Source organism: Marmota flaviventris, chromosome X, assembly GCF_047511675.1.
Source record: "Marmota flaviventris isolate mMarFla1 chromosome X, mMarFla1.hap1, whole genome shotgun sequence".
In the NCBI taxonomy this organism is placed as follows: Eukaryota; Metazoa; Chordata; class Mammalia; order Rodentia; family Sciuridae; genus Marmota; species Marmota flaviventris.
In genome coordinates, this window is record NC_092518.1 from 135,252,833 (window position 1) to 135,324,921 (window position 72,089).

Sequence of the window (72,089 nt, forward strand, 5' to 3'; positions counted from 1 at the left end):
GTACACAGAAAAATGTAGATCCTAAGGGGAGAAAAGACAAAAACAAACAGAGCTTCTAGACAGAAAACAGATAAGAGGTGCTCAGATCATAACAGCTACAAAAAGTATTAGTAAAACCACTTGTAGTTACCATTGAACAATGGCATCATACAATATCTGTTTCAATAATTTTGAGCCCTTCAGCAAGGATTTAGATTCCTCATGATTGCTTAACATATTTCTGGATTTTATTCTATGTTCAAAGTCCAAAACACCTCATTTATGAGAAAGGTGAAGCAAACATAAGAGATATGGTACCTGATCTCAGGGATTTTTTAGTTTGGTTTCAGAGTATCACACAGCACTGTGGTTAAGAGTGCAGACTCTGAGGTCAAACTACATAGGCGATGTGACTTCACTATTTGTGTGACCTTGGGTAATTTTTTTTTTTAATTTTCAGTTTTTTAGCTCTCAGAGTTTCCCTATTTAAAAAATAAAAATTGAATTTATTCCCGATAGATCTGATGTTAAGGGAAAACAAAAATATGCCTACCTTTTCTCTGTGGAAAATGCAAATCAAAACCACAATAAGATATCACCTCATGCTCATTAGGATGGCCATAATAATTTTTAATTTTGTTAATGTATATTGTACATATCAATGAGGCTCCACATGATAATTCCATACATGCATACAGTGGAGTAATAAAATTAGGAAAAGAGGCATTTTCCTCTCCTTGTAAGTTCTTTTTTCAAATTATTTACTTATTTATTTTGGTGCAGAAAATCAAACCCAGGGCCTTACACATGCTAGGCAAGCATTCTACTGCTGAACTATGTCCCAACCCCTCCTTATCATTTCTTTATGTTTGGAGTTTTTGAGCTCATCTTTTCTTCTTCATAAAATGCATAATAGGTTATCATGAACTATAGTTATTCCTCTGTGTTGTGGAACACCAAAACTTATTTTTTTTATCTAACTGTGTTTTAGTATCTGTTGCCCAACCTTCCTTTATCTCTTCTTCTTCCACCCTTCCTAGTCTCTGGTAATCAGAATTCTACATTCAGATTGACAGATTTCTTTTAGAAGTAGAAAATAACAAGCATTGGTGAAGTCTGAAAATTGGAACCCACAAAAATTGTTGGTGGGAATACAAAATGGTTTAGCTTCTACAGAAAACAATTTGACAATTCCTCAAAAACTTAAACACAGAATTACTATATGACCCAGGAATTGCATTCCTAAGTACATACACAACATAAGTGAAAACAACTTTTCAAACAAAAGTTTGTAGAAAGATACTGTCTATCCATATAATGAAATATTCAGCTGTAAAAGAAATGAAATCGAGGTACATATACAACATAGATGAACTTTGAAAACATGCTGAGTGAAATAAGCCAGATACAAAAGAGCAAGTTTCTTATGATTCCATTTACATTATATATTTTATATCTTTATATTAAGAAAAAGTGTATTTGTACAGCCCAGTTTTGTCCTCTTCTATTCTTGGAAGCCAGGATGCCCAAAGGAAGCATACAACAGGGCAAAGTGTGCAATTTAGTGTACCTGGGAAACTTGGGCAGGAGAGGTTGCAGAGGAAGAGGGAAGTGAATCCAGACTCAAGACACCTTGCCACACTGGGACTTTGGAGGTAAGCCCACCTATGAGCCAGCAGATGTTTGGGAAAATGAAAGTGTGAATATTGAAAAGTATAATTCATAGCAACTCTGAAATGCTGTGGGGTGGTTTTGGTGTGTGGGGGTTCCATAGTAATCTTAGGGTAGAGACCCCAGGCAAATGCAGAGAATAAGCAAGAGTCTTGGAAAACAAGAACCCCGTATAAACAGGTGACTTCTCATCCCAGTACGTGCTCTTGTGAGGACAACCAGATTAGATGTTATCCAGAAGATCTGCAGAGATAGTCTCTGTGCAAACAAGGGACTTTGTGGGCCAAGGTAAGGGGAAAGAAGTGGTGAAATAGCAACCAAAGGGCTCCAGCTCCCTGGGGCTGCTAGAAGGACATTTCTCTGTAATCATCCTGCCTGCTCTATCTCTGCAAACTGTGTTGTGTTTCACTTCACATTCCAAGCAGGAAGGGACTTTTCCTGGCAAATATGGTTTAAAATGTTTTTCTCAGTGTCCTGCAGTACAGATAAAAACACTAATCCCACAGAGGAAATCAGAACAAAATGGTAGGAAAAAAGTACAACGTGAGGGCAGACCTGGGGCACTAAAGTCAGAGAGGGGGAGAGAGAGGGGGAGAGAGGGGGGAGAGAGAGGGGGAGAGAGGGGTAGAGAGAGGGGGAGAGAGAGGGGGAGAGAGGGGGAGAGAGGGGGGGGGAGAGAGAGGGGGAGAGAGAGGGGGAGAGAGAGGGAGAGAGCAAGTCACAGCCTCATGCAGTCACTGCTCACATCATGCAGGCAGGCAGGGCATTGCTGGAAGGACACAGAAACCTGCTACACCACTCTTAGCAATGGAGTGCTTTCACTTGGCTAGCAGCTGCTCTACTTGTGGACTGTTTTGTAGTAGTCTTTCCAGGTGATACCTAGATTTTCATGTTCCCTCATTTCATTTGATTGGGCTTCAGGGGTTCTTTCTGATGTGTGTCAGATTTAAGTTGTATTTTAGAAATGCAAGGAATCAAGGAAGAATAGGGTGTTAAACTACTCAGTACAAAGCTACTTTCCTAACTTCAAATAATGTCTGAACTTATGTCTAAGGAACATAGAATCACCTTTCAGTACCTAGTCTCATTTTTTCCACCATTCAAGTGTCCCTTATGCAAAAGAGAGATTCTATGTGACTGTGGTCTGAGGAATAGCACTAAAGAAATCCATCTTCCTGTAAGCTTAAGAAACTCATCTCATCCAAGACCAACTCCCATTTGCTAAATTTTGACATAAAGCTGAGGCTGGTATAAGAACCATCATGAAGAGCAACTACTGAGAGGTACTGACTGACAACATTTTAGAGGTATGGCTGAAAGCAAACAGCAGGAATAACAAACAAAAACTTCTATGGATGGGAATTACCTCTGAGGACAGAAGTTATATGTCCAGGCTTGGGAGACCTAATTGTTCCAAGATACCTAGCTTTCTATTTCAAACAAAAATAATATTAACATCAGGAAATACTACTCTTTTCCAAGACTTTTAATTGAGCAGATAAAATAATTTGACCTTCAATAATTTCTTTAACCCTATTGAGCATCAATTTCCCCACTTGAACATAAAAGTAATAAATATACCTCATAGATTTAGTATGAAACTTAAGATAAAATATGTAATTTATCTTGCATATTACTTGGCACATAGTAAACACCAAATATACTTTTGTTATTAATATTATTATTTGCATTAGTGAACTTAATAGGGATGAAAGCTCCAAAGCACTGGGTAGGAATTTGAGCCAGCCATGGAGACCTTGAATTGTAACCTGGCCTTCAGATTCCTCATCAGGAGGGTGGGACCAGGAATAAGAGCGTTACACTTGGCAAAAGTCCAAACTGCATGACTGCACAAACACTGTAACTGTTCTGTATTCAGACACATTTGAAAGGATTTTTCCAGCATAAATTTCTAAATGTGCTGCTTGTTTTGTAATTCAATCTAGGGCAGCAGCAGCAGTACTATCATTATTTACATTTCTGCCTTTCAGTCTTGGATCCAAGATATTTGCAGCAATATGAATTGGCTCATAACAAAATTCTTCTCTTTTCTTAAAAATGTATTTCATGTTATTTTCTTTTATACCTGTAAGCAAGTAAATATTAATAATATTTCACATTGATTTGTTTCTGGGACATTTAGTCAGAAATAACTTACAGAAATAAATTGCCTAATTCAGTTTACTGTAGGCAATTTGACATTAAATTCTTCCCAACATAATTAGGTTTCTAATTTTGTTTATGTATGTATATATATATATATATATATATATATATATATATATATATATTCATTTTAATGAACAAAAGACAATACAAAGTCCTTATAAGCAATTGGCACCACTGCAAAGTAAAAGAAAAGAGAATAGCAGTTTTATTTTAAAACTCTTTTTTATCCCAAATTTTTCAATTAAGATTGTCAGTTAAAAGAAGAATGATAATAATTGCTTATTTCATTTGTGTATATGTTAAGTCTTAAGAGAGTTATAATAATGACCATTATTTTTCACCACTTTCTTTATCTTGGTTGTATTTAGAGTTTTACATTCTCTAACATTAATCATATGTAAATTTGCATTAGTCTTTCTTTACTAGGATACACTCAAATTCTTGAAGGACCAACCTGGTTGATCTGTAATAGACTGTTGCACCATGACCCCAATAAATGAACTCCAACACAATCAACTGGTTTAGACTAGAATCATGTGAAAAGATAACTATTGAAGGGTAAAAGATTGGAAAATCAGGACTGTTCACTTTACACACAAGGTTTCCAGGTATATATTTCCATATTTTTGTCTGTATTTCCATTTACTTCATTGAATCTTTTATTGTTTCTTCTTGATTGTGAACTGTGGATCTGAGACCAAATCATCTCTAAGAAAACTTTCAGCCCTCAAATGACCTCATTATTACATCCTTTCTGAAGCTTAACAGAATTTGTCTCCAAGTTAAAGAGGAATCACAGGGCTTCACGCTTAATGGCTGCTGATTCAAAATTAATTTTCTTTCCTTAGATCCCTAAATCTATCCCAGCACATAATTACAGAATCTTGCTTTGGAAGGGGCCCTGGAACTTAATCTAATTTTCAACCTATTGCAGGCTTCATTATTAAAGAATGAATGATAGTTTGTAAATCCATCTTTGTTTGAATCCTTACCAGATAAAGACTAATTAATGCATTAGTAGTTAGAAAAAAATTCTTAAAATGAGCTAAAAATCCACCTTCCTAAAACTTTCCTTGAGCAAAGTTTCATGGGCCCTTTTAAGAAGAGATTTTCCTATTTTCATTTAAAATATTGTCCTATCAAATTATCTCTAAGTGGATCAAATATAGCATAGTATAACAGGAAGTACTCGTTGTGGTTCTATCTCCATTAATCCATATTCCAAAATATTGCCCACTCTTTTAAGCTACCAGCCCTGATGCAGTATCCCAAACATCAGTGCCAAAACCAGAAGTGCATTCTCCTATTACATTAATAATAATTTTACAGTATGGTGGCAGGAAATGCACTTTCTGTTCACTGGCTATAGCTATTAAACTATACGGAAATGACTGCCTGGAAGGCAGCCAGGTCCCTTGGCTTAAAGGCCAACCCTGAGGAAGACAAAGGTAATACAAGAAGGGAAATTATACCACTTTGCCCCTCATTATTGAGACAATCTAGAGCACTGCTTCTCAAATCTCTGTGGTGAAGGACCCCCCCATACTTTTTTCTAAGTTCAAATTTGCCATGGATTTTTATAAAATAGGAAAGAAATGATGCACATGGATGTAGCAACAATGTCAAATGCATTAAAAATTTCTAAATTCTTACCATTTATATAGTTGATCAGTATATTTTTATAATTATATACTTATCATATTTATGTCATAATGTACTGGTAATAGTTTTGTGACTGACCTGTAAAATACATGATGCATAGCACTGCTCCAGAAAGTGAGAAGGGATGAGAATTATTCTTGGCATCCTAACCTTTTGTATAATGTTCAAGTGATATGATAAAAGTTATTCTTGTTACTGGTAAGCACTAGATGTTTGTGTATCTTAAATATAAATTGGTGGTCATGTATAATGAGAGAGTAAACACCTGGTATGAGGATAGTATCAATGAAATCAATTGCCATTTATAAATTTTATTTAAAGTGATTTAATGGTGAAATTTTGCCTAATAAAATGAACATGGGGAAATCTGTTTGCCCATAGATAGATTGTATCAAATATCATTTTATAGTTCTGTTATTGCCATGAATAGAATTTATGAAGTGGTACTTCTACATAGGCAAATAGAACTTCCAAAATATTAATTTTGCCAGTAAAACTGGAATAATGCTAAGGTCAGGAGTAGTAAGGTGGGAAAAGAATGGGGAATAGAATGACAACTGGTATATTGAATTAAAGTAATGAGGAATAGTTATATGAATCTCCCGTCTGTCACTGATATTCACCCCCAGATGAAGATTTTTAAAGGAAGAATTCTCATACTGGAGACAAACATGCAGAGGTGATTTGGGCTTGAAGTAGGGAATTAGCAGTGGGGATAGGGATAATATGATCAGGATCTGGGTATATTTTAAAGAAAATATGAATAGGATTTGCTGATTACTGCATTGGGGGCATAAAAGAGAAAAGACAAGAATGAGTCCAAGATTTTTGCCTGAGGAACTGGAATAACTAAGGTACTATTTATTATCATGAAAACATTGTAAGAAAGTTGGTTGATTTGTGTTTAAGAATGGAAAGTTGATATTTTGGACATGTTAACTAGATGTCTTTTAAACATCCAAGTGGAGATATTGAGTAGGCTATGAAGTATATTACTCTGAAGTTCAAAGGAGGAATCTAGTCCATAGATATTGAAAGTCCTCTATTAAATAGAAGAAATTTAAAGTCATGAAACTGGATGATATCAGCAAGAAATGAGTATAGATACAGAAGTCCAAGTATTGAGCTTCAGTATTTCAAAGTTGGAAGCTAAAATATCACCATAGGACAATGAGAACAAATAATAAGGGAGATAAAGGAGAAAAGTCAGCCTGGAAGCCAAGTAGTGTTTTAGAGAGTGATCAACTTTGTAAATGATACTGACAGGTCAATTAAGATGAGGATGGATAATTAAACTTTGAATTTAACAATATACAAGTCATTGGTAATGTTAACAGGGGTAGCTTGTAAAACTAGGTCATCAGAGTGAGAATGGAGTAGTGTATATTGGAGGCTTAAGGAGAGTAGCTGGCATAAAATAGTCATCAAGAGAGTGGATTGTGAAAATGACATAGCATTGCCAAGCAGCATTAAAAGCTCACTTGAGGTTAATAGTCATGAATTTGAAGAGACTTAAATTAAATGGAGATCAAACTAGTTAACATGGAAACAAAATAGAATGACAGTTGAATTTAGACAGGTTTAGGGTTTCTTTCATATGAATATGATGAATTGAAAGGGAGAAAACAAATTAATGGTACATGTCTGGGGGTGACTGTAATTATGAAATATGAAATCTAAATTCTGGTAAGAAGGGTAATGAGAATATGAGGTAAGTGAATGCCAATAAAAAGTTGTAGAGGGTCACGAATGAATTGGAGGTCCCAGAAAGGTAAAGAAAATATAGTAACTGGGACATTAGAATGAGTGATCACAAAAGATAGGAAGAGATTATTTGAGAAGGTGATACCAAATTGAGATTATGCTCTTAGTGCATTATTTATTGAAGGGAGGCTGAAAACAAATCTCAAGGCTCATATTCCAGAAATAATGCCCAGGACCAGTGCTATTGCCCTGATAAGAAAAACTGTTGCTCTTGCATTAGATGCCAAGAAATTTACTTTACTGCAACAGTTCCTGCTGCCAGCACTGGTGTCACTACTTTATTAAGAAACTGACCTTGAAATCTCTGCCATCCCCCAGAGTCAAAATCCTTGGCTACTACCCATTCCAAAAAAAAAAAAAAAAAGAAAGAAAAAGAAAAAAAGAAAGGAAAAAAGAGAAAGAAACCATACAGTTTTTATTTATATCTTCAATTCTGAATCAAAGTCTCATGTTAGGACATTTGATTGGTAGACTCTAAGTCATATTCTGACAATGTAGAATCAATACAATCTAGAAGTTTGAGTTTTGACATCTACATTTAAAAGGCAAAAATTGTTATATGAGCTTCCCATATAGTCAGTCTGTCACAAAGATAAAAAAATATCTGTTTTAGAACTTAAAACATAAATGCCAAAATTTTACACTTTACAAAGGGGTAGTAACTAGCAGCATGCACACAACTAAAAACAGTTACTTAGTTGACTGAACAAAGATTCTCTCAGGATGCAACATAAAAGCCAAAGGAAAATTATGAAAAAAGTAAGAGTGATATGAATCTCTACAAGAATCCAAATGCTTATTTTTAATGATCATTGGAAAAGAGGGGAAGGGATAAGAAAGTAAGAAAAAGGAAGAGAAATGAAAGGAAGGGAAGGAAAGAGTGGGGAAGATGGAATCAATGACATAATGGACTAAAATTGCTTTAAACTCAAGAATGACTTAAGTCTTCTGATTGAAACAGCTACCAAGTCTCAAGAAGGAACAATGAAAATGATACATGTCTAGATAGATCCTGGTAAGAATAAACTCTGAAGTACACCAAAATAAGCTTAAACGGATAAAAGATTTATTGAAAAATAGAAAATCATCAAAATGTGCAAAGTATTAGAAGAAAATATGGGGAGATATATGCACAAAATGTAGAGTCCATGATCCTATAATGGGAAAGATTGTATACATGTATCAAAATATGTACATAAACATGCCATTATTATAAGTCAATTAAAAATTTAAAAATTGATGTTTTACTATATAACAATTTAAAATATTTCATAGCACATGTATTATAAATTAAAAGGCCAATAAAAAACTGAAAAATATTAATGTCAGAGATCTAATTGTCTTAATATTTATATGTTAATGTTTATGTTTAAGTGCATCTATTATGTTCTTTTAGGCATAAAATGTAAAGTAGCTCAATATAAAATTGGATAGAAAACATAAAAATATAGTTCTCAAAATGAGACATAGCCAATATTTATAAAAGTAGTACAATGCATTGGACATCACAAAAAAGTATTAAGTTTCACTCATTTTTAAGACCCAAGATATCATTTTTTTACTTCTAAAATGGAACAAGGTCAAGAAATTTGATAATATATTTTTTTTAATTTTTTTTTAATATTTATTTATTTATTTTTTTAGTTTTTGGCGGACACAACATCTTTGTTTTGTATGTGGTGCTGAGGATCGAACCCGGGCCGCACGCATGCCAGGCGAGCGCGCTACCGCTTGAGCCACATCCCCAGCCCCGAGAAATTTGATAATATATTTAGGTGACAAGAATGTAAAGAAAATGAGGATTCTCATAAATTCCTGGTGGTAGTGTAAATTGGTACAGGAGAGCAATTTGATGACACCAATCAAAACAAAATACATGTTGTAGCATTTTTACTTTATAAATTTATCCTATAGATATATTACCAAAAATATGTCAAATGTATTTATTGTTGCACTGTTTGGAATACTAAAAGTCTAAAAATAATCTAGATGTTCATCAGTCAGAGACTGGCACTTCTGACAAAGAGTCATACATGTCAGGAGTCTATTTGGATGAGGACTGAAGACCCTCAGAAATGTATTCTTTTAAAAAACAGCTTTATTGAAATGTAATTCAATCCAATAATACTTATCCATTAAATGTGTACAATCGAGTAGTTTCTGGTACATTTACATAGTTGTAGAATCATCATATTCAACACCATAACATTTTCATCAACTTAATAACAAACCTTTTATATCTTAGCAGTCACTCCCAACTTTCCTCCCCATTAGCCCCCTGAAACCACTAACGTACTTTCTGTCTTTTTGGATTTGCCTATTCTGGAAATTTCATATGAATGGAATTGTAAAATACATGGCCGTTTGTGTCTAGGCTTCTTTCACTTATTGTGATGTTCTCAAGGTTCAGTCATGTCATAGCATGTATCACTGCTCCATTCTTTTTTTTTTAATTATCTGTTCTTTTTAGTTACATATAACAGTAGAATGTATTTTGACATATCATACATACATAGAGTATAACTTCCCATTCTTGTGGTTGTACATGATATGGAGTTTCACTGGTCGTGTATTCATATATGAGCATAGGAAAGTGATGTCCAATGTATTCTATTGTCTTTCCCATTCCCATACTCCCTTCCTTCCCCCGACTCCACCCTGTTATGGCCAAAAAATATTCCATTGTATGGATAGACAACATTTTGTTAATTCATGTATCAGGTGGTTATTCCTATCTTTTGACTTTTCTTAATAATCCTGATAATTGAACATTCATGCACATATTTTTTTGTAGACCCTTTGTTTTCAATTCCTTTGAATATATATTTAGGAATGGAATTGCTAGACCATATGATAACTTCATGTTTAATATTTTGAGGAACTTCCAAACTGTTTCCAGAGTGGATGCACCGTTTTACAATCTTACCAGCAATGTTTGAGTCTTCTAAGTTTTCTATACCCTCACTAATACTTGTTACTGTCTGTTGTTTTGACATTTTGGGGGGTGTGAAGTTGTATCTAAGTATGTTTTTTCTTGGAATTTTCCTAATGACTGATGATAGTGAACATCTTTTCATTTACATATTGGTTATTTGTATGTCTTAGAGACATTTCTATTTCTATTCAAAGCTTTGCCCATTTTTCAATTCAGTTCATTTTTGTTGTTGAAGTGAAATAGTTCTTTATTGTATATGCAAACTGCATTCAGATATATGATTTGCAAACATTTTATCCCATTCTGTGTGTTATATTTTCACTTTCTTGATGATGTTTTTGGCAGCAAAAAAGGTCTGAATTTTGGAGAGGTGAAATGTTTCTACTTGTTCTTTTTTCATTTGTGCTCTTGTTGTATCTTAAGAAGGTTTTACATACTCCAGGGTCACAAAGACTTACTACTATGCCTTCTTCTAACAATTTTGAAGTGTTAGTTCTTAACTTTAGGTGTATGATCTGATTTGAATTAAACATTATATATTTTTGAAGTAAAGGTCAAACTTCATTCTTTTTCATGTGTCTATTCAGTTGTTGTAGCATCATTTGTTTTAAAGACTACTATTTTCCCATTAACTTGGGCTGACACCTTGTAGAAAATCAATTGACTATAAATGCAAGGTTGTGTTTCTAGACTCTCAATTCTATTTCATTGTTTTATATGTATATCCTTATGTCAGTCCCATGCTATTTTGATTACTATAGCTTGTAGTAAGTTTTGAAATCAGAAAGATTGAATACTCCTGTTTTGATCTTCCTTTTCAAGATTGGTTTGGCTGTTCTGTGACTATTGCCTTTCCATTTGAATTTTAGGATGTGCTCATTAACTTTTATGAAAAAATAATTCATCTAGAATTTTGATAGAAATTGTGTTGAATTATAGATCACTTTTGGGAGAATTGCCATCTTAACAAAATTCTTTCTATACATAGTCTTTGGACATCTATTTTCTCTTGGCCTGATGGAAAGGATGTTCCTAAGGGATATTTTTTAAGTTAGGGGCATCAAAAGGAAAGTTATAGAGGGTGATAGAGAAAGACTAAGAAAGCAGAGAAATAGGAAATAAAATGAAAATTAGAGGGCTGGGGTTATACCTCAGTGTTAGAGTGCTTGCCTCGCACATGTGAGGTACTAGGTTCGATCCTCAGCACCACATAAAACTAAATAAAGATATTGTGTCTATCTTTAAAAAATCTTTAAAAAATGAAAATTAGAAAGTGAGGAAACAAAGGAGACAAGGAAAAGAAGAGTAGGTGGCTGGGGAGAGAGAGTATAACAAGAATAAAGTTCATGAAGGTAGGAGGGGTGGGAGAGACCTTGTAATACACAGTTAACATCTTAATTGAAATTTAACAGAAAAAAAAAACCCTTGTTTGAAAGGAAAAAACTGTCTATATTTAGTAATGGGTAGGATGTCAGTTCTGAAAATAAACTGCTCCCAGAACCAAATGCAGTCCTCAGTGCTGTTGTCACCTGCAGCAGCCTGTCCTTCGTTGTATAGGAGAGTACAACACAGACATATCAGCTACTTTAGATCTCCCAATATTTGCAGAAATTTGCCCCACTTTGTCTCCTTGTTCCATTCCCAAGTTTTAAGTGACTTAGAGAATTATGATACATTAAGATGAACACACATTCACTATGTTGGGAAAATATAGATGATGCCTTTCACTGAAAAGGAAAAAAATAGTTATTTGATATAATGAAATATAACCAGAATTCCAGAATTATAACTTCCAATTCTATCTTCTCTTCATTTCCACATTAACTACTTGCTGTTGTGGATTGTTGAAATGGCTTCCTAATTTTTGTTTTACTACTTCCAACCTAAGCTCCCCTACTAAATATATATACCACAGAGCAGCCAGAGAAATACTTTTAATTCCATCTCATTTATTTAAAAAAATAGATGTAGATGGACACAATACCTTTATTTAATTTATTTATTTATATGTGGTGCTGAGAATGTAAATCAGTGCCTCACACATGCTAGGCAAGTACCCTGCCACTGAGCCTCAACCTCAGACTGTTCTCATTTTGTTTTATGACTTTACTCTTGCCAACCCCTTCAGTATTGGTGCTCTCTAATATTTTTTTTTATCTTTGCCCTTCTATCATTCTAATATTCTACACATTATCTCTGGCTATGGTCATCTATTCACACAACTTAAATCTGTACATTTTTGATGTTACCATTCTGATTACTAATTCAGATCTTTTTCTAAACTCAAAATTCATATATAGTATATTGTATGTTATCATTCACATATTACATGAGTACCTCCAACCCAACATCACCAAAGCTTACTTAATTTTTTTCTTCCATATCTTTGTAAATGGCACAATAAACACCCACATAAGTCACTGTCTTATTTTTCTACCTTCTATCATCTACTTTTCTTCATCTATACTGTCTCTACCATAATTCAGACCATCATCATCCCTCATCTCATTTACTGACAGACTCTCCTGAAGATTATGTTTACATTTCCACTTATTCTACTATACTGTGAGTAATAAGAATAAGACCGTTCATTTATTTATTCAAACAGTATGTATTGATGGCCGACAACATAGCATATTCATCTCTATATCTCTCACATCAAACCTATTGTCTCACATTATTTTTCTGTTTGCTATATATTTCATTTATTGAATTACATTGAAACTTACTATGTCACAGGTGAGGAAAATAGGGCCTAGGAATAAAATTTGACCTGCCAAAGCCATGCAGCAGATTAGGAGACTACAATTTACATTTTCTTACTCTTAATCCAGCTTTCTTTCCACAGGAACATATTTCCCCTCCCTCAAACCCCTCCATTGTTGGTGATTTTGTTCCTATATTGTTTGCCAGCTTCAGTGGAAAACAAAATAATCATCACCATCCCTATAGGCTTCTTGGTTAAGAATTTGAATTTCCTTGGCATTGCTTACTTCTGGCATCATCACTGCTGAATCAGGATGACTGCAGGTCAGCTTTTCATCTAAAGAGATTTTCTTGACTTCAATCTAGTGTGGATAGAAGTAGCCTCAAAAAATTTTAGGGGCTGGGGATGTGGCTCAAGTGGTAGCGCGCTCGCCTAGGATGTGTGAAGCACTGGGTTTGATTCTCAGCACCACATAAACATAAAATAAAAAAGATATTGTGTCCACCTAAAACTAAAAAAAAAAAAAAAAGATCTAGGTCTTAGAAGAAAGAGAATGAGGAAAGTCTTTCAGAATTTGTGCAAAAGTATGTGGTTTATGCAGACAAAACAAGAGAAAATGGCTTGAAACAGAGAATTCCATTAGGTTCATGGATGAAGTTACTGATAATGATTATTCTAGACACAATATTGGACTAAGATCTAAATTTTTTTTTAAAATAAGCTCCTTGTATTATAGGAATATGAGTAAAACATGCAGTGTGGTGCCTTCTAGAAAAAGTTTCTACTCTTAACTTTTCAGGCTATGAGTATAGGGGACTAAGTCAGAATGGGATAAAAATATGGTTTTTTCACATCTTTGTATCTTTGTTCATGATGTCATCTCTGCTTGAAATGGTTTTATCCATTATTTTATTTATCAATATATATAAAGTATGTACTCTGTAAGGCATTATACTCAGTTTTGGAGATTCTATGTTTTTTTTTTTTCCTTGTAGTTCATGCCATCATACTTCTCTCATGGCCTTTGTACATGCTAGTCCTTTTTCTGTAAATCTTTCTCATCTTCAAATTTATATTTAAATATTGCCTTTTCTAGGATGCATTCTATAACCCCATGAATACTGTATTAGTTGTATTTCTTTATGTTCCTTTCCAAAACACTTATTATCCTATACTGTATTTGTCTATTGGCTATCTTACCCACTAAATTATGAGTCTTTTGAGAGCAGAGATTCCTTTGTCAATTACATATCAATAACACACCTATATTAGCATATGATTAATTCATTTATTATTGTATCTTAATTTTTCCTGTATCCCCAGAACCTGATACAAAGTAGGACCTCCGTATATTTGCTGATTGTTGAATGAATCAAGGAGTTCATAATTTAGTAATGGAAATAATATAGAACACATAAATTATATTATGGTATAATGAGGACAAAAACGGAAGTATGTTTACCAGTTGGATATCTTTACTCATTCTTTTATTCATCAATTCAACATTATAGACGATTTCTCTTTCAGGTATATTCTTCCTTCCAGGAGCTCTCAGCCTATTGGGAAACATAGATAAGTAAACAGATCACTTAAATGCAGTGTACTAAGTGTTCTGACAAGAGTAAGTACATCCTCTATGACTCAGCTCAGGAAATACTTCCTCCAGGAAGTCTTCACTGACTTCTCCAGATGGAACTTGATTTATGTCTTTTTTCTCTCATCTTTATTCTTAAACTTTCTGTGCTTTCTTCAAATAAGTGAGCCTTGTGTTCTGATATATTGTAACCACTGGCTTAATGTGTCTGCTTTCTCCATAGGCCAATGAAACTTTTCAGTGCAGAGCCATTTTGATTTGTCCCAGCACAGTGCCTAGAGTAGTCCCTCCAAAAACATTTGTTGAATGCTGACATTTCTTATTACTTATGTTATCTTAAGTTACATCTCAAAAAAGAAAATATTTAGTGTCCTCATTTTACAAAAATTTTACAAAGTAGCCAAACCAACCATCACACACCCATTAATTAATGAAACTGGTTGTAAACCTAGGTTGGGCTCCTAAGGCCTTCTTTAAGATTGGCTCATTTCTTTAATCTTGGAGTTCATTAGGGTCAAACTTAGGGAGAATCCTTAGTTGTCAGAGTCTTATCCAGGCTTCAGGTGCTTAAGTCCTTTTTTTCAGTAGAGATAGTTCCAGGTAAATTTGTAACTGGGGTAAAGCTTGTGACTCTCCTATATTCTAAAGTACACAATATGCTTTGGTCCAGAATGTCAATCCTTGTAGATTCTCCTGGAATTTGGCTCTAACAAATACCTTAACCCTCCCCCTTCATCTCTTTTTTCCCACTAATTCCTTCCTTTCATTTCAAAATTCAGTTGGTTTCCTTATGTTAGTAAAATCTTACAACTATGTCATGCTCTTTGATTTCCTCTCAACTTACTAATGCTTGACTTTCTATCCATCCTACCACCAAAACTACTTTCAGTGAATCTCTAGAAGTCCCCTGTCACTAAATTCATTGGCTATTTTAACTGCTTGTCCTAATTTCCCTTCAGTATTACGCCATTTTGACTACCTTATCCTTATTGCACTCTTCTGTACTCTTTTGTCACAGCGTACTATTCTGATCCCTTTTCAACATCTGGCTTCTTTGCTAATTCTTTTTTATCCTTTTGTCTTTTAACTTTCTACATGGTACCAGTCTTTTTCTTTCTCCCTTTCCTCTACTTCACAGGTTTCATTCATTTAAAAAAAAAAAAAAATGCCAGTGATCTCTTCCATGTTAACATGCCCTCAAGTCTCTCTCCTGTAATATCACTCCAATTCTAGTCCCATGTCTCTAACTTGGTACCAAATACTCCCATTTGAAAATGTCCCATAATCACCTCAAATTTGATGCTTCCTAAGAAGAACTCATAATCTCATCACATTCCCTGGTTTATGCTGCAGTAAATACAACACTAGACCAAGTGTCAGGAGATCTGTGTTATACTCCTGGCTTTGCTACTAATTTTGCATTTCCTGGTTTATTTCAACAACACTTTATGATATGAAAGTCAGAGTAAAAGTACTGGTGGGGCACATATATGGGTCTTTGAGTAATTCTGTTTGGAAAGACAAGATATATACATAAGTTAACTACAGTGTAAATTAGAAAGTGATGAATACCATAAAAGAAGTGTAACTAGATAAGATTTCAGGGGTGTGGATGATGAGACAATGAAAAATATTAGAGAGAAAATACTGGGGTCTGAATTAGAATAATATATATTCCATGCTTGTATAATTATGTCAAAATGGATTCTACTGTCATGTATAACTAAAAAGAACCAATAAAAAGACTGAATAAGATTCTGTAGCTTAGTGTAAAAGAGAAATCAGGATAAAGAGCTACCTTAGGACTGTGAATAGAATTTTATAATGGAGATTTGATAATATAGCCCACAAAGCGCTTCCAACCCTAATATTACATATTTATTCATTCAAACTGATCTTTGCTTTCCAACTTCTAGATATCGTAATGGCATCATTGCCATTGCCATATTCAACAGAAAATATCTCATCTTTACATCTCTTCTTTCAGTCCCCAAACTTAGCCCTTATCATTTCCTGTTTCGAGTATTCTAAATTGGCTGACCTAACTCATGTATCTCCCCATTCCAATATATCATGCCCAATGTGTCTTTATTAAATGTAGTTTATTTTCATACTTTATTATTTCATTTAAATATTTATTTCTAATTCCTAGAGCACTAAATCTAAATTACTTTGCCTGTCATTCAAATTACCTCTTATACAAGATATTTTGAATGTTTCATTCTTCTTAGACTCTATGCATGTTGCTACTAATCTGACTTTCCACATGTACCCTTAATTTGAATTATATGTTTATCATTTTCTGCCCATTTTCTAATTCTCTGTGAAACCTTCCTTGACTACCTAATTTATTTCTATATTTGTGATTCCTACAACACTCTTCCCCATTTCCTATTTTTTTCATTCAATATACTGTTAGATATACTCTTCCTTGTTTCAGAATGTCTTTTAGTTAACTGTTATATCAAAATTGATCTGAACAGGGCTGGGGTTGTGGCTCAGTGGTAGAGCACTCATCTGGCATGTGTGAGGTACTGGGTTCAATCCTCAACACCACATAAAAATAAATAAGTAAATAAAACAAAGGTATTGTGTCCATCTATAACTAAAAAATATATTTTAAAAAATGACCTGAACAACCAGTTGTTATAAAGTGTAAAAAGATGTGTTTAATTCATTACAAAAACATAAACCATAAATTTCTACACAGAGTAGTAAGGAAAATATTTGGAGAGAAGAGTGATTCTTCTAGTGTCCTTTAAAATTACTTATTTAGGGGCTGGGGTTGTGGCTCAGCGGTAGAGCACTCACCTGGCACATGTGAGGCACTGGGTTCAATCTTCAGCACCACATAAAAATAAATAAAATAAAGATATTGTGTCCATCTACGACCAAAAATATTTTTAAAAAAGAATACTTATTTATTTTTTGGAAATTATTGGCTTACAGAAGTATATGGGTTGACCTATGCTGAGACAATATCAGCAAATTCAGTTGGTACTGAATTAATGCCAGCAAGGTATCCTATAAAAACAAAGAAGGGACTGGATTGGGAGACAGGGGATCTGTGTTTGCTTCTAGGCCCCATACTATCAATAATTAGCTGTATGATCTTGAACAACTCAATGAATTTGTCAAAACATGTTTTCTGAAAAGTACACCATTAACTAAGGAGACAAGAAAATAAATGTCTTGAAATGCAGTGTTAAGCAAATCTAATGAATTTGTAAAACAAGTTTATGATAGTGTTAAGTACAAGGAGGTCACTAGAGAACAGAGAAGAAGACATTTACCTAAACTGGTCTTTTGGAGAAAGAGATTTTTTGTACAGATTTTTCCTATAGTGAGTGATTCTACACCTAGGCCTAAAGGATATAAGTTAGGGATGTGTTTTGGGAAGACTGATCAGATATTCAAAGACAAAGGAGTGTACAACAATACGAACTGTTCAGGGATTTTGTCATTGTTTAGGCTTAATTAACTAGGTAACCTTAGATCTTAGACTAAGTAATCTATAAATAACAGAGTTTATTTGTTATAATTATGTATTTTGTATAGATTTATTATAATTATTGTAATTTATCATTATCATTATTATAACAATTCTGGAGGTTGGGATGAAGATGAAGGCATTGGTAGTTTCTGGTGAGGTTGTTTTCTGATTCATAGATGGTACCTTCTTGCTGAGTCCTTACATGGTGGAAGGGGTAAGGCGGTCTCTGAAGCCTCTTGTTTAAGGGTTCCACCCTCATGATTTAATCACCTCAAAGGCCCTATTCCTAATACCATCATGTTGGTGATTGGTTTTCAACATAGGAATTTGAGAGAGACAAATATTCCAACCATAGCAGATACCAAATAGTTTGGAGTGTTATAGGAAAAAATCCTTGAAGGGGTTCTCCAATTGTTTGGATACTGTGGTGTAATGGTTAAAAATACATGCTCTGGAGTGAGTTGGACTAGGATAAATTCCAAATCTGCAAATCACCAGCTATGTAACCTTGGACAAGTTACTTAATCTCTTTGGGTTTTTGTTTCTCACTTGTAAAACCACTGCAATTTATAAATACACCTCATAGGATTGTTATCAGAATTAAATAAGTTAAAATATATAGAATTCTTAGAACAATATCTGACATAGAATAAATTTGGTCTCCCTACCAAATTAAATGTCAACTCCTGGAAAGCAGGAAATTTAGGTGTTGAATTACCAGCACTTAGATATTATTTCATAGTAGGCATTGTTGAATGAATGAATGGCCATCAATATAATTATTTTTTGTCATGTGTATCATCCTAAGAGGTGATAAGATTGAATAATTTGTTATCTTAATATAGGCTCACAGAATAAAGGAGGGAAAAGAATTAGGCAACCCAATCTGTTCATATTTAAAGCTGTAATTGTTAAAAATGAAAGAAGTTCAAACTGAAGTCATCATGGACTACATTAGAGCAAGAATGATTTCCTAACATTCATCATTACTATTCACTAGGTATTTTCTATATAGTAGGCACCATGATAAAACTTCTAAATGCAAGAACTTTTTTCAATCTATAGGCTCAGAGAGGTGAATTGAATTGCTCGAAGTCAGAGAGATCATAAATTAAAGAGCAAAAATATGAACCCTGATCTGTTTGACCTGAATATAGTTAGTAGTACATAACTACTAACTACTAACTAATATAGTTAGTAGTACATAACTAATATTTATGGCACATAATTGATGTGCCATAAATATTTATTGAATAAGTGGGAGAACAAATACATCAGTAATCTGTTCTCTTCTTCAGATGAACCAACAATTCAGCTTTAATGGTTTTCATAATCTGTACAAACTCAAGTATAAGAAAGATGTTTGAGCCCACATAAGAGAATAATTTAAATAGCAAAATTCTTGACTGGGAATTCTTATTGGGAAAATAGATCTGGATTTCCTTAGAAAACACACATACATCACACAACACACACATACATATCAACAGAACAGTTTGGGATATCTTGAACATAGAGCACATGCAGATCCATGCAAAAACATATTTTTAAAACCTTATGCTTTTTTGTCCTTTTTAACACCCCTGAGAGGGTGTAAATAATAGAATGTCAAGGCTAGAAGAGACCTAAGCAATTACCTAATCAGATCCTCTCATGTTAATGTAGAAATTGAGTCTCTAGAGGACAAGTAAACTGCAAAGGTCACACAAGGAGTTAGAGTAAGATTAAGAATCTCAGTTTCTTGCTTCACAAGTTTGTTTTACTGTGAACTGTCACCATTTACCATCTCAATTTTATAGATAGGGTAACTAAAGCATCCTAAGAATGTTGATGGCCAAGCTTCTGCCATTTGTCCATCGAACAGGATTTGAAATCAGACCTCATTTATTTTAAATATGAGAATTGCTTTTATCCAAGTACTTCTGTCTGGATGCCCAGAAGGAGGACCCCTCCAAATTGAATTAAATAGTGGACTGAGTGTAATTTACAGAAAGCTTTGTCCTTAGCTCTAAGAGTAAATTAAGACTGCTTTATCTTCAGAACCCTGGCAGTCTCAAGGAGGCTCCATGAAGGCAGGGACCCACAACACCTAGCACAAAGGAAGGCACTCGATAAATATTTGTTGTCGAATGTATGACATACTAAAGGCTGGGTAATGGTTTCCCAGTGAATGATGGATGGATAATCATTAGGGCTGAAAAAGAGGGAATGAATGAGGAAAAGAGGTGGGAGAAACCCTTAAACAAAGGAGAAGCTCCTTCTCTTTATCTGATTGAAGCTTGCAATCACTCAGCAAGGGCTGAGTGGCTTGGTAGGGCTGTGATTGGCAGAGATATTTAAATAAGGCCTCCTTAAAATTGCTACTCTCCACCCCACCCCCTCTCTCCTTTAAATTTTGTTTCAGTCATTACCCAGGGACCGGATACAGAGATTCCTATGGGGAGTTTTAATGGGTCGATTCAATTTCAACTGGATGACGCCACTTAGCCAAGCATTAAGAGCTACAGCTCCGGGAAAGCAAACGACACAGAGAGGGGGGGAGAGAGAAATTATAACAAGGAGCAATAAATCCCTTCCCATCCTCCTCTACAACCCATTCACAAGACCTCCAGAAATCATCTACATTCACAAAACAGTCTGCTAGCTGAGCTGAACACAGTGCTACTTCATCCCCCACCCCTCCCCCTGCAGATTATATACCAACACACCATGAACTATATAAATAATCACATGCTAGCGGTGTCTATTGCTCTGTTGAGATATCCTATGCCTACAACTGCAGTTTCTGCTGCTTCAGTTCATCTGACAGATTGGAGGGGAACGAGGCGGAGGTGGAGGCGGGGGCAAAAGAGAAGTGGGGGGAGGAGGTAAAGAAGAAGGAAGGGGAGGAGGGAAGGGGGAGGGGAAGAGGAGGGGAAGGAAAATACTGGAGGAGGAGGGGGTAAAGAAACAGGAGGAGGAGGAGGAGAAGGGGGAGGAGAAAGAGGCGGAGGAGGAGGGGGAGGAGGAGAAAAAGGAGAAGGAGGAGGAGAAAGAAGAGGAGGAGGAGAAAGAGGAGGAGGAGGTGAACAACTTACCCTGCTGAGCTTTCTTTGGGGAATACGTGCATCGAGATTTAGATCAGCATGTAAAATCTCTACAAAGTATCTGCCACTACAGGTCTGAGTCTCACTCCTAACTCGGTTTTAATTTTTATTTTTTTCCTTTCTCTGTTTTTTCTGCTGTGTCGGAAAGACCAAGACAGAACTATCTCTGTTTCTGGCTTCACTGCCAGTAAAGGAGTTTTCATTCAGACTTTCCGAAGAGAGGTGGAGAAACCTAAAGACTCAGGAGAGGACTCGGTCCTTTGAGCCAAATGGAGCATTAGTTATTCTGCTTTTCTCAGCATGGATAAACCCTTTTTCCAAGGTAAGATACAGAGATTAGCTCTTAAAGACTTCATAATTCTTTCTATGCAATGCACAGATTGCCATTCATTCCAGCCATCCTGTACTGTGTGTGTGTGTGTGTGTGTGTGTCTGTGGTGTGTGTGTGTGTGCGCGCGCGCGCGCGCAAGCGCGCGTGTCTGTGTGTGTGTGTGGTGTGTGCGCGCGCGCAAGCGCGTGGGTAAAATAAAATGAAAACCTTTTAAATGAAATTTAAATGAATCAGCTTTTATAGAAAATTATCTGTATTGGAAATTTATAAATCAAAACAAGACTTCAAAATGATCCCATTTTTAGCCAAATGTCAATTTAATATCCAGCCTGTTCACCTTTAAATGCATTTTGGTGCTTACCTAAGCCCCTCATAGCACAGCCTAACCACCCAAGCTGAGGTCGTAGGAAGAGCCCTTGCTGAGGCCAGTCTGGCTGCCCAGCAGGCATCCTGTCAGCGTGGGGCTAGTCTGCTATTGGCTCACAAGTCTGAGCTGTGCATCGTTCAGATTTCATCACATCACCTTGCCCTGGGTAGAAATGGCGCAAGCTGACAAGGCATAACCCCCCCCCCCCACTTACATTGAGTCAAGAGAAATGCTTTAGAAATCTCTGGATCTATGCCTGTGTATGTGTGCACGTGTCTCTGTGTGACATATGAAAATTTGTTCAAAGTGGGAACCTGTGAGCATGTCTAGTTAGCCAATAGACATTTAATAGGACCCAAGGCAATGGTTTACAGCATCCACTCTCTTCCACACATCTAATTATAATTATCACTAACTCTAATGCAGCAAAGCAAGTTGAATGAACAGAAAACAGACCTTGAACTCTTAAACTGAAAATCTATTTTGAAGTGCAAACTGTTGTTGCTTTTCTGGGTGTATTAAAACGTTGCTGTAACATAATGTGCTATTACATTAATTTGGATATACCAGGTGTTAAATCATATTCCTAACAAGGCAGTTACATACATAAATACAAATAAGGCAAGGGTTGGCAGTTTATCCATAATAAAGTATCCCACTTGTTCTCTTGGACTCTAAACAAACATATACTAAGACTTTATTGTAATAGTATATTTTGTTTCTTTATGTTAGGTCTCTTTTGCTATGAAACAGTCTAGATAATGATCTGAGTGACTTGGATTTGGAGGTGTTTATTCAGAGTTGAGGAGTTGAATAGTGAGGAAGTAAAGTATCTAAAGAAAGGATCATGAAAGACCTTTCAGACTGAGATATGCATCCAACAAACCCAGCACAAAATTTAGAGCACTGGAACAAGAAAGGAAAACATTTCTTTCATACCCTTTCATCTTGACGAAACTGAGGCCTGGAACAGAGGTCACTTGCCTACAGTCACATAGTAAAGTAAAGATAGCATTAGGACTAGAACTTAGGTTTCTTGTGTCTTATAAAATGATTTGAGGCTTAAAGAGAAGATTCCAGCTTCTTAAATGAATAACTAGCTTATCATTTTCCTCAGGATTAGAAGAATGTGAATTCATTTGACATAACAATGTTCCCTGTATCATTCATCACTAAAACAGCTTTAATAATGCAAGGTATTAAAACTTCAAGACTCCCTGGTTTGAAATAAACTGCTATAAGTCTTAATGAAACTATTAAATTAATGAATAGGACTAGGGTAGCAAAGTGACAAGTTAAGAGTTAAATGTGGTGAGAACCTGGCAATTCCAGCAAGATGTATGCGGTAGGAGGGAGGCCCAGTCAGTGGCAGAGAGGTTAGTAATGTAAACTATATACAACTTGGTATTTGTAAGGGGGATGTGCTTTGATACAGATGCAAATGCTTTTGCACAGACAGAGATTTTTAGAGAGCAGACTTTGGAACAGCATAACTAGGAAAACATATAAAGCCATAGCAGAAATTCTCCCTATGTTTGCTTTCAGTTATTCTGAGAACGAGTGTATAAAAGAGCAGAGTACAGAAAAAAAAAAAATCAACACACCCCAGAGCCGTTATACAGTAAGGTAAAAAGCAGCATTGAACCCACAAGAGTGGGAGAAAACAGGAGCCAGGCCCTCCTTTTTCTCTTCCTCCCTCTTCATTGAAATGAACATTGAGTCATATTGTATCAGAAAGGATTTATCATAGAAATCAGAACTGGCTTAAGGTGTTAATATAGAAGAGCTTTAAATAGGAAAGTTTTCAACTTTAGTTTCAACATGGCAGACGTTAGGTTCCATGGAGAAAATACTTTTTATTTCCATTAACAAAGATTAGCATTTCTTGAATGGATCTAGCTTTCTAGTCCCTAAATTGGCATAAGAAAAGAAATCACTATTTAGGTTGAACATAGCAAATTTCAGGGCTACAGGAAAAACTGTTGAGAAAGCTATGAGCACCTGGCCAGAGAGACTGAGATGGGAGTGGGATTACAATGCATCATTCATTACTGCAGAGGTAGTACGTGACAAAAATCACTAGATCCCATCAATCTGCAGCCAAAACTTGTAATCACTTTGACTCCTATTTAGTAATATGGGATATGTAATTCTCTCTCTGATTTAATATAATATGGAATTGACTAACAGCACAGTTTCTTAACTGTTGCTGCTCACAATGAATGGCTCTTTAATGAGTGAATTTCTGAATCATAAACGTGCATGCAGTCGTAGTTTTTCATCTAGTCCGTGTGCTGCAGCAGTCTCTTGCCATTCATTTCTCAATATTTTTTTCCATCTTACCTTTGGCTATAGTATGTATCTAATTCAATTCATTCCTGTTAGATCAGATTCAGCAGATCTAGAACTGCAAAGAATTTATTGACATCCAATCCTTTTTTAAAAAATCCTACTCAACATCCTCTTTTTACCAGGCCCTACTGCACACTGTATTGCAGATCTTTTGCACTGGATCTCAGAGTCCATTCTAATAAATCTAATCTGTCAGTCCCCTTACCTGAAAGCAAGACAGTACCTCATCATCCCAGACTGATGCCCACAACTTTCTTTAATAATCAAACCAATCCTCTTAACTCCATAGTCTTGCAGAAGTCTAATATCCATACTCTAGGATACCATTTTAACCTAAACACTATCTACCCTTCTGTTCCTCAGACAGAATCCCCTTTGAACATGGTTCTCATTATTGGTTCTGAGTCATTTCTATTATGACCTAGATTCTTCCAAGCTTAGCTTTCAACCTTCTGGACATGTCTCTAATGACATCCCTGAAATCCCATATTTGGAATATCACAATATCTCCTGTAATTTTGAGACCTTATATACCTTCCTTTGAATCTTTGCTTCTTGAAATTTCCAATATGTGTTCAGTCTAGCTTCCTTTGATAAATCAATGAGTCTAAACTGCATTCAGCATGTATGTTACTGAGCTTTTAGTGTAAAGGACTTGAAGGATGCCACACATTCTTTAGCTGATGAATGGGACATAAACCCATTTCTTACAGTTTTCCAAAAGAGTTATAGTCTTATGCTCCTATGTCCACATATACCCTACAAGTATATGTGTATATATATATATATATATATATATATATATATATATATATATATATACTGAAAAGTGTGTCCTTGTTTATTTGGTTGTCCAAATTAAAATGTTCTATTCCTTTCCAATGCTAAGTCAATGAATCTATAAAGATATAGCAAAGGTAGGGGTAGGAGGTTGCAGGGGTCTCTGAGTGTATGTAAATCAGGGGGACATATATTTTTGCTTTGTAATTGCCCAAATATACAAGGACACATTGTCCAACATACCCTCAAGGACTTGAAGATGTAAAAGGTATGAATGAAAGGAATTATTTTATCAAATTGCCTCACATGATGGGGTAAGATCCTAGGAGATCAGCTAGTTTACCCCTATGATTACATAGATTGTGAAGCAGGGGCCCAAAGAAAACAAGTGATTTGACAAAGGCAACATAGACATTTGAGTCTTAGAGTTTCCATAGTGTTTATCTGCATTCTTTTGTATTGTGTTTATTTAACACCAAAGCAACTAGCTCTAAGTAAAATTTTTGTGAGACTAGTTCTTTGATGTGATGGGCCAAAAAGTTATTTTTAATCAATTTGAATTGTCTTTTCAAAAAATTAATACATGAAAATCCAGTTAATCAGGTTTGCATGAGGATATAGCCTCGAAAGTCACCTAAGTCTGGTCATTATTAGCAACTGACTCCTTTATGAACCACACCATTATTTTTTTTTGTTCCTGAGCTTTAGGCCCATTTCATTGTCATGTTTGCTTGCTTACAGAAACCTAAGTAGGCACAATCCTCTCTCTCTTGTTCGTTTCTATTACTCATCCAAACTCTCCATCCCATATAGTGGTATGAGTAATCGATCTATTTTGAGGAAGCCTGAAATCTGATGGATTTCAAATATATACTTTATTCATGCTAGTGTTTCTTAAGTCCTGATGTTTTCATGTTGTCTTCTTGGATTGGTGTTTAGGTGTCCTTGTTTATTTCTTTTAGGCTGTTCAGTCAACTAGGTGGTATGATATAGCAGTCTTTCTCTTTTTTTTCTCTCTCTCTCCTTTTTCTTTTCTTTTCTCCTTCTCCTTGTCCTTGTCCTTGACCTTGTCCTTGTCCTTCTCCTTCTCCTTCTTTTTCTTCGCAGTGGTGGGAATGGAACTCAGGATCTCATGTATGCTAGGCAAGTGCTTTACTTTCGAGCTATACCCCCAGTCCCTGTCTCCTATTTGTTCAATACTCTCCTCATGCTTATCATTATTAGTTCTAAGCTTGATAAAAATCCTTTAAGAGAATGACTATATAACTGTTTGTGATACAATGAAGATATAAGCATATGTTTTCTAGATATTCAACTTGTATTAAACATTGTGTAAGAACATTGATGATCTTTTAGAAATCCAGTTTTTGGTATAAGGTAGAAAAAAGCAGTCCAAGCAGAATATGCTTGGGAAATGCCAACAAAATGGAGTCAACTCAAGGTTGTGATAGTCACAACTACAGGTGATATTTGAAATCATTCAAGGCTTGCTTCTACAGTTCTCCCACCCCTTGTTATTCCCATCTATATGAAAATGTTTCATTATGGATCTGCTGTGCCATTTAAAAAGAATTGCCTCCTCAGTAAGTTAAAGCAGTCTGTAAGGTAATGAGAAGGTGTTTTTCCTATTAGTCTACTGACAGCATAATTCCTGCCCTTGTGTCTCTGTCATAGTTCTACCATTATTGCGTCTTGCTTGCTTGCCTATATTCATCAAATCAATCAGTGTCCTTTCTCATCTGTTTATTTCTACTTGTCATAAAATGCACTAAAAGGAGAATTTTAATTGGATACATACACATATAGGCAACTTCCCATGGGAGATTTTGGATGCTTTTTCTTTTGCTTCAGAATTGCTTTAGGAAGTAGACTTTGCATTTAACATTTTGTTCCATTATTATTAGAATTCTGATGCTCAGGGCTCATATTTCTGTTAGCAAACTCCTGAATGAGCTAGCTGCTCCTGTGAACTTAGTCATATAATGAAATACAAAAATAATCAATGATACAATATTTGCTCCCAAACCACTTTATAGGCTGAATGGGATGACTAGATTTGTCTGTAAAGAAGTAGATGTTGTTGATTACACAATAAAGGCATATGTAGCATGCCTATCATTAAGTGATTGAACATAGTATTGGTGATAAGGCCTGACCTTTGTTGGTTCCCTACAGAAATACATGCCTGTGTGTTCTCATTTACTGTTTCTATTCCTTCTCTCCTAGGATTTTCTGATGTACCCTGAGGTCCATGTAACTACAAGGGCTCCTCTTTATCACCATAAGTGCCACTCTGACCCAAAACCACTCAGAGCTCAAAAAATCAAGGCAAAATGGATGCCACAGTGATAGATGATTTCCAACAAATTCTGCCTATTGAACAGCTGCGCTCTACTCATGCTAGCAATGATTATGTGGAACGGCCTCCAGCCCCCTGTAAACAGGCCCTCTCCAGTCCTTCCCTTATCGTGCAAACGCACAAATCTGATTGGTCCCTGGCTACCATGCCTACTGCTCTACCCCGCAGTCTCAGCCAGTGCCATCAATTGCAGCCCTTGCCTCAACATCTGAGCCAATCTAGCATTGCCAGCTCGATGTCCCACAGCACCACTGCCTCTGATCAAAGGCTCTTGGCCAGCATTACGCCCTCACCTTCAGGCCAGTCCATCATCCGAACCCAGCCTGGAGCAGGGGCCTACCCAAAGGCGGATGGTGCTCTGAAGGGAGGAGCTGAGCAATCTATAGGGCATCATAGTGAGCACCTCTTCATCTGCGAGGAGTGTGGGCGCTGCAAGTGTGTCCCCTGTACAGCTGCTCGCCCTCTCCCCTCCTGCTGGCTGTGCAACCAGCGTTGCCTTTGCTCTGCTGAGAGCCTCCTCGATTATGGCACTTGCCTGTGCTGTGTCAAGGGCCTCTTCTACCACTGCTCCACTGATGATGAAGACAACTGCGCTGATGAACCCTGCTCCTGTGGGCCTAGCTCTTGCTTTGTCCGCTGGGCAGCCATGAGCCTCATCTCCCTCTTCCTACCCTGCCTGTGCTGCTACCTGCCTACCCGTGGATGCCTCCATCTGTGCCAGCAGGGCTATGATAATCTTCGGAGACCAGGCTGCCGCTGTAAGAGGCACACCAACACTGTGTGCAGAAAAATCTCTTCTGGTAGTGCACCTTTCCCCAAGGCCCAGGAAAAGTCTGTATGACCTTCTCACAATATGGATCCAGAGCTTTCTCCTTCTATCCCCCATCAGTAAAGCATAGGCCTCATCTTTGGAGAGGAGAAGGAGTAATAAACTAGCCAAAGTTAGGGCTTCACCTCTTTTGTTCCTGCAGCATCAGGGGAATGGCAAAGTACATCCTGGTGCAGGATGCCTTGTTCTTTTCACAGTATCAGTCTCACTGCTCTTCAACCTTTTTACACCCTGCCAACTCAGCCCTTGTGGCTGTCATGGCAAATTCAGGTGATTCACAGGCATGAGGTTTGGACCACTGAGGACTGACAGAGCCAGCAACGTGGAGGTTTAGGGGCTCCCCAATGTAATGCCTCTCGATGCAGGCTCTGATTGTCACTCTGCTTTCCACAGTGCCTTTGGAAGCTTTCTTCTAAGATGGTTTTCACAAGTACATGTGGAACAGTGTTCAACCTTCCAGGGAATATGACCCCATCTCCCTATTTACTGCCCTTCTCTATTCCTCTCTATCTCCCTGTCTCCTCTTTTTTCCCTTTTCCTTTCTCCTTCATTCTCAGCCTCTTTGCTTTTATTTTACTCCTTTCTCCTCCCCTTTTCCCTCTTTCAAACTAATCCTTTCTTTGCCTGTATTTTCGCCATATTTAATCTACATCTCTCTGTCTCTGCCTATTCCTCCTTTCTCTTTCTAACATGTCCAAAAGTGCTGTTTTTCCATAGGTGTTTCCTTAGACGCCAAACTTTGCTATGCTATACTATTTACTAATTTTTATTAAGGGACATGGATTACTGTAATGAACTGATCACTAGCAATAGTCTGTATCCCAATGTGTGTGCACTCACAACCATACTCACCTGTTTGTGAGCATATTAGGTTATCTTACATTTCCAGATTTAATTAATTGGAGTTTTTCTCCCTTTCCCAGTAATCAACTTATAGTGCTGACAGATACCATTAGCATGCTGAGTAGGATAGTAAATCAGGATGCTCATAACTTTGTATGTCTGACCCAAGTGCCAAAGGCAGACGTGCTTTATAGCTAAATGAACAAAGCAAAGGATATTACAGAGGTATGTTCTCTCTTAGAAGCTAACTGCCCTGAGACTGCATGGCTCAGGCCTTAATAATGGACATAAAAAGTCATAAAATTTTAGAGCTGGAAGGAATCTTAACTGTTAATGTAGTTCAATGCCCTTATTTTACAGATGGGAAAACTGAGGCCTGGAAATAGGAAGGGACTTGCCCAAGGCCACACACTGAATTGATAGCCAAATTAGGACTGGAATATTGGCCTTTTGACTTCTAGTTCAATATTTTCTCCCCTGCACCACAAATGAGTCATGTGATTTTTTCCTAGGACTAACAATGACAGAAAGCCATTCCCTTCCAATTACTTTTCAGGAACCATGCCAAGTTAGTATGGTGGTCTTTCTGCAGTGCATGGTGAGTAGTTAATTAACTATCAAGTGTTGAGGCTTCCCCCAGTGGACATCACCTTTGGCTCTGTCACCTTGTAGAAACTCAAGTGTGGAAAAGAAAAAAGCTTAAAGAAGCCCTAACCAAGCTGTATCTTCGCCATTGCATCTACTCTTTGCTGTACACACTGTGCTCGCTCCTGGCTTTGTCGGCAATGGCAGCTGTCTGAGAACCTAGATTTCAGCAACTGAAAAACTGAGATGAAAGATGTATAATGCAGAGAAGTGACTTACAGAGAGCCTGTGCTATGAACCCCTTTCAATGGGAAAAGGATGCAGTGATGATGGCAGGCTCCTAAAGACTACTGCTGAAAGACACAAGAATTAGTTTCCCTCTGTAAGTGAATCCAAAATTCATCAAGGTATTCAGAGATTGAGGGCACTTGCTTGAAATCAAGGTGCTCCAACTTCGTTTAAGACTTCCAGACTCTAACTTTATATATCATCTCTTTTAAAGTGTGCATGGATGTGTTTTGCAGGGTGGAGAGGTGAGAAGTGTATAGTCATACACAGGAAAGGAGGGGACATCCATGTCCCTTTGTTGGACATATACTACAGAAATATGTGCCACTTAGTCTGTATTAGTTCAGAATTGTTCTGAAGCATAATGACATTTGGATTGCACACTGTCCTACACGTTCACTTACACCTCCTCTTCTAGAATTGCTTTGCTCTATTTTTGTATATATGAATATGTTATGATGATTATTAATAATGTTAATGATACTGCTGCAAATGGTGCCATATATAAGATTAGGCTTCTTGAAACATTTATAAATCTAAACCAATATCTATAACCCCTTTGTTTGCTTTTTAGATTCTTTTGATTTTAAGTGACATTTTTGTCTTACAAGTCTGCCTGATTGTACTTCAAACTTATCTACCCCTAAAAGCTGTGCCCAGTTCTCTGGGCCAAGCTGGATGGAGATGAGTAGCAACACACTTCTTTCTGCTTCTGCTTGAAATTTGCTTAGAGCTCAGATATCTAAGATGTTTCTGACACTAGTGCATTGTTCTGGAGCTAAAGTTATTCTATGGATGTTTGCTTATCAGTTTCAGGGCCCAAAATAACACAAGTCTCTTCTTGATAGCTCCTTGATATCCCAACCCTGCAGTCCTTACTCAGGCAAATTGTGCACTGCCAGAGGGGCCCTGGGCTCTGCCATATACCCAGAAAAGCCCTTCTCAGTGTATTTCTAAATGGCCTTACACTTGGTGGAAGAAACTGAAGGGTTACTCAAATGCAGTTGCAGTCTTCAATCTGCTGCTGAGTCAGGGCTTTCACTTGTGTCCAAGTTGGCCTGATATGGACTGCATCTGATTTACGTATAGATGGGTCCTGTTGGGGTATGCGCATGGACGTATGAGTGAGTGTGCATATGTATCCCTTCTGTGATTATATATATATATATATATATATATATATATATATATATATATATACACATACATATATATATATATACACACACATATATGTAAATATATATTCACACATCTCTATATATTTTAATGTATTGCACATGTATATTTAAAATATATACAAAAGAACTATAAATCCTGCAGAGTGTCTCTGTTTTCATTATTTTTCTACTTTGTGTCATGCACTGTATAAACAGGAATATTTAGAAGGTGTTTCCTGCTTGGCATTTTTTTGCAACTAAGTCATCTGTTACCTCCTAAACCCTACTGCTTTCCACATATAGGTCCCTGGATACATTTCATATGGCAATAGCCAAGAGTTTTCCTTTGGTTCCAGCCCATCACAATAGCCATAATATACCAAACACTTAGTGCTTACTGTGTGTTAAGCACTACTTTTAGCATATTACCTAAATTATTGCATTCAATCCTCACAATAACTCTACACATAGGCACTATTCCATTCACTACTTTTCTGATGACAAACTGAAGCACAGAGAGGTTAAGTGACTTGCCTAAGTGGTAGAGGTAAGATTTGAGCCTAGGCTGTCTGATTCCAAAGTCTATGCTCCATAGTCATGTGTAGAAATCTGGAACACAGCTGAAGCCATGCTGAAGTAACAAACTTCAAATGGTGAATAATCCTTTCCCTAACTCTACCTGCAGCCTGGGAGTTGGAATAAATGTGTTCCTATGTTAGGAATTAAGCAACAGCTACAGACATATATTAGTTGCTTTGCTTCCCAAGATGGTGGCATTACAAACTTCTTAGAGTGAAATTACTTCTTTATTCCAGAGTTCCTTATTTTCAGATGTGTTAGCTAGGTTTCTTAGAAAATAGAGCTTGACACAAAAGCTTATGTGCAAAGCAGGAGTGAGGAAAAGAGTAGTGAGTTAAGGAAGGAAGGAGAGCAAACATCAAAGTAGAATGTCACTGAATTGGCTACAGTCTGTTTCATAGCAAGCCAACTTCTCCAATCTCTTATGAGAGGGCATATGAAACTACTACATCTCTGATTGTTGCATCTTTAATCATATTCTTCTAAAGTGAGTTAGAGACAACCCACCATCTTTAAAGTCCATAGGGTTATTTTGTGGTGATAGAAATGTTCTCTGACTTGTTTTGAAGGAGTTTTTCCTACATGAAAATTAATTCCCTAGTTCAATTAAAGAAGTCACAAAGTCTCATTAGTCTTCTTCATAGGAAAGGTAGTTTATCTTATTGAACTCTTCAAATAACATACACATGAGTGTACATATGTTAATTTAGGCTCAATTGTCATAATAGTGGGGAAGCTGGTCAATAAATTCAGGAAAAATTAGTTAAACAAGTATTTTGAAGCATTAAAATAAAGAAATCAATTGATTGACCAGGAAGTTAGTCATCATTCCATCACTATAACAAAATATCCGAGATGATAAAACTTAAAATGAGGAAAGATATTTTGGATTACAGTTTCAGAGGTTTCAGTCCATAGTCAGTTGGCTTATTGCTTTCGGGCCAATTGCAAGGCACTGTGTCATAGTAGGAGAAGGTTACTTTCTTTATGGTGACCAGAAAACAAAGAGAGGAAAGGCCCAGGCTCCCCAAATCCCTTTTATGGGCTTACCCCAGTGACCTAACTTCTTCCCAATAGGCCCCACCTCTTAAAGATTCCAGGGCTGGGTATGTAGCTCAGTGGTGAAGCTTTGGGTAGCATTCACAAGGCCCTAGGTTTGATCCCCAGCAGTACACACACACAAGGTTTCACCATCTCCCAGGAGTCCAATAGTACCACAGCCTAGCAACCAAGCCTTTAATGCATGGGCCTTTGGGGACATTTATCCAAACCTTAGCAAATGGCTTTTAAAAATATTTCAGCAAATAATTATGACATCATAGACACATTCTGAGAGTTATACTTCCTTTTATTCTTATATAAAATACTTCCTTGTGTCCTATAGACCATTCTTACATAAAGTCAAAGAATTTAGTTGATAGAAATATGCCATCAATATGTTTTCATATTTGTGGTTAAGGTCATATAAATACTGAATGCATTTCACTGATATAATTCATGGTTTTTTTAGAGAGAGAGAGAGAGAGAGAGAGAGAGAGAGAATTTTTAAATATTTATTATTTTAGTTTTCGGCGGACAAAACATCTTTGTTTGTATGTGGTGCTGAGGATCGAACCCGGGCCACATGCATGCCAGGCGAGCGCGCTACCACTTGATCTATATCCCCAGCCCTAATTCATGTTTTTTTATGCAGGAAAAGATAAGTGTAAGAGAATTCTGAAAATTTTGTGAGTAAATAATGAATAGGTTGCTTATTGCTAAAATGATATAGCAAAACTTTTCCAATGACATCCACTTTAGTAAACCCAATGGTTACTTCCAAGTCCTCATCATATCTGACACATTGGGAATATTTGACAGTGTTGTTCACTCTGTCCTACTAAAAGCACTTTCATAACTTTGACTTCAGAGTACTACATTCTGCTGATTTTCCTCTTACTTCACTGACGACTGCTCCTTCCCCGTTCCTTTGCTGGATCCACTTATATCCCTCACCTTTTCTTATCCCATGGATTGGTTCCTGGACATCTGATATTTGAGTACCATTCATGTGATAACTCTCCAAATTATTTCTCCATCTTTGACTACTCCCTTGAGCTCCCCACTTATGCACTCAACTGTCAATTTCACTTCTCTACTCCAATATGTAGTAGAGATGTCAAACATAATGCAGTCAAATTAAGCTTCAGATCATTTCTACTTCAAATTTGAAATGTTGTAGCCTTTTTTGTCTCCTTTAATTCTAATTCCAAATTTCTAGTTGCTCAGATAAAAAATTTTGCAGCAATTCACTAGACATTTTTTTAAATTTATGAATGTAATCAAAATTCTCAATCTTCTCTGAAGATTTAGACTGTGTCACATGTGGTCATTAGTATCACAGGTGGTTATTAGTATAACTTTTGAATTTGTGGCCTAAGGTTTGATAAAGTTTATAAGATTGAAATCCTTGATCCCTATATCCTAATCTAGGCCTGTATTCCTATCTTGACCCTAAACATTATCATAATATTACCAGTTGCTTTCACAAACCAGGATGCTTTATTTCTCTCAAAGGCCAGGAATGACACTGCTTTTTGTTAGGGATCTTGTTGTCATTATAATTGAAATTATATATGTCTGCTTCTAGATGTATTTTTTGGCTAGTCTCCTGGAAAAGAAGAGAATCCAAAAGTTATCATTCTTCAACTAATCAGGAAATGCTTTTGTGTATACCAGAAAATGGTCATGTCTCTGGTGGTAAAAGATAAGGATCTGGAAGCCCCCAAATACTTTAAAAACTGACTATCCATTTTATTGCATGTTATAAGGAAGAAAAACATACATGGTCACATGGGCAAGTACTCTAGCTTTATTAATATAGAGCTGTAACATAAGCCACCTGTATGTTTTCCTGCTGTGATGAAGTTGAGGTGAAGCGTACGTGAACCCTTAAGAGTCATTTTATACCCATGTCCTAAGGCTTAAATATATAGAATGATTTCCTTGGCCCTTTTCTACTGGGTTCATCTTTGAATTCTTTCCTTTAAAATCTTACCACTCTGATGACACTAAAATAAAAGAAGCCAAGGAACGGAACACTCATTGTTCTAATACCAGAGTTTAGTTGGCTTAAATAATTTAACTGTGAACTTTTTAAATGGTCCTCTTTCAATGGAGGTGAAAGCTTCTTCCAAGGAAAAAGCCCCAGGTCCATCTTAATGCATCAACCATATTGATGGTTGATGGAAGTAGTAGGAAATAATACTATCTTTGAATCCAGGCAGGAAAAAAAAAGGTTAAGAAAATAAAACATGTGAAAAAAGCTCAGTTTGCTTCTTTCATCTAAAACATATTTTACTAATTCCTTAACTCAGTGGTACCCTTGAACTCTTTTTGTCCTTCATTTATGTCAGCACTCTTATTTTTCAAACTCCTACAGCATTCCAGCTGGAATGATTGTGTGTGTATGTGAGAGAGAAAGGGGAAGCTAGATGGAGAGAGAGAGGGAGGGAGATATGGAAACTTGAGCTCTCTCCTATCAAACTCCCTTCCAGGACATGCTTCATATTACTTAAATCTTATACTAAATGACAAGGTTTTTCTCCTTCAGTAAGAAATACCAGACTGGAACTGTGGTTTTCCCTAGATTGATTTCTTCTGAGTCAGTGTGGTGTTATGGAAATCACAGTATCCTGAGACCAATTAAATCAGAATCTTTGGATGTGGAGCTGAGGAATGTATTTTTTAAGGCTCCCAGGTGATTATAATATGCAAACAGATTTGAGAAAGCCCAATCAACTCATTCTATAAATGCAGATAGGCCCAGAGAGAGGAAGTGACTTATTCATAACCAAATGGTATGTTAGTGACTAAGGAGTATAAGAATCTAGGTCTGTGGACACCTAGATCAGAGTTCTTATCTTGATACTATGCTGCTTCTTTCTCTACCCCATGCTTTGTCTGGATTTCTGCTTTCCTTGTCTGTAAAATGAACATAATAAAGCCTAGAGTTTTTTTTTTTTAAATCATTGAAGCAGAAGCATGTTTTATTTTTCAATTGCAAGAAATATTATACTTGAAGGAATTAATAAGTAACATATATGTGAAGCTGAGTCTCTAACATATTAAGAGGGTTTATTATATATTGATAAGTTGTGGTTGTACATAGTTATTGAGTAATGATTTTTAACACAATGTGACATGATCAAAGCAAGCCACAAACTCAAATATGATATTTTCTGTCTGAAAACATTAGAGCTCCATCCTTCCAGTGACATTGAAATGTACAGTACTCAACTATCACCTATACTCACTATGATGTAGAACAGATGATCATTTGAGTGACATGTCTACTTGATAACATGTATCAGGATTGAATTACTGCTTCAGCTGTATGTGTCTTTAAACTGAATTTGGTCTCAGTGACAATTAAAATTTTAAGTTGAGGACAAGATCATATTTTTCTTTCCTTTGCTGGGATATGGATCAAGAGAAATATAAAAGCAATGGGATACCTGTATTACTGTTATCAGTTTAGGGTTGAATCCAGGATTTCTTTTTTTTTTTAGTTTTTTTATTACCTATATTTCTTTTATTTATTTATTTCTTACATACATGACAATAGTGGAATGCATTACATTCATGATTATCCATTCACAGCAAAATTTTTCATAACTCTGTATATAAAGTATGTTCACACCAAATTATGCCATTATACATGAGCTCTCCTTTTTTTGCATTACAATTTTAATATACCACAATTTATCATATCGCTGTTTGTATATAAGGTCAGAATGCATTTTGATACATCATATATAAATGAAGTATAACTTCTCATTCTTCTTATTTTACATGATGTAGAATTATACCAGTCATGTAATCATATGCATATAGGCTCATGATGTTCATTCATTCTAATATTCTGCCTATTCCCATACCCCCTCCCCTCCCTTTACTCCCCCTGTATAACACAAAATACCTCTATTCTTCCCTAACCACACCCAACAATTATTGTATAAAATGAGCGGTGGGATAGCTGGGTCAAATGGTGGTTCTAGCCCAAGTTTTCTAAGGAATCTCCATACTGCTTTCCATATTTGCACCAATTTGCAGTCCCACCAAAAATGTATGACCTCCAATTTCCCCTACACCCTCACCAACATTTATTGTTGCTTCTGTTCTTGATAATTGTCATTCTGACTGGAGTGAGATGGAATCTTAGTTTTGATTTGTATTTCTCTAATTACTAGGAAAATGTTTAAATTTATATGTAACTCAAATGAATACAACTGACATAATCTAGAATAAAGTAGATACATGGATTATGCTGAGAGCAAAGACACTTTCAAGTCAGAACTGATCATTTGAAACAAAGTTATTTGTTGGCAAAATTTCCTTATTTTAGTATAGACTACATGCTATTTGATAAAAGATAGCAAAAGAGTTAATTTTTTTCAGTGCAATGTTAATTGGATAATTGAAGTTAATGATTCATTCTCTCTCTCTCTCTCTCTCTCTCTCTCTCTCTCTCTCTCTGTCTCTCTCACTCACTTCTGGGGAGATTGGTTCTAGGACCCTCAGATACCAAAATGGACTCTAAAGTCCTTTATATAAAATGGGGAAGGAACTGAGAAACTGATGTGACTCCATTTTTGAGAAACCAGCTTCTACCTCAAGGCCTGTCCTAAGGAAGGGGGCTTGACCCTAGTCCTTGGAAAAATCCACAGAGCACTCCTAAGCACATACCCACGCTGCTGAGTTGTTTGTCTGTAAATAACAGGAGAGATCTGTGGCACCAGGTGTCCCTGACTCAGTTAGGCTACATGAGGACCCATAGCAGCCCCCTAATGACTTCCAATCAGCATGAGACAGGGAAAATATCCAGGATGCCAGATGACCCCCCAGTAGTTTATGGTGGTTGATAACGTGTTGGGAAACCATGTAGTTTAGAACGTACACCCCTCGTGGTTCAAACCAATCAGTTCAAAGCAATCCTTCTCTTGTACTAACGAATCACCCCTACCCAACTTGTTCCCGCCAGTGAATGTGCTAATCAATGTTAAGAGTCATTGTTTGATTTTCCCGCGGTATGGAATGATTTGCTGTGTGATGTTGTGACGCATAGAGTATCCCCCCCAAACCTATAAAATCTCACTAAACAAAGGACCAGGGGGCTGTGGATGTGGCTCAAGTGATAACGTGCTTGCCTGGCAGGCTCGGGGCTCTGGGTTCGATTCTCAGCACCACATAAAAATAAAATAAAGATGTTGTATCCACCGAAAACTAAAAAATAAATATTAAAAAATTCTCTCTCTCTCTCTCTCTTTAAAAAAAAAAAAAAAAAAGGACCGGGATTCACTCCCTGGGACCCCTGCGTCAGGAATGGTTGTGAGTCCAGGCTTGAGCTTGCAATAAAGACTCTTGTGTGATTGCATCGGATTCGGCTCCTGGAGGTCAATTGGGGTCCCATGAATCTGGCATTACAGAACATCCACTAAAAACTTCAAATCATCTCTAGATTACTTATAATACCAATATAAAACATTATAAAACATGTTAATTGGATAATTGAAGTTATCCAATTAACTTCTTACCACATCATTTGGGTTAGGGTTAGGGTACAACAAAATAAGCTCGTACATGTAAAGTACAGAAACATTAGTTTTTTCAAATATTTTCCATCCGTGGTTGGTTGAGTCCATGGATGTGGAACCTCTGGGTATGGAGGACCAACTGCTTTCAGAGAAAAATCCTGAAGCTTATAGGGTTTTCTGATGCCAGGCAATGGGGAAATGAGAGAGAATATTTAGCAATCAAGGTAATTTAGCTCATGGTAATTGGCATAGGCATAGTTGTGATTGGCATTCCAGTTATTTAAACTGAGATATTCTTGATCAGGTTGAACAGCCTGTGAGTGGAAAATCTCTTTACCCAAGAAATGAGGTGGAGAGAGTCTTTGGAGAATAGCCTCACTGAACTGGTAGGTGAGCTTTCTTCGGATTTTGGTGATTTCCCCAGTTCTTCTGTAATTCCTCAGGGCTCTGGCCATTTTCTGGTAAGTCATGGTCTTCCGATTGCCTTTTTTTCCCCCAAAGTTCAGCAAGTTTTTCTTTGTTTTTGGATACAAACTGAAAGATGCCTTTGGTTTTATCTACCCACTGAATACAAGAGGCAATCTCAGGATCACACAGGGACTCATGAAGGTATTCAAACAGCCTGAGCTTCTTTCTGCTTTTCACTCCCTTTTGCTGGAAGACAGCAGGTTCTGCCAACTGATTTTCAGTTATATTCTGCAGAGGTTGAATATTACCTTCATGATAGAAGTCTGCAGCACTGTTTATTATAGTTCTCCAATTATAGACTGGTTCCTCTGTAGGATACACTGCATACCATCTGGAATTTCCTCTGATGTGAGGACAATGGTTAATGAAAGTCAGGTACGTTTTGTAATCTGGGGAGTATTGAAGATGTCCCATTGAATGATGCCTTAGTACTTCGATAGCGTCTTCAAAGGCTTGACCTAGCTTGTCTTGTTCAACAGAAGTCATGGCTTCATTAATTAAGTGGAAATTCGGGGTGTACGAGTCCAAGGTAGCATCCAGTTGCACAAGGTGAAAGTCACCTTCCTCTCTTCTGAAACCAAGCGTGCAGCTGAATCCAGGATTTCTATGGGGCTTATAGTTCCCATTCCAGAGGCCAGTATGGGTTGGGAGAGGGTAAAAAGAAGGGCAGTAAAGCCAGAAAAGAGGGAAGGGGATTTTGCCTTTGCTGATCTGAAGAAGTAGATTATTTAGGGATCTAGTACTCCCAGAATAATCTGGGACTACAAGGAACACAATTCCCAAACTTCAGGGCCCCAGAAAAACATTATCCATATTCATTCCTGTACTATCTATACTGGATATTGGGAATTTCTAGACAGGGCCACTTTTATTCCCCTAGGAGTCATGCATCTGGCTAGTTGTTTGATAAATATGGAATTCTGTAGCACTTATAAAATGGGTTTCTTGTAATTTCCTTATTTTAAAAATATAATACACATTCCTAATTCATTCATTTTTGCCAATGATTTTAAAGTGTTTATTTGAAAGTTATTTTTAAATACAAAAAATATTTAACAAAGCACTCCTTTATTCTCTTACTTGATTCATGCTAATAAATTTCAAAGGTCATGATTAAACTAGGTAATTCTATATGTCACATTACAAGTGAGTTTTTAAAAACGACTTATTCAATATATCCTCATTTCATCTTGTAATGCCTTCTTTTTAAAGGGGAAATAGAAAGACAAGGAATTAGTGAAAATCAACAGGCTTCAAATATAGTGGTAGATACTTATAATCCAGATGTGTCTCAGGCAGGAGTGTTCTTTCAGGTAATTAAGAGGCAATGACCTATGTTCAAGAAATAGAATTGTTAAAGGCTAAATTTGAGGGATCTGTGATTTCCTAGAAAATATGACACCAAAGCTCCTTGCTAATAGTTATATTTCCAAATAAATACTTGTACTTTTCCTGATAAGAATTAAAACAAGAGCCTAGTGATGAACTGCATGAAATACTAGGTAGATATAATAAGAAATCAGACTAACTCTGTACTTATGAAAGAAGGGTGAAATTTTATTGTAGTGTTAGGCATAGTTGTTAATAGTAGGAGAAACTGAAATCTCATTCAAGAAGACTTCATGTAAACAGAATTGATACTAACACTGAGAAGAGAATAAATAAGAGGCTAGAGAATACCTGAAGCACAGAAACAACACTGAATTTATAATCAGAAGATATATATGATAGCATTCAAGGCAGTGTGAGATGGGAGGAGATTGGTAAAAGTCAGCCTTGATGAGTTTCATTCAGAGGACTATAACTGTCTCTACCCTATTCTAGGACACCTTTGGCAAGTTATTTAGTTTTTCTGGTTTTTTTTGTCCCTGGTTTTGAACTGAGGAACCAGGACTCTAAAGATTCTGTGATCTCATCTACTGAAATCTATTTTTTAGAATAAAAATGGCTATTTGAGTAGGGTCAAAATATATCCCAATTTACCCAGGACCATCTCAGTTAATAGTCATATCCCAGAATATTTATTAATAGTGCTCCTTCTACTCAGTAGAACTTATCTTGGCAGAACTAGCATATGATATATAATATTATATTTGTAAGTAACCTTGATAAAAGTCATATGTAAAACAAAGATCTAGAAGTCTTCTCTGGTTATCCTCAACCACCATCAAAAATTGACTGTCAATTCTTTTATCATTCATCACCCTCCTCAAGGTCTGATTTTTCTTATTATCCAGGGTACCTTCCCTGGTCTATCACAACACCACCCAAGTATACTTGTCTGACAAAATCTGGACCTTACAGGGCTGGGGATATAGCTCAGTTGGTAGAGTGTTTGCTCTGCATGCACAAGGCCATGGGTTCAATCCCCACCACCACATACAAAAAAATCTGAACCTTAGTTAAATACTTATTCTTTATTTTCATCTGAACAGGTGAATATAACTGGAGAAAAACATGAATTTCAAGTATGCTCTTAGTACAACTAGCCATTTCTACTCTATTTCCTGTCTTCAGGTTATTTTCAAGTAAACTCTTCACAATGACTTTTTCATACTTCTCTCTTATCACAACTCCAAAACATCCAAATCCTCTATATCTCCACTCCTAGTCTATGACCTTGCCACATATCATGGAGACAAAAGAAGCATTTTACATTGAACGCCCTCCAACGAGGCTTTTGAACCACCTTTCCACCAAAATAGCTCCTGTCAACTTTACCAATGATTCTACTTTGATAAATACAATGGTCAGTTCTCAGTCTTCACCTTACTCAACTTATCAGCAGCATTTGTCTCAGTTGAGCATGTCCCATATCTCAATGTAATTTGTCCAAAAAAGCCTAGCACATCTACACCAATGCTTATAGCAGCTCAATTCACAATTGCAAAGTTATGGAACCAACCTAGATGCTCTTCAGTAGATAAATGGATAAAGAAAAGGTGGCACCCATAAAGAAAAATGAAATTATGGCATTTGCCAGTAAATGGGTGGAACTTGAGACTATCATGCTAAGTGAAATAAACCAGTCCCAAACAACCAAAGGCTGAATGCTCTCTCTGATATGTGGATGCTAACACACAATAACGGGGAGTGAAGAATAAAAGTTCATTGGATTAGACAAAGAGGAATGAGGGGAAGGAAGGGGGAGTGGGAGTAGGAAAGACAGTAGAATGCATTGGACATAACTTCCCTATGTTCATATATGAATGTACCAATAATGAAACTCCACATCATGTACAACCACAAGAATGGGATCCTAATTAGAATCAGTTATACTCCATGTATGCATGATATGTCAAAATACACTCTACTCTCATGTATATCTAAAAAGAACAAAATTTTGAAAAAGAACCTCCCTGCCCCCCCCCCAAAAAAAAAAAAAGCCCAGCAGAGCCTGAGACAAGGATTTGCATGTAGTTAGCTTATTTAGAAGACGTAGTTCAAGAAACAGGAAAATAAGGCTGAAAAAAGTAAACCAGGAAAAGAGAGAACATCAATCCAAGGGTATGTTATTGAATTGTTTACTACTATAGCAACTATAGATTATTTCCACTGAAGACTCTCTAAGGAGCCATGTGGCATGTGCCCAAGAATTTTCTACCAGACATAGAGAAGATGTTTATCAGATCTCATCTCCCACTGATCAAGGGTAATCCTAAAGGGTGCTGACTTACTGGTACTTGGAAATTGGTACATGGTCTAGAATTACTGAGCAGGCATATGTCTCACATGGTGGTAGCATAGAAAACCCATGACAAGAAAAAATAGTATGAGATGCATCAAGCTATACCCCATGTAGTGGCTCCAGCAATGACCTGATAATATTAAATGTGAACGAAGATAATGTTAAATGAAGTTTAAAGCATGTTCAATATACCTTCCTTATTGAAACACATTTTGTACTTGGCTTCCAGCACACTGTAATTTTTCTGGTTTTCTTCTTACCTCATTGGTCATTCATCCTCCAAATACTCTGATGATTCTTCTTCATTTCCCGGAACTCTAAATGTCTAAGGTTTTGGTTCTTACTCCTTTTCAGTATCTGCATTCACTCTTTTGGTGATCTTATTTAGTCTCTTGGATTTAAGCACCATTTATATACTCCCAACTCCCAACTTCATATCTTTATTCCAAATCTCTCCTCTGAATTCCACATTGCTTACTTAAAATCTCCACTTAAAATACTAGTAAGAATATAAACCAGCTTATTTAAAAGAGAAATACCAATTTCTATACCCCACAGTTTCCACCCATCTCAATAAATAAGGATTCCATTCTTCCAACGACTCAAGCCAACTATTTGGAAGTATTATCAACTAATATCTTTTTCTCATATCAGTTGGCCAACAAATCCTGTCAGCTCTACCCTCAAAATACATCCAGAATTTGACAACTTCCCACTATCATCAGTACTGCTACTTGGTCTGATCTACTATTATCTCCTTCCTGGAAACTGCAGCATTTTCCCAATTCTACTCTTGACTCCTTCCTGTAAATATAATCCCTACAGAAAAATGAAACTTCTAAAGATTAAAGCCAGATTTTGTCATTATTTTTCATAAAATTTTCCAACAATCTTTCAGTTAACTTAGAACCAGATTCATCTTATTATGGCTATAAAGACCTACATACTCTTTCCTTGATATCTACATGGTCAGATTCTATTCTCTTGTACACTTCATTTTCCGCCTCACAAAACTTCTTACTGATTATATTATATATTATTGTCGAATGAATAAATGAATATTGTGCAATCTCGTTTAAAGTTAGCAAAATTGATTTAATGTTGCTTATGTATAAGACATTACTCTATGAACTGTACTATTTCACTCTGTTCCCTCCCAAAATTATTTTTTTTGCCCCTGTAACTTCTCTTTATTTAATTCCTTCACTTCCATGATTATATAAAACTCCAAGATTACATTGCTTTACCTTCATTACTATATAGTAGAGACTATTCATTTTCCCATATATTGCTTCATTTCATTACCAATGCAGCCTAGTCTCCAGAGTGATGAAGATTTGAATATCATCTGCATAGAAAATGTTGGTTGAAATTGGAAGTGTGTGATCTCTTTCTATGTCTGTCTGGCAGAAAGTACAAACTGCAGAAAAACAGAACACCAGAATAATATTTTCTTTAATGTGATACCTATTATTATCAGAGTAAATATGAGTTTCACTGGCAAGAATTCCAATCATAAAACAAAGGTGGATTCACTAGGTCTTTTTACTGTAAAATATATATTCTAAAGAAATATATTTGGAAGCAACTACTATACAAACATAATAGATTCCAATTATTGAGTTCCTGCTATGCTCCACACATAAAATAATATTTAACTCTCATAACAACATAACTGCTCAAGCCATAGATTATGAATTACTTCTATCTTTTCATTCTCCTTCACCTTGAATTTACAATGAATTAAAAGCCCAAAAGTCCTGTCAACTCTATTTTCTTAAAAGTCTTTCTAATTGATTATCTTGTTTATGTCTCCACAATCATGATTTACAAACCAAAAGAGCTATTTAAAACGCCTGACTTCACCACTCTAACAGCTTCTTAGTTTCCTGATAAAACCTTTTTACCCACACTTCAATTTTCCTACAGATAGCAAAGAGATATTTGATTATGTCACAGTCTTGCTCTCCATTGCTCTTTTTAGCTCCCTGATTACTAAATCAAACTCCTTAACACTGTCTGGTACTTTTCTACCTCTCTCATATCTCATATGCTATCTTTCTCCTCTTATTTATTGGTATACTGGCCCACTCTCATATCTTAAACATATCAAGTTTTATCCTACCTTGCTCATAATGGTCTATCAGATCAACCTTGCTTATACAGCTTCCTTTACTCATTCTTTAGATTTCTTAACCATCACTTTCTGAAGAAAATATTTGTTCTGATCTTTTGAGACAATATTATGCCCTTCATTATACACTTCTATAGCACTCAATGCTTTCAACAAACTAATAATTATTTAATTATATGTTTATTCCTGTCTTCTAGTACTAAAATATGAACTTCATGAGGGGATGAAGAGTGAATAAGTTTTTAATTTTTGTTCCTTACTACCTGGCTTTTTGCATAAAACTATTTGGGGGAAACACATATCAATTAACTACAGTGTATTCCACAAAGAAATAAATATGTTTCAGATTATTTCTCATTATACATAATTAGTGTCATTGCTCCTTACACTGTAACTTAGATGTATACTTCACCTTCTATTGCAATCCCATGATAAAATGTGCCTGAGCAAATTGTCTCAAAAATTTAAAATAGGTGTTATGTGCCACTTAAAGTCATGCATTATTCAGTCAATGCCCAAATCCTCAGAAGTACTTTTAATCCTTCCTTATTTCCTATTGTGATTTTTCAAATTCAGCTGGACTAGGAGGGGTGGATTCATCTTGGAAAATATACTCATTTGCATTACTTATCTGGACTTTCAAATAGGAGTTCCTTATAGTAGTGGTAATATTAGTAGTTATAATAGAAGAAGAAGAGGAGGAGGAGGAGGAGGAAGAAGAAGAAGAAGAAACATTTTCCCTTAGATAACAAAAGCAAGATCTAACTCTATGCTGTCTATAAGATAATAAGGACACAAATAAGTTAAAAGGAAATATGTTGAGCCAGGTGTGGTAGCACACACCTATAATCCTAGCAGATCAAGAGACTGTGGCAGGAGGATCGAGAGTTCAAAACCAGCCTCAGCAACTTAGCGAGGTCCTAAGCAAATTAGCAAGACCCTGTCTCTAAATAAAATGTATACAAAAAAGGAAATATATGGAAAGTGATATATCATTATAATACCAAAATAATTTGAAGAAGACTAGAGTAGCGATATTAATATCAAATAAAGAATTTTTATGAATAAGCAATAGTGTTAGGAATAAAGAGGTACATTTCATAATGATAAACAGATGAGTTCTCCTAGAAGACATAGCAATCCCAAATGCATATGCATCTAACAGGAATTGTATATGAAGTGAAAGCTGAAAGAAATGAAAAGTTAAATAGATAAAATATAATTATAGCTAAATATTTGAACACATCTTTCTCAGTAATTGATATGACAGAAAACAACATCAGTAAGAATATAAAAGATTTGATGAACTTGATCAAACAATATGAGTTAATTGGTATTTTTAAAAGTAACTTCATCCAACTACAACAAAATACACATTCTTTTCAAATGTACATGGAGCATTCATCAAAATAGATCATATTCTGAGTTATAAATAAAATCTTCACAAGTTTAAAAAGAGGAAAATCATACAAAGTATAGTACTAAATTAAGAATGTATAGCTTTAAAACCCATAATATTCTGAAATTAATATTTATATCTAAAACATGGGTCAAAGAAAAATCACAAGTTAAGTCAAAAAATATTTGGAGATGAAATTGAAAACATGGTATATCAATTTGTTGGATAAAGAAAATGTGGTATATATACAGGATGGAGTTTTACTCAGTCATAAAGAGGAATGAAATTATGGCATTTGCTGATAAATGGATGGAACTAGAGAATACCATTCTAAGTGAAATAAGCTGACTCAGAAAGTCAAGGCTTAAATGTTTTTTCTTCATATGTAGAAGTTAGACCAAATTAAGGGAAAGAAGGGTGGTGTGACTTCCATAAAAATAATGGGGACATCAGTGGAGCAGAGGAAAGCAATAAGGCAAGGGAGAGGGAAAGGAAAAGTGAGGAACTACAGAATGAAATTAACCAAATTATGCTATGCACATATATGAATATGGCACAGTGAATTCCACCTTGATGTATATCTCTAGAGCACCAATTGAGAAAAAATAAAATAAAATAAAAGGACTACCAGTAGCATAGAGGAAAGGAATCAGGAGAAGATGAGAAGGGGGGACAGGGGGCAAAGGAAGTACAAGGGACTATATTCCATGCATGTGTGATTGTGTCAACATGAATCTTTCTGTTATGTATAACTATAATGTATTACTAAAAATATAAAAAATGTTGGCTATAGTTAAAGCAGTGGTTAAGGGGAAATTTATGGCATTGAATGCTTATATTAGAATAGGAGGAAGAACTCGTACTGACAATCTGTTTCTACTTAAACAATTATAAATAGAAAACAAATTCAAAACAAGTGTAGATGGAAGGAAAAAATAGAAGCAATGAATTTGAAAACATAAAAAGTAAAGAATATCAGTGAAATCAAGAACTAATTGGAAAGATGCATAAATCTTAACCAATCTAATAAAAAAAGAGAGAAGACACATATTATGAATATCAGGATTATTGGATCCTACATAGCTAAAAGAAGAATAAAGCACATGCTGTAAACAACTTTAGGCGAAGATATTTCAAAACAGTTGAAATTTACAACTTCCTTATGTTGAAATTTGTTTTCAACATAATAGAAAATAAAAATATGATTATATTTTACAAAGATACTGAATTCATAATTAAAAAATACTACAGGTACTAGGGATATAACTCAGTGGTAGAATGCTTGCCTAGTGTCCAAGAGGCCCTGGGTTTTTACCCCCAACAGTGAAATAAATACACTACAATAAAATAAAATAAAAGTAAAACAGGGTCAGATGATTTCACTGGTGAATTCTATAAAATATTTGAGAAAAAAGTAGTTTCTATCTTACACAATTTTTTTCAGAATTTAGAGAAGGAAGGAACTCTTCTTAAGTTATTTTGAGGCCAGCTTTACTTTGATTTTAAAACCAGACTAAGATATTATAAGATGAGAAAACTATAGAGCAGCAGCCCTCATGAACAAAAATATAGAATGATTTAGCAAAATATTAGAAAATTGGATCCAGAAAAAAATGTATATATCCAATCAAGTGAAGATAATACAGCACAACCAAGTGAAGCTTATCATGAGAATGCAAAGTTTCATTAACATTTGAAAATAATTTATTGTGATTCACTATATCATCATAATAAAAGAGAAAAACATAAAATCACCCTAATGGATGTAGAAAAGGCATCTGAAAAAAAAAGAATCTCATTGGTGAAAACAAAATTTTAGTAAATTAAAAATTGAGGGGAACCTCCTTAACCTGATAAAGTACATTTACAAAAATGTCCTGCTTTACGCTTAAGATGAGGAACAAGGCAAAGATGTCCACTTGCATCATTTCTATTTAACATTGTAATGGAAGTCCTAATCATTACAATAAGGTCAGTATTAGAAATAAAGCCATAAAGATTGGAAATTAAGAAACAAAACCATCTTTATTCACATGTGATTTTATTGTATGCATAGAAAATCCTAATGAATCTCAAAAAAATCTATTAAAAGAATAAGCAATCAAGGTCGTAAGATACAAGACCAACATATAAAAGTCAATTGCATTTCTAAAAACCAGCCCATAACAATTATATACTGAACTAAAAAAGCAATTACATTCAAAGTAACATCCCAAAACATGAATTACTTAAGATTACATTTAACAAAATTTGTGTAAAATCTGCACATTTAAAACTGCAAACTTCACTGACAGAAATGGAAGAAAACTTAAATAAATGGAGACATACACCATATTCATAGACTGGATGACTCAGTTCTGTCAAAGTGTCAATTCTCCCTATATTAATTCATAGATTTAACTCAAGCTCATAAATATCACAACAGATTTTTGAAACATATTGACAAGCTGATGCTAAAATTTATATAGAAATGCCAGGGCTCTAAATGCCAAAAATAATTTTCAAATATAACAAATTGGGAATATTCACACTACCAAATATCAAGAATTACTGTAAGCTACAGAAATCAAGACAATGTAGTGTTGGCAAAAATATAGTTACATAGGTATATGGAACCAAATAGAGCATTCACAAATGGACCCACATATTTATGTTCAACTGATTTCTTACAAAGATAATTAAATAGAAAAAGGATACTCCATATAGTAGGTGGTGCTGAAACAATTGGATGCCCACATGCATAAAGCAAACAACAAAAAGAAGGGAGGAAGGAAGGGAGGGAGGGAGGAAAGAAAGGAAAGAAAAGGAAAGGAAGAAAACAAACTTGACACTTCATGTGCACAAAAATGAACTTGAAGCCAGGTGTGGTGGTGCACACCTGTAATCCCAGTGGCTGAGGAAGTTGAGACAGGAGGATTGTGGGTTCAAAGCCAGCCTTAGCAAAAGTTAGGCACTAAGAAACTCAGTGAGACCCTGTCTCTAAATAAAATACAAAATAGGGCAAGGGATGTGGCTCAGTGGCCAAGTGCCCCTAAGTTCAATCCCCAGTACCAAAACAAAACAAAACAAACAACAACAACAAAAAACCAAACAAACAAACAAAAACTTGAAATTTCAATATAAAAAACCCTTAAGATATGATCTTTGAAATCTTTGAGAAAGTAAAGGTCTCTCAGGACATAAAAAGCATAAAAGAAAAAAATGATAAACTGGATTTCATCAAAATTTAAAACTTTAATTCTTCAAGCGTACTGTTAATATAAAAAACATAAGTCAAATATTGTGAAAAATGTTTGCTGAACAGATACCTGGCACAGGAATTATACCTATAGTATATAAAGAACTCTCAAAATTGAATAATAATAATAATAATAATAATAATAATAATAATAATAAGTAAAACACCCAAAGAAAAAGTGGACCAAAAATTTGAATGGGTCCTTTGTAGAATGGCCCTTTGTATATTTTCCTTCTTTGTATAAAAGAAGAGGTGATCTCTGTATCTACTATTCTATTCTATAGAATGATATGATATGTGGTAAAGTGCAAAAAATATATGTTAAATAAAAGACAGCCTTTTCAACAAATGGTACTGGAAAAACTGGATATTCATGTGTAGAAGAATGAGACTAGATCCTTATCTCTCACCCTGCACAAAAGTCAACTAAAAAATGGATCAAAGAGCTAGGAACTAGACCAGAAATGTCACAACTGCAAGAAGAAAATGTAGGTTCAACACTGACTTCCTTAACAAGAATCCTGAAGCAAAAGAAATAAAACTAAGAATTAATAAGCAGGATGGCATCAAATTAAAAACCTTCTACACAGCAAAGAAAACAATTGCGAGCATGAAGAAAATGCCAAAAAAATGGGAGGAAAAATCTTTGCTAAATGCTCCTCATACACGGGATAAATATCCAGAATAATAAAGAACTGAAAAAACTTAACATCCCTCCAAAAATCTAATTAATAAATGGGCAAAATAAGTAAACAGACATTTCTCAAAAGAAGAAGAAACACAATGGCAACAAATATATTACAACAGGTTCAACATTTTGAGCAGTCAGGAAAAGGCAAACCAAAACTACATTGAGGTTTCATCTCATTCTAGTCAGAATGGGAATTATCAAGAATACAAATAATAATAAATACTGGCATGTTTGGGGAGAAAAGGTACACTCACACATTGTTGGTGGGACTTCAAATTAGTCCATCCACTCTAGGAAGCAGTGTGGAGATTCCACGAAAGACTAGTAATGAAACCACCATATGATCTAGCAACTCCATTCCTTGGTATATTTCTAAAAGATCTAAAATCAGCACACTATAGTGATATAGAACCACCCAGAAGTCTGTCAATAGATGACTGGATAAATAACATGTGGTGTATATGCACAATGGAGTTTTACTCAGCCATAAAGAAGAATGAAATTATGATAATTAGATGGAGCTGAAGAACATGATGCTAAGTGAAATAAGCAAACTCAGAAAGTCAAGGATCCAGTGTTTTCTCTCATATGCAGAAACTAGATCAAAATAAGAGAAAAAAAGTAAGGGCAGGAATCCCATGAAAATTTTGGGGAGATCAGTGGGGCAGAGGAAAGGGATTGAGGGGGAGGGATGAAGGACCATAAAATGGAAGAACTGCAGAATGAAATTGACCAAATATATATATATATATATATATATTTCAGAGTTCATTTCACCTTTATGTATATATACAAAGCACTAATTTTTAAAAAGTATAAATATTTTATTTCATTTTTTTAAAGAGAGAGAGAATTTTTTAATATTTATTTTTTTAGTTTTTGGCGGACACAACATCTTTGTTTGTATGTGGTGCTGAGGGTCGAACCCAGGCTGCATGCATGCCAGGCAAGCGCGCTACCGCTTGAGCCACATCCCCAGCCCCAAAAAGTATAAATAAATAGAAAGAAGACAGTAGAGAAAATAGAACATGGGGAGGGAGGAAGAGATGGAAAGGGGAAGTACTGGGCACTGTATTAGAGCAAATTCTATCCCATGCTTGTGTAATTATGCCAAAATAAACCTGATTATTATGCATAATTATAATGCGCTAATAAAAATAAAATAAAATGGGAGCTACAAGAAAAAGAAGATATGGTCAATAAGTACATGAAAAGATTCTCTGCAAAACTATTCATCAGGGAAATACAAATAAAACCACAATGTTAAGGCTGTGGCTTAGTGGTGGAGCACTTGCCTAGCACATGTGAGGCACTGGATTCGATCCTTAGCACCACATACAAATACATAAATAAAATAAATGTATTGTGTCCATCTACAACAACACAATTTTTTTCTAAACACCACAATGTGATACTACTACTAGTAGTACAACACATCTAGAGAAAGGGCCAAAATTAAAAGATGTAATGATACCCTATTTGGTTAAGAAAATGGATAAACTGAAACACATCTTTTTAGTGAGAATGTTAAGTGGTACAATCACTTTGGGAAATAGTTCAGCAGTTTTCTATGAAACTAAAAATGTCCTTTCCAAATGACCCCATGATTTCACTCACAGCTATTTTTCTCAAATAAATAAAAACATATTTCTAAACATATTCATATAAGCTTTATGCATATAAGCCCTAACTTGGAAAGAAACCAAGTTTTCAGCAACAGATAAATGAATAAATACATTGTGGTATATCCATACTAATGGAACACTACCCAGTAATATAAATGAATAAAGCAATGATACATTAAACAACAGTGCTTTCAAAAAACAGTCTGCCAACTGGAAATCTGGACACCAAAAGGTATATGTTGTATGATTCCATTTTTATGATTTTTATGGAATTCAAATACAAACTGAACTACTGAGACAGAAAGCAGATGGAATTGAGGATCGGGCATGGCTTGAGAGTACTTTTGTGGGTGATAGAAATGTCCAACATCTTAATAATAATGGAAATTACATGATAACATAAATTTTTACCTCATCAAACTATAGTGAGTACATATCTTAATAAAGATGGTTTCAAAAATGACAAAATAACAAAGCAAAAATATTTTGTATAAAAATACAATATCTTTTATAGACTAGAGTATTGATGTCTAGAATAAATAAGAGAATGGTAATATAGTTAAGAAAAGGATTAACAAATTATATACCAGAATGAAGAGATTTCTCAGTCAAAAGAAGAAAAGCTAAAATAAAATCTTGGAGATATGTTTGATAGAGGTACATGAACTAGCATTTAGATAATGTAAGTCCCAGAAAGGGAGAAAAATAAAAAAAGAAAATATTTGTATAAATAATGGGTGATAAATTATCTAGAATTAAGTTTTCCAGAATTAAAGATAAGCAAGTTACTGACAGTACTGTAAAGGGAAACAGGGAAAAATCTACACCTAGAGAGAGAGTGAAATTTACGAAAATCTGGAGAGAAAATTTTAACAGGTTATAAAGGGAAACAGCAAATTGCCTAATAGTAACATGCCTAATGTATTTATCTATGATATAAATATAAATAAATATATATATGTCATGCATCATTTAATGACAGGAATATGTTCTGAGAAATATACTGCTAGGCAATTCAGTTATATGCAGCATCATAGATTGTACACAAACTAAACTGACTACTACATTACTAGGGGATATAATCTTATGGACTATCATTGTAGGCAGTCTGTCATTATGCTTCTGAAGACTCTTTTTGATCTCTGACTCTAGTTTCTGGAACACAGCTCCTAAAATAAACTCTTGGAACCTCTGAAGTAATAAGACTATCTTTTGTATGCTAATGAGATGACTGCAGCTAAGAGCCCCTGGAAAGCTTTATGATGGGAACTGGTCACCAGAATGACTAAGGCATGATTAGAAGGTTGGAACTTCAGCCTAATTTCCTAGCCTCCAACTTGTAGCCTCAGGGAGGGGAGAGTGGCTAAAGATTGAGTTAATCATCAATGGTGAATGATTTCTACATGATGCAGCCTCCATAAAAACCCAAAAGGACTGTGTTTGGGGAACTTCTAGATTGCTGAGCTCATGGAAGTTCCTGGAAGGTAATATACACAGACGGGGCATGGAATTTCTAAGTCCTTTTCCTTATACCTTGTCATATGCATGTCTTCCATCTGGCTGTTAGTCTGTATCCTTTATTATAAGTGATAAATATATGAAATTGTTTCCCTGAGTTCTGTGAGCCACTCTAACAAATTAATCAAACACAAGGAAGGGATCACAGGAACTTTAATTTATAACTGATCCATCAGAAGCTCCTGGCACTCATCAGGACCAGGATATTATTCCTTGCTGGTATCTACTGGAAAACAGATTGATTGCATTGCTTCCCAGAGTCAAAAGTTTATAATAGACTATTTTTATAGTAAGCCGTCCCATTATTTTAAAGAGAGTCAGCAGTAGGATAAATCAGACATATGGGATGGCAGAATTCAAGAGATATATTTAAACAGAAGATAAACATTTTGTAGTATCAGCATATACATAGTATTTAGACTGAGGGAGGGGAGTGAATGTAGATAGAGAAGAGATCCAAGAATGTATCCCCAATATTTAGAAGTTACTTGGTAAGCCATATCCCAATCATGTGAGGTTTACCTTAAAGTATCAGAGGAACAAAATGACTTTGAATGTAGGAACCTTAATAAAATAATACATTTTAGGTTCTTTAAGAGTCAGAACCTGATAAACCAAGGTCCTATTAGGGCTAAGAGATATATATGCTCAGGCATTCTGGTGTAGCCTCTTTTGAATTTCATCCAGGGGAGGATGAAATAGAATAGGTCAAAGTTCTTCTTGATTCAGGAGAATAGCTGTCACCCAGGTTCATAGGGGGTAATTGGGTAGGTATGTGAATGGGGTTAACCCAGATCATGCCATTTGTGTGTTCAGTTTTCAACATTACCTATACATGGGGTTAGAGATGGACAAATAAATAGGTATAAGAAAATTATCCCCAGGTAAAACCACAAGGACTGATTGAAAGTAAGTTAAAAAAATTGAACTGCAATTTTCTATCATATGTCTTTCCAAAATTAACTGCCCTATGGATATCTTATGTAAAATGGTAGCCAGAGGACAAAGATGAATTAGAACAGTTCCACAGGGAGACATAAGGACACTGATATATGTTTATTTTTAATTAGACACCACAAGGGTTAATTATACGGGGTCATTAGAAGAATAACTGCTCCAGATTATCTCTCTGATATGTGCAAAAATGATGAGTTGCAGTAATGGATGTACTTTCCCAGCAAGAAAAATACTAAGCTCTACACTTTAAGTAGAACACCACTAAACTGGAATTGGTCCAGAGGATAAGGAGGGTGATAGGATGGAAATCAAAGATGTGAAGGAATTTTTAGCCTGGAAAACAAGATGAAAGTATCAAGGTAAAAGTATCAAAGTAACAAGGTAAAAGTATCACTATATACAAATATTTTAGAAGTTGTAATGTAAAAGATGAGAGAAAATTGATTTGTGTGTCTCTAATAGAAAAAGAAACCAGTACTTGAGGTCATAAAACTGCTGATTTAAGATCAACATAAGGAACAGTTCTGGTTATCCAACAATTGAACAGTCTGTCTCACTAAATAATAAGCTCCTTTTCAAAACAACATTTAAGAAAATGTAGAATGATTCTTATTTGGGATACTGATAAGGGCATTATAGCACTTAGTGGCTATTGGATGAGAGAAACTTTAAGATCTAATTTAAGATTATTTTACTATATGATAAAATACTCTTTCATCTTATTAGATTCATCCCAGGGTGCTATTGTCAATGGAATTTGTATTCCTTTGGAGACTTATATCATCCACATTTTTCTTTTTTTTTCTTTCTTTCATCTCAAGTCATTGACAAAACCATTAAAAGCCACACTATGGCTTTTCAGACAGACAACAGTTCAGGAAAAGAAACACTTTGGACGCATTACACATACTATATATTCAAAATATTAGTAAAATAATCTACTATAAATATGCTAAATATACTTTTCTGTCCATATTTAATCATCTTTTTTCATAAGAACAATATCCAGCCAATGTAGTGATGCACACCTATAATCTTAGTGACTGGAGAGGCTGAAGCAGGAGGATCACAACTTTAAGGCCAGCCTCAGCAATTTATTAGACCTCAAAATAAAAAATGAAAAAGTCTGTGGATATAACTCAGTGGTGGAGCACTTACCTAGCATGTGTAAGGTCCTGGGTTCCATCCCTGAAACCTCCCCCCTCAAAAAAGAACAATATCCAGATACCTTTAATATACCAAACAACAAGCCTATTAAGAAATGGAAAAAGCAAAAATTAAAAAGCAACTAAGATCACTTACTATGTACTAGACAGTCTTCTAAGGCTCTTTTACATATTATTTTATAACAACTTTTGAAGGAAGTAATACTGTTCTATTTTAAAATCAAGAAAACAGAAGCATGGAGAATGTATGCATCTTGCTAAAGCATACACAGAGAGGAAAGGAGGGAGAGAGGGAGAGAGAGAAAGAGAGAGAGAGAGAGAGAGAGAGAGAGAGAGAGAAGGGGAAGTGTTTTAATCAGATTTTCCACTGCTGTGACTTAAAAACCTGACTAGAACAACTACAGAAGACGAAAAGTTTATTTGGGGCTCCTCATGGCCACTCCTGGTGGCTCAAGGTGAGACCAGGCATCATGGCAAAAGAGTGTGGTGGAGGGAATCAGCTTACATGATGATCAGAAAGCAGAGAGAGAGAGATTCCACTCTCCAGATACAAATATATACCTCAAAGCCATGACCACAATGACCTACCTCCTCCAGCTACACACCCCCAGCCTTCAGTTACCACTCAATTAATCCCATCAGGTGATTAATTCAATGATTTGGTTAAGACTCTTGTAACCCAAACACTTCTCCTCTGAACCTTCTGGCATTGTCTCACAAATGAGCTTTTTGAGGACATCTCACATTCAAACCATTACATTCCATACCTGGTTCCTCAAAAGCTCACACTCATCTGACAATGAAAAATATATGTAGTCCATTCCCAAGAGTCAACAGTTCCCAGATTGTTCAAAGTTCAAGTCCAAAGTCTTCTCTGAGGATCAAGGCAATCTTTCATTGTGAACTTCTGTAAAATTAAAAGAAATTTATAACTGTCCAATATATAAAGATACTGTGTAAACATTTCCTTTGACAAAAAAGAAGGGATGGGACCAAAGCAAGGTTGAAATCCAGCTGGGCAAACAAGTCCTGTAGTTCTATGTTCAGCATCTGGAGCACATGGCATCTTGATGTTTTCTCCAAAGGGCTTGTGTAGATCTGCCCCTGTGGCCTTGTTGCAGCCCAAGAAGACTTTCTGTTGGCTTGTCTCTGCTCAATTCCTACAGCTTTGCTAGGACAATGTCCCACGTTACTGGCATTTCTTAATCTCAAGGGTCCCCACTGCAGTTTTGGCTTCCTCCTCACATCTCCACACTTACTTCTCAGGCAGTGCCTGCCCCTGCTGCACTTTACCTGGCCTCCCAGGCTTCCCTTTGAAATCTTGGTGGAAGCCTCCATGACCCCCTAACTCCAGCATCCTGCATTCCTGCAGAACCAGCACCTCGTGGTTGATACCAGGGTCTGTTGCCATCTTGAGCAGTAGTAAAGCCTCCAAGGACTCTGACTGTGGCAGCCTCTGAGTGTCCAGGTGGCTAGGAATGTTGAAAGAATTTCCTAGGCCCCCTTGTACAATATGGTCTTGCCAACTTCTAAGATGCTCTCAGGCCATCTTTGACATTGTCCTTGGGCAAAGTCTAGCATTTCTTTAGTGGCAGTCATGTGCTTAACAACTACTACTTCTTAGCCCCAGTTTTACTCCTGCCTTTCAAATCTAAGTTTTTCAAATCTCTCTTCTCTGCTTTGTGCTCCTGAATATTACAATAAACTTGGCTAAAAGCTGCCAGCAATATCCATGCCAACATCTGAATGCTATGTTGCCTAGATATTTCTTTTGTAATTTTTTTCTGATTAATTATTATTTATTTTTAATTGATTCAAAAAAATACATGACAGTGGAATGCATTACAATTCTTATTACACATATACAGCACAATTTTTCATATCTCTGTATATAAAGTATGTTGACACCAATTGTGTCTTCATACATCCACTTTGTATAATGATGTCCATCACATTCCACCATCCTTGCTAATCCCCTGCCCCCTCCCTTTCCCTCCCACCCCTCTGTCATATGTAGAATTCATCTATTCCTCCCATGCTCCCCTCCCTACCCTGCTATGAATCAACCTCCTTATATCAGAGAAAACATTAGGCATTTGGTTTTTTGGGATTTGCTAACTTCACTTAGCATTATCTTCTTCAACTCCATCCATTTACCTGCAAATGCCATGATTTTGTTATCTTTTATTGCTGAGTAGTATTCCATTGTGTATATATGTCACATTTTTTAATCCATTCATCTACTGAAGGGCATCTAGGTTGGCTCCACAGTTTAGCTATTGTGAATTGTGCTGCTATAAACATTGATGTGGCTGGGTCCCTGTAGTATGTCTTTTGGGTATAGACCGAGAAGAGGGATAACTGGGTCAAATGGTGGCTCCAGTCCCAGATTTCCAAGGAATCTCCATACTGCTTTCCAAATTGGCTGCACCAATTTGCAGTCCCACCAGCAATGTATGAGTGTACCTTTTCCCAACACCCTCAAATTTATAGAACTTGTAAATGAATTCAGCAAAGTAGCAGGATATAAAATCAACACCCATAAATCAAAGTCATTTCTATACATCAGTGAGAAATCCTCTGAGAAGGAAATGAGGAAAACTACCCCATTTACAAAAACCTCAAAAAAAAAAAAAATAAGATACTTGGGAATCAACAAAAGAGGTGAAAGATCTATACAATGAAAACTACAGAACCCTGAAGAAAGAAATCAAAGAAGACCTTAGATGATGGAAAGATCTACTTTGCTCTTGGATAGGCAGAATTAATATTATCAAAATGACCATACTACCAAAAGCACTATAAAGATTTAATGCAATTCTGATCAAAATCCCAATGGCATTCCTCACAGAAATAGAAAAATCAATCATGAAATTCATCTGGAAAAATAAGAGACCCAGAATAGCTAAAGCAATTCCAAGCAGGAAGAGCGAAGCAGACCTTAAACTATACTACAGAGCAACAGTAACAAAAACAGCATGGTATTGGCACCAAAACAGACTGGTAGACCAATGGTACAGAACAGAGGACACAGAGACTAACCCACAAAATTACAATTATCTTATATTAGACAAAGGTGCCAAAAACATGCATTGAAGAAAAGATAGCCTCTTCAACAAATGGTGCTGGGAAAACTGAAAATCCATATGCAATAAAATGAAATTAAACCCCTATCTCTCACCATGCACAAAACTCAACTCAAAGTGGATCAAGGATCTAGGAATTAAACCAGAGATCTGAATCTAATAGAAGAAAAAGTAGGCCCTAGTCTTCATCATGTGGGATTAGGCCCCAACTTCCTTAATAAGACTCTTATAGCTCAAGAATTAAAACCAAGAATCAATAAATGGGATGGATTCAAACTAAAAAGTTTTTTTTTTCTCAGCAAAAGAAACAATCTGTGGGGTGAACAGATAGCCTACATCTTGGGAGCAAATTTTTATCCCTCACACATCAAATAGAGCACTAATCTCTCAAGTATATAAAGAACTCAAAAAGCTAAGCACCAAAATAACAAATAACTCAATCAACAAAAGGACCAAGGGCCTGAACAGACACTTCTCAGAAGATGATGTACAATCAATCAACAAATACATGAAAAATGTTCATCATCTCTAGCAATTATAGGAATGCAAATCAAAACTACTCTAAGATATCATCTCACTCTAGTCAGAATGGCAGCTATTATGAAGACAAACAATAGTAAATCTTCTGTCGAATTAAGAAGTCCATTACTTTTAAACTCATCTTCACAGAAAGACTCAGGACATGGACAAAATGCAGACAACTTCTCAGCCAGAACATAACACAAATGGCCTCTAGTCCAGTTAGCAATTTTGTCCTCCTTTTCCTCTAAACCCTCTTGAACCCTGACTTCACTATCCACAGTCCTATTGTCATTCTGATCTTCTGAGCTCCCACCAGAATCAGCCATTAAGCTTTGTTTACAACAATCTAAGGCATTTCCATCATGCATTGCTAACTATCTCAAAATTGCTCCAAGCAATTCCAAAAATCTCCAAAAACTTTTGAACCACATAGTCAGATTAGTCACAGCAGACCCCACTCCCCGTACTAATTTCTGGTTTAGTTAGCTTTGTTGCCTCTGTGATTTAAAGACCCAACCAGACCAATTGCAGAGGAGGAAAACTTTATTTTGGGGGCTCACAATTTCAGAGTCCATAGGCAGCAGGCTCCATTCCTAGGGGCTCAAAGTGAGGCCAGGCATCATGGTGGAAGAGTGTGGTGGAGGGAAGCAGCTTACATGATTATCAGGAAACAGAGAGACTCCACTTGCCAGATACAAATATATACCCCAAAGCCATGACCTCAATGACCCATCTCCTCTAGCCACACACCACCAGCCTTCAGTTACCACTCAATTAATCCCACCAGGTGATTAATCCACTGATTGGGTTAAGAATATTGTAACCCAATCACTTCTTCTCTGAACCTTCTGGCATTGTCTTAAACATGAGCTTTTGGGGACATCTCACATTCAAACCATAATAGGAGGAAAGGGGAAAGGAGTTGATGAGAGAAGAGGGGAAAGGAGAGGAGAGAAGAGGAGAAAAGAGTAGGGGAGAGAACAACTAAATTGTAGTACCATGACTCAAACTCAGGAAGTCCAGTTCCAGAACCTGTATTGTTAATTGCACTCTACGGTTCAATTTGACTTAGTCCAAAATGGTTACGTGTAATTACTCTACTCTTTCAATTAGAAAAAAATAATTTGTAAGTAATATGGAAAAAATCTCTTCATCATAAAATCAAAACTTTACTTATAAAACTAAAATATTATTTTGATCAGCCTCTAAACCCAGTATCTATCCAAATACAGTCAATGTTATCTATTTGTGGTATATTATTAGAAGTATTTTGACTTTTTGTATATATATATATATACAAATATATGTATGAGCACATGTGCACACAAGGTTTTTTTAACAATATAAATATAGGAATAGAAGTCTTTCAATGCAACTTGCTTTTCTTATTCAACAACATATCTTGAAGATCTTTTAATTATAGTACACAGAGATATCCTGCATACTTTTAACTGTTGCATAATAGCATAGTATGGAAATATTTTTAATTTAAATTGTTCCAAATTTCTTGGCATTAGAAACATGACCATGAAAGCACACTTGTACATGTATACTTTTATCCATATGCTAATACTAGGCTAGGATAGATAAAGAGATGTAGAATTGCTTGGTCATTGTCAATGTGCATTTTAATCTTAACACAGATGGTCCTTGAGTTACAATGGTTTGACATAATTTTTCAGCTTTACAATACTGTTAAAGCAATATGCACTCAGTAGAAATCATACATTTAATTTAGAAGTTTGGTCTTTCCCCAGACTAGTTATATGGGACAAAATACTCTCTTCAGATGTTGGGCAGCTGCAAGCAGTCATAGCTCCTACTTAGCCACATGATTGCAAAGGTAAATAATCCATATTCTACAGTGTATTGTGTTTGCCAGTGATTTTTGAATATTATGTTTTGCGTTTTCACATTGTGAGGCTATGAAAATTCCATCTGTGTGTGTGCATGAGATATTTAATATCATATTAATAGGTTTTGTGTTAAATGGTTTTGCCCAACTTTAGGCTCATGTAAGTGCTCTGAACATATTCAAGGTAAGACAGATTAAACTATGATGTTCAGCAGGTTAAGTGTATTCAATGCACTCTTGCCTTAAAATATTTTCCATTTATAATGTGTTTCTCAGGAAGTAATCCTAAATTGAATATTGCTAATTTGTCTAAAATGGCAGACCAAATTGACACTCCCTATAGGAATTGTAGGAGCTACAGAAAACAGAATAGTATTTACTTAATCTAGGAAGCATTAAAGACATTGGGATAGATGAGATAACAGAGAGGGCATAAACTATAGAATCTGGTGATATGAAAAGTTACATCACCAGTATGATCTCTCAGCTGAGCACCTGTTTCTCATATCCAATTATCTACTTGACATCTCCCCTTTTATGTCTAATAGGCATTTCAAACCTAACATGTTGAAAACAAAATCTGCCATTCCCCTTGTCCTGATCAAAATCCAATTCTTTCTCTGACTTTCCCATTTCACTTTTAACACCATGTACTGAATTGTTTCATCCAAAAACCTAGGTTTTTTGCCAATCTGGTTTCCTTTTTATCCCTCATTTTAAAACAAAACCAAGATAAGATGTATCATTTCATTCATAAATATTTCAGCATGTATCTCTAAAAGATAAGGACTCTTTTTTTTCTTTTGATGTTGCTGGGGCATTGAACCCAGAGCCTTGTGCATGCAAGGCAAGCACTCTACCAACTGAGCTATTATCCCCAGCCCCTAAGTACTAATTTTTAAACATAATTACAATAACACATATGAATATTACTATTTCTTAGTTGTATCTAAAGATGTTATCACATCTAAAGATAACAACTATTCCTAATGTTATCAAATATCCACTCAGTATTCAAATTTCTCTAGTTGTCTCCTATATTCTTCCAATTGATTTATTTCAATCAGAATCCAAACAAAGTGCATATTTTAGTCATTAAATATGTCTCTTTCATCTCTTTTATTTATAATTTCCACTCCTCTTCTTCCTTTCAATATATTTGTGAAAAAAATCAGTTGTTTATCCTGAAGAATTTTCCACATTCTGGATTTTGCTAATTGCTCCTCTTCCATGGTCTCATTAAATTTCACCAAGGCTTCCATAACTCATTAACTGATACCACCACTCATTAGTTTCTCTGACCATGTGTTTCTTGCGGGTTAGTTACAGAGGTTGATCAAAATGCAGATTCAAATTTTAGTAAGAACAAGTCAAAAGCTCTCTTGTTTTTTCTTTCTAGTACATCCCATCAGAAGTCACAAAATATCTGGTTTTCTCTGGGTAAAATTACACTGATTAGTTTGTTCACATCTTGTTCCCCCAATCTACCTATTATAAACTTCTCTATCACCTTTGACCTAATAATTTTACCATTTTTATGATCTTTACCTATAACTGTCATTTTGTTATAAGCTGCAAGATGGTGCTATTTTATCATTATTCCTGCATTTATAAATGGGGATTCTTGTGCAAAAAACTTTTCCACATCAATATTTGGTTACTCCAAAGAATTTTCAACAAGAAAGAATAAATATTTATTTTTTTACATTTATTTATCATTTATAATATATGGCTATTGTTAAAATTATGTTATGTAGGAAACCACCCCCAATGTCAATGGTTTATGACAATAAGTATTTATTTCTTATTCACAGGTCTGCTGGGCATGGTAAGGCTTGACTCCAGAATGAGGGTTAGACTCAGGTCTGCTCCATGTATTTAATCATTGTGCAACCACACTTAGAGGTTACCCATACTCTTCTCATGGCAGGTAGCATGAGTGCAAAAACAAACCAACACACAAAGCACATTTAAAGCTTCTATTTACACTATGTCCAGTTACATTTCAAAGGCCAAAGTAAGTTATACAGCCAAAACAAACATACTAAAATGTTCTACCGTCAACTTGTCAACAGTGTTGAGCTGGAAACTATGTTTCTCAGAATCCTTTTATTTGAATAGTTCCATGTTAGACTAACCTGTGTGAGGTTTGGGAGTGGATGTAAATCAATGGCTGTAATTCTTCTGGATATTCACTGTCAGATACTAATGATTATGAAATGTTACATATAAAATTATTCAATGACTAAAAGGCTTAAAATATTATCTGTCATGGTTCTGTGAGGTGACTATTTTCAGTGAGTAGTTCTTACTTAGGGTCTCACAGTTTGTCAGATATGTCTGTGGCTGGATTTATCTAAAGGATCAAATGGATTGAGCATCTAAGATAGTTCATGGACATGTTTCTTGGAATCTTAGTGGGGCTGTGGACTGCAGCACTTATGTGTGGCCTTACCATGTGACTTGGGTTTCTTCAGCATGTAATATGAATCCCACAGGGAATGCTATAAGGGACAAGAATCACAAGTTTTCAAGTGCTTTGCCCAGAACTGGTATAGTTCTATTTATACCATGTTCTGTTAGTCAAAGTAGTCACAAGTAGTTCCTAGGTGTGACTGCATAGAGAAATAAACTCAACTTCTTGATTGAAGATTAGCAAGGTAATATTTCAGAAGAATACGCAATATGAAAATGTTTTAGTATCCATCTTTGAAAAATACAAATACGGGCTGGGGTTGTGGCTCAGTGGTAGAGCGCTTGCCTAGCATGCATGAGTCACTGGGCTCGATCCTGAGCACCACATAAAAATAAAATAAAGGTATTGTGTCCACCTACAACTGAAAAAAAAATAAATGTTTAAAAAAAAGAAAAATACAAATGCTCCTTGGATATGGTGAGGGACAGATGCAGAGATGCCTGGCACATTCTGGTTTGTCATTAATTCCTCTGCTCAACATCTACCTCTTCTTTGCAACTGCTGACCTGGTTGACTAAAAGGTGCCCTAGATCCACCATCAGAAGCTAAGTCCCAAAGAGGTGATAGTTTACACAGAGGCAAAAGCTTCCCATGAGCTTCCACATTATAATCCTATTTTTCAAGTAAATAATACATTATTAAGTACTAATTGCGAGCTTGTACAATTAATTACTTAATAACAAGAACTTATAACTGAATTTTTTAGAATAGTTTGACTTTAGTGATTGGATGTAATTGGTTTCTTGGATTAATCTAAAAAGTTTATCCATTCACATTTGTGCTTCAGAGGACTGGTTGGCAACTCTTTCTCTGATCCTCAGTCCTACAATTCCAAGGAATTGAGTTTTTCCAATAACAGAAAGTTTGAAAGAAGACTCTGAGCCTCAGATGTGATTGCTGCCTGCTTGACACCTTGATTTTAGCCAACTTGGTGAAACTCTGAGAATTCAACTAACTCACACCTTGACTCCTTATTCACAGAAATTATAAAACAATGAGTTTGTATCATCTTAAGTCACTAAGTTTGTGGTTCTTAATAATATCACACAATAATGAAAATAATAATGTTTTAAAAACATTGAGCCTTCTACTATATTACCATGGTATATCTTTCCATTTACTTAATCTTCTGTTATTTCTCTCAGTGAAATTTTATACTTGTAGGTATAGATCTTGCACATAGTTCTTTGAATTTATTTATCCATGTTTAATATTTTATGTTATGTAAATGTTATTTTAAAATTTCAATTCCTAATTGTTCTTTGCTTAGTACACAGAAAGATAATTGATATCTGTATTTTGACATTATATCTTATGACCTTATTAGTTCAAATTGCTTTTTATGTAGATTCCTTATGATCTTATACATAGATGATCATTTCATTTGTGACTAAAAACTATTTTACTTGTATCTTTGCATATTTTTTTAACTCCTATATACTCTGGCTAGTATTTATAGTACTATCTTGAATAGAAATTGTGAGAGTGGGCAATCTGCCTTGCTCATAATAGTAGGAGGAAAGCATTAATTCTTTTAACTGTAAGCATAATGTGCACTATATGATATTTGTACATTCCTTTTTTAAGACTGAGCTGCAGGAAGGCTTTTTTTCTCCTTTGAGTCTTTATCCCAGAGGTGCCACTGTCTCTTACCCATGTATCTTCTAGAGACCAACCCAGACCCAAGGGCCTTTTTTGTACCCATACATTCTGCTACAGCTTTTCCCTGCAGTCCTCAATATTTTGCTCATCCTCATGAACCAAGTAAGATGGTGACTTGGGTGCCTATACCCAACAGGGCTATAAAAGTTTGATTTCCTCTCCATCCCTGAATTCCTCAGCATACTCAGTTTTTTTTTTTTTTTTTAAATCATGAAGTTGGGTATAGAGGGAGAGAATGATCAAGAGATACAGGCCCACCAAAATGAACTTCTAACATTTTGTTCCACTCAAAATTGTATATTCTCATTGCTGACACTATTTTAGTATTGTGGATTCTTCGATTCAGCAGTCATAGCATTCCTTGCTGTTTGGCTGGAACCACAGGGCTTTCTGACCCATTGTCTTAGTACTGTACCATCACCTTCCCTCTAAGTCTTGGCAAATATGTGGGCAATTGTGTCTCTAAAACACTGCTACAGGAAAGAAAAACGGTGCAGTATCACTGGAAAAATAGTTTGGTGGTTTCCTGTGAAGTTAAAGACTTAATCATATGACTCAGACATTTCACACCTGAGTTTCTATGAAACTTGTGTCTGAGCACCAATGTTTATATCAGCTCTATTCATAACTACCACAAACTGGAAAGAATCTAAAAGTACCTCAGTAAGTGAATGTATGAGCAAACTGTGGCACATCCATACAATGGAATACTACTCAGAATAAGAAAATAAACTATTGATGCACACAAAACTTAGTGACTCTGTTTGACATTATGCTGCATAACAGAAGCCAATGTGAAAAGACTACATAAAACATTATGTCATTTATGTGACATTATATAAAACAGAAGACTATAAGGATAGAGAACAGTTTGTTGGCATCTATGGGTAAGAGGAAGGATAATTCTAAAGTGATAGAACAAGGGATTTTGTGGGGGATGTTGAAACTATTCTGTGTCCTGATGTAATGATGATTACATTTGTCTGTATATGTGTTAAAATGTATAGAAATGCATGCCATAAAATAAAAATATTTTAAAATAATATTAAAATATTGTATAGGTTAAAATTTATTTTAAATGTTAATTGTTAGGAAGTCCACTGCTTTTCTTGCTATAACAGAAATTGAAATCTCAAATATTTTTAGAGATAAAACAGGTAAAATAAATTCATTAATTTGTCCAGGTAAAAGAAAATAGGGAATGATAAGGACTAAGTTTAAATTATAGAGTGTGGGCCACAACCAAAGGCATTCAAATTCAATTAAACACAAAAAAGAGGACTGTGCACATATACACAGCACTGAGGACCACTGCTCTGTAAATTGTTTTTAGATGGCTTCATGTAATCCTACAACTCTGACCACCACATGAATAAATCTTATTTTAATGTCTGTTGTCTAGCTCTTGCTCTGAACTCAAATCTATATCTTTTCATAACTTCTGTATATATTTAACTATGTTTTCCACTGGTACGTCAAAACTTAACATGATCAAAAATGAAGTCATCATTTTGTTTTTCACTCAACTTTGTCATCCTCTTTTAATTAACTATTTTGTCTCACTGGCATAATTTGACATAGCAATCTTAATTTTTTCTTATCATAGTTTAGAACTGTTTTCTTTATTTTTGTTTATATCCTCTTTCTTCCACTAGACTGTAAAACATAAATGTGGACAAGAACTATATCCATTTAGCTTGCTGTCATAATTCTAGAACCTACCACATTAATAAGCAGTCAGTAAACTATCTGTTGAATTACTACATGAAACCATCATCTATCTAATCACTTTCCATCACTTGCTATGTTTTCTCTCCACAATAATTGTTAATTCTTCTACATTTTGCTTCCTGAACAACTCTCATGTCTGTCTCTTATGCTGTTTTTTATTCTACACAATTTCTTAAAATATATAATAAATTTCTTTTGAAGACCTATTTTCATTATACATAATTTCTTAAATGTATTGATTTTTAATAAAGGTGCCATTATCCAATATGTACTATATAATAAGCAACAATATTATGAGGTAAGTATTTATTGTTATTTTCATTATTTTAATTGTACAAAGGGGAACTGAAGGCTCAGAGAGGTCAAGTTACTCTCTCATGCCTAGTACCCAAACTAGAATTCAAATCCAGGCTTGCGTGACTGTCAAAGTCTTTGCTCTTTTTATTACACCATTATTACCACCAGTCATTACTACTTGTATTGTCAATGTCCCATGTGAATAAGTCTTCATACATTTTGAAGTATTCACACACATTATGGCACTGAATCCTACTTCAGTTTTCTGGTAATCTGATGCTCTGAGAGAAGACTTTTGACCTAGGTCACAGAGTAAGCAGGTGAAATCCAAGCTTTCTGACTCCTATATATCTTTCCATTATATCATTCAGTCTTTGTAAGTACTCTCAGGCAGAAATTTTACTTTTTCTCATATTCCCCATAGCACTTAGCACAGAGTTGAGCACAAAGTAGCTTCTTAATATGTTTATTGGTTTTACAACTTGATTTAACAGCATTCTCAATTTTTTTAAACAAATACAGTTTCCTGACAACCGGAGTGATATCTATTCCTTTAGTTATTCACAAAACAGAAATTTTCCTGAATTAATTTATTCATTTGGTACATAACCAACCCTTAATTTTTCCTCACTTAAAACTTCATAATTTAGCACTCTCAACAGTCTTTTAAAATGGGATCAAATGATCTTATTTTACAATCCCTTTTTCTAAGCAACATCTTTTTATCTCTAATCTAGTCTCAAACTTAAACAACAGTTCAGAGAAATAGCAAAGAACTTTTCTATGTACCCAAGAACTGCCAATATTGTTTTATTTTACAATATTATGTTCAAATACACATGAACTAAATATGATTCTTATCTCAATAATTTGTATTTCAGGTGGGGATTTTCTTTTAATCTGTGGACATGAACACAACCATTGTTGCTATAGATGAAGCAATACTGTGAAGTTGGGGGAAGGGTTCAGTTTTAGGTGAAAGGGTATAGTGACAATGAGTCAGGAGTTTGAAAATGACCCACCCTGCTGCCAGCATTGCTACAGAATCTCTTGGTGGAGAGCCCAGATCCCTTCCAGTAAGCTGCTCAAAATGTTTGATTCCTTTTTTTATTTGGTTGCCAATTTATTAAGTGGTTAACCTTGGACTGCATCGATCAAGAATTTAATTAATTAAGGCCAGTTTGAAATACTTTTAGAAATCTTACTAATTTCAATATACCAAGCTGGCACATTTATAAGAATCCAGCAATTGCTGAAATACTAAATCATCTCCACTAAGATGCAATAGTTGCCAGCAGAGCATTAATCAACTCAAGAGCTAATTGTTAAGATGAAGAGAAAAAAGCAATCCAACATTTCTTCTCCCTCTCCCTATAGTGTGGAAGAAGGATAAAGGTGGTGAGAAGTACCTTTTCATAGAATTTCAGAGCCAATTAGGCTCTCAGAGACTGTTTAATCTATTCTCCTTAATGTAAAATGGGGAAAGTGAGTAGCAAAGTCAGTCAATAGCATAGTCAGATTCCATGGTTCTAATGCATACCCTCTATTTCTATAATAGTTTTATTATGGAAAATTATTTTGTGTCACTACTCACCTATTCTATATATAGAGAGAGAGAATAACAGAAAGATAGTGTCATGATGTTAAACAGCATTTATGCATCTCACAAAATATTGCTGACCCACATTGTTGTTTTATACTGTATCAAATCAATGCAGAAACACAGGGCATGCTATTTGAAGTCCAATTCTAAAGCCATTTCTTTCTCCTAAAATAAAAAGTAATCATTTTCTAAATTGTTTTGCTTAACCATAGGTGTGTCCCTGACATCTAGAGTATCAGGCAACAGTGGTACTAATCTAGTGAATTACAAGCAGTGATTTAGGAAAAAAAAGTATTTCCATTTGTCATTGAACCTCAAGACATGAGTTGGTGAAAGCACTAAACCTCATTAAGATTGCACTAAGTCAAACAGAATGACACTTTACATTCTTTGAATCCACAGATTAGCTTTGCATGTGGCTAACATCAGCAGAAAAACAAAAATTGAATGTTTTGGGTTACTGGGAAACCATCTCTCACAACACATTAATAGTATATGAGAGAGAAAAGAGAAAGAGGATCAGATGCAAAGTAACCTTGGGCTAGGAAACAATAATAAATATGTCAGTGGTGCTTAAACTGTAGTGTGTATGAAAATCACCTGAGAAAAATTGCTAAAAATAGGCTGAATACAGATAGAGGTAGCATTGGTTTCCATATAAGGTTATGTGTGTGAATAACTAAATTATAAGATACAATTTTCTGAGATACATCACTGAATATTCTGATTCAGTCATTTTAAGCTAGTTATTTATAAAGCTACAAAAATGATTCTGATAATCTCTCAGGTTTGGGACCCTCTGGAATAAGGGAACTCAAAGGTGGTTTAATTCATTTTGCTTTCTACATGCAAAACCATACCTAAACCACTTGGAAATAAGAGTATTTCTTTATTTTAAAAGGCTATTGGTCTTACTATTCTTCTGAGAAATATGAATTAGAAACAGCCTGAGATTGCACTACACACCCATTACAAAGGCTAGATTTTTAAAAAGATGTCAGCAAAACACTAATATAACAACCATCCACTGAAGAAAGTACTTTCAAGACAGCTCTGACATCCAGGTAAGAGGTTGCAGTGCCCAGAATGAGCACAGAAATGGAAAAAATACATTGAAGAGAAGGAAATCAACAGTTTCGCTTTACCCATATCTTATCTTAAGACAAAAATAGAAACACAACATATAAAAACCTATGAGATACAGTAAAAGTAATTCTAAGAGGGGACCTTATAGTGTTAAATAAGCCTACATTAAAAGAGAAGATCTCAAATAAATTATTTTTACACCTCAAAGAACTAGAAAAATAACAAATAAAGTCCAAAATTAGCAGAAGGAAGAAAATAATAATATAACAGAAATAAGTGAAGTAGAGAATAGAAAACATTATACAAATGAAAGAAACTTAGACTAAGAAGTAAGATTTGAATAAATAAAATAAAAATGAAAGAGGAGATTTTATAACTAATACCAGGAAGTATGGTGGTGAGGGGAGCAATTATGAACAATTATATGCCAACAAATCAGAAAACCTAGAATAAAGGACAAATTCTTAAAATAATAAACCTACCAAGACTTAATAAAGTAGAAAGCCTAAACAGACCAATAACAAATAAAGAAATTTAAGCAGCAATCAAAACAGAGGTGAATTCTACAAAACATTTAGTAAGAGCTAAAACACATCCTTCTTAGACTCTTATAAAAAGTAGAAAAAGAGGCAAAACTGCCAAAGTCATTATGTAAGGCCAGAATCACCCCAATACCAAAGCCAGACAAAGACATCATAAGAAAACAACACTACAGGTCAATATCCCTAATGAACACAGAGGCTAAAATCTCTCAACAAAATACTAGCAAAATGAATTTAAGAGCACATTAAAAGGATCAAGTATAATTTGTCTCTGGGATGCAAGGATGTTTCAACATGCACAAACCAATCAATGCGATACCCTTCATAAACAGAATGAAGGATTAAAATCATGTGATGTATGGCAATATGTAAATCAATGGATGTGTAACCGATGTGATTCTGCAATCTGTATACGGGGTAAAAATGGGAGTTCATAACCCACTTGAATCAAAGTGTGAAATATGACATATCAAGAACTATGTAATGTTTTGAACAACCAACAATAAAAATTAAAAAAAATAAATAAAAATAAATAAAAAATAAAATCATGTGATCATCTCAGCAGATGAAGAATCAGCATTTAACAAAATCAATAGGCCTTAATGATTAAAAACTTAACAAATTAGATATAGAAGGAACTAAATTAAGCACAATAAAGACTATTTATGAAAAGCCCACAATTAACATCATACAAAATCAATGGTAAAAACCACAAGATTTTCCTCTATAATCAAGAAGATATGCCTTCTCTCAATTCTCCAATTCAACACAGTACTTGAAGGTCTATCTAGAGCAATTAAGCAAGAAAAAAACCGGAAAGGAATCCAAGTCAGAAAGGAAAAAGTTAAATGATCTGTTTGCTGATAACATGATCTCCTATGTAGGAAACTCTAAAATATACATGTGAACACATAGAATAGTAAATGAATTCATTAGAATTGCAGGATACGAAATCAACATATAAAAATTAGTTACATTTTTATGTACCAACAGTAAACTGTCTGAAAAGGAAATTTTAAAAAAATTCCATTTATAGTAGCATCTAAAAGAATAAAATACATAGGAATTAACCAAATCAGGGAGGTAAAAGACTTATTCACCAAAAATTAGAAAACACTGATGAAAGAAATTAAAGGCCTCCTATGTTCATGAATTAATATTAATATTGTTAAAATATCCATACTATCACAAGTAATCTATAGATTCAAAGCAATAGATATCAAAACTATGGAATTTTATATAAAAAAGAAAAAACAATCCCAAAGTCTATATAGAACCACAGAATACCTTAAATAACCAAAGAAAGAAGAAGAAAGCAGGAGGTATCATACTCTGATTTCATCATATATTACAAAGCTACAGTAATAAAAACAGAATAGTATTGGCATACAAACAGATTACAGACCAATGAAAAAGTATAGAGACATCAGAAATAATCCCACACAGATATTGTCAACTGATATTTTTATACATTGATTGATTGATTGATTGATTGATTTACATGTGGTGCTGAAGATTGAACCCAATGCCTCGCATGTGCTAGGCAAGTGCTCTACCACTGAGTTACAACACCAGCCTGTCAACTGATATTTGATATGATGTGTGTTCATCTCATTGTTGTTAATGATCTGTTGGTATATATGACGAAACAGCATGTCTAAATGCAAAAGAATGAAATTGAACCCTTACACCATACACAGTGGGATAGGTAATGGTTTCTTAGTATACATAAGCATGAGTCACAAAAGTTGATAAATTATACTCCATCAATTTTTTTAATTGCACAGAAATGTGAATATACTGAACACTACTGAATTGTACACTTAACAGTGGTTAAGATAATACATCTTGTATTATGTGCACTTTACAACAATTTAGAAGTAAAAGAAAAAAAAGAAAGGATAGAAAGAAAAGCACAAACCTCAAGATCACTGCTTCTAAACACACAGTTATATGCTAAGTTGCAAAGCAAGGAGAGATGAACCTGGATGAGTTGGTAAAAAGATACACTCAGAATATTTGCTTATGAGTAACTCTGTAACTTTAGCAATTCCATTCTCAACTTCCAGGAACTTTATTGTTATGGATTAAATTTCATCCCTCTAGAAAAGATATGTTGGAGTCCAAACCCCTAGTACTTCAGAATATGACCTTATTTAGAGACAAGGTCTTTACAGAGATAATTTAAATGAGGTCATTAGGGTGGGATCTAATCAAATATTACTGGTTTCCCTTTA

General features: G+C 35.3%; 1 protein-coding gene and 1 pseudogene across 3 annotated transcripts; one reads left to right on the forward strand and one right to left on the reverse strand.

The window, feature by feature from the left end:
• The first annotated feature begins 1,556 nt into the window (after nt 1–1,556).
• Nucleotides 1,557–31,031, forward strand: Spry3 (sprouty RTK signaling antagonist 3). 3 transcript variants are annotated; one of them, XM_071606857.1, is made up of 3 exons: nt 1,557–1,634; nt 21,209–21,382; nt 27,117–31,031. In XM_071606857.1, exon 3 carries the CDS (start codon nt 27,224–27,226, stop codon nt 28,088–28,090), a length of 867 nt encoding a protein of 288 aa, XP_071462958.1. In that variant the 5' UTR covers nt 1,557–1,634; nt 21,209–21,382; nt 27,117–27,223; the 3' UTR covers nt 28,091–31,031. The 3 variants fall into 3 exon arrangements, with proteins under 3 accessions (XP_071462958.1, XP_071462959.1, XP_027778797.1); XM_071606858.1 differs by lacking the exon at nt 1,557–1,634 and adding an exon at nt 20,889–20,915; XM_027922996.2 differs by lacking the exon at nt 1,557–1,634 and having other exon boundaries at nt 21,034–21,382.
• A 7,289-nt stretch (nt 31,032–38,320) lies between these two features.
• LOC114081548 (transcription factor Spi-C pseudogene) lies at nt 38,321–39,062 on the reverse strand (annotated as a pseudogene).
• Nucleotides 39,063–72,089: the final 33,027 nt, after the last annotated feature.

What these genes read in the sequence shown, in the direction of transcription:
- Spry3 (XM_071606857.1), top strand. Translation starts at nt 27,224, where the DNA reads ATGGATGCCACAGTGATAGATGATTTCCAACAAATTCTGCCTATTGAA.